Here is a 71,183-nt window from a genome sequence, read left to right on the forward strand (position 1 = left end):
ATACAATTTAATATTAATCGTGTCGTGTCGTGTAATCTGTACAATAAAAGAGTCGTGTTCGTGTTTAAATTTTGGACACGATTTGTTAATTGTGTCGTGTTCGTGTTGACCTTAATCGTATTCGTGTTGACATGACACAAACACGACCCATCAACTCAAATTGCTACCCCTATATATATATAAAGCAGAGTGGTATTCCCCTGGTGCTGCTACATAGGATTCTAAAATGATTATATTTATGTCTTGTAGTAGCAATATTTAAAGCAATCAAGTTTTCTTATGTGTTGCCACATAGGATTCTAACATTATTACATTTATGCCAAGTGGCAACATTAAATTGAATTTATTAAATTGATATTTATTAAATTTCATATAGTATTTATAGAAAATTAATTTTTCATAATTTTAATCTTTAATTTTAATTTAATATCCTATATAATTATAATATATAATTGCTATTTAATTATTAAGTTATAATCCAAATTTAACTTTTTACTATATCTATATTATATATATAAATTAGACAGGTTTTTCTCTGGTGCTGTCATGTAGGATTCTAAAATAATTATATTTATGTCACGTGACACTATTTAAAATAATCAAATTTTCTTCTGTACTAAGTGACTATTAAATTGAATTTATTGCAAGCAATATTTTCTCCTTCCCACATATGTCAATTATATTAAATTGAATTTATTGTTAGCAATTTTTTTCTTTACTTCATTTGTCAATTTTATTGATAGCAATTTTTTTTTCTTATTTAATTTTTAAGTTATAATCCAAATTTAACTTTTTACTGCCTAAATACACATAAAAATGATTTTCAATATATTTAAATACACATATTTTTTTTTATCAATATCAAAGTTTAATTTCTTGAGTATAATAAATTAAGAGAATAATATTATATTTTCTGTGATCCAAATTCTATCATTTGTGAATTGTAATGATTCTTCAAACTTGAAGTAAAGTAAAGAAGTCACTACAAGTCATGTGTCTTCATTTGGAGGTTGTACAATAAACATATCATTAGATCAGCACTATAACCTCAAATTTACAAATCAAACACTATGAAGATCCATCATAAGATTAACCTCAACAAATAAAACATGCTTCCCATACTATTAAAAGAAAAAACAAATAAATAAATAAAGGCAGTCTTTATTTAACTGGTATTAGAATAGAATAATCTTGCTCTTGCAAAAGAACAAGCCCAAAAAAACAATATTCTTAGTAAGAAAGGCTTTCTGTATTCTTTAAAAATAAAGTTGAAATATTTTTCTTTTTAGAGAAATTAAGTGGAAAATCAATAATCCCAACAAGAAATGGAGCACAGAACCAAGTGTAACCAAGTCAAATGAAAAAAATCATAGCAAAATTACCATAAAGAGTAGTAGAAGAAGTAAGAATCCATAAAGAATCGTAAGGAGAATTATCATTTTAAAGCAAAATATTAATAAAATGAAGGAGAAAAAAAAAATAATGGTAACTATAAAAAAGACTATGCTTTGAATATCTAATATTTTCAGTATTTTTCTAAAGAGTTGAAATATATAATTATTATACAACTTTTAAATTTAAATATTTTTATTTTTTTTAAATGAAAGTCAACATTAAATTTTATTTATATTTCCTAGATAATTTTAATTAAATTTAATTTTCTTTAAAATATCTGTTCTAAATTATAATTAATAATTAAATTTTTTTTAAAAAAATGTCTAATTATTAAAGGTTATTTAAGAAAAAGATCAAAATTAAATTTTATCTATATTTCCTAAATAGTTGTAATATATAATTATTATATAATTTAATTTTCTAAATATAATTCTTAATTAATATGATATTGTAAATTTAAATAATAAAAAATTATTAATTACTATAATTAAGTTTAATTTCCTTTAAAATATCTGTTTAAAATTAGAACAAATAATCAGGAAATATTTAATTTTTTTTAGAAATTAATAATAAAAATTTTCATTAAGTTTAATTTTCTTTAAAATATATGCTTTAAGTTAAAATAAAGAATTATGGGATATTTGAATTTTTATGAGAAATTAAAGATTGAAATTTTAAAGGTGATTAATCTTTAATTTAAAAAAAATGAAAGGTCAACATTAAATTTTATTTATATTTTTTAAATAGTTTTAATTAAATTTAATTTTCTTTAAAATATCTACTCTAAATTATGATCAAAATTCTTGCTGATTAAGATATATATATATATATATATAATGAATTATTGAAAAAATGAAATGAAATAAAAATTTATTTTCATTGTGATGGCAAATAGAAAATTTATATCAATATTCAATTTTCAATTTTTTTTATATTTTTTTATAATATATTAATAAATATTAATATTATTACTTTAGTTAATATTAATTAAGTTATATTGTTTTATTATTATTTAGAAAAATTAATTAATAATATTATTTTTTTAAATTATGATTAAGTTATTAATTTTCTAATTATGCGTATATAAGTTAAAAACTATTTACTTAGTTATTACTTTAATATTGTAATAAATGGTTATTATTATTATTATTATTATTATTATTACAAATATGTAGAAACCTCAAATTAATTAGATATAGGAAAAATTATTTATTTTATATATAAATAGTGAGGTTATATTTAATAATTATATTAAATAATATAATTAATTATTACTATTACTATTACTATTAATTATTTTTTACTATTACCATTATTATCATAATTTTTATGATTAACTAATTAAAAATATTAGACATATTTTAATAATTTTATAAATTTCTCATTTAATGACTCTTAAATTTTTAATTATTTTATTTAATTATAAAAATTTAAGAATTATATATGTCTTAAAATTAATAAAATAATTTAAAATTATACTATGAAAGTAGTCACATAAAGTTAAATACTTTGTTTTCTTTCTCTCTCCCTTTTATATATTTAATAATTTTTAATTTACTTTAATTTAATTTATCTTATTTTAGTATTCATTTAATAAAAACATATTTTTAATTACATATTGAATGCTATATACAATGAATTGTGGAAAAATAAAATGAAATAAAATTTATTTTCATAGTTTTGCTAAACAATAAATTTATTTTAATATTCATTTTTCATTATTTTTTGATATTTTTGATAGTATACTAATAAATAATTAATATTATTAATTTAGTTAATATTAATCATATTATGTTATATTATTTTATTATTATTTAGAAAATTTAATTAATTATACAAATTCTATAAATTATGATTAAATTAATTTCCTAATCATGTATATGTAAGTTACAAATTATATAATTATTACATTTTTAATATTATAATAATTAGCTATTATTAATATTGTTATTATTATTATTATTATTACAAATATCTAGAAAAGCTTAATTTAATTAGAAATAGGAAAAATTATGAGTTAATTATATTAATTTATTAATTATAATAAATAAACATACATATGCTAATTTATGTATATTTCATATTCACTTTCTCATGAACAGAATGTTTAGATTTTATAAAATAAATTCAAGAAGATATAGAATTTTAAATTTGTCACATTCATAGCAAGTAGTAATTTTTAATTAAATTCATTAATAATAATTTTTTTATATTTCCTAATCAGTTGTAATATATAATTATTATATAATTTTATTTTTAAATACGATTCTTAATTATTTTGATATTTCAAATTTAAATAATAAAAAAAATATTGATTACTAAATATAATTATCATTTATTACAAATTTTATACTTTTTCATTTAAAAAGTTAATGACAATTACTTTAAAGGAAAGTGAAATATTTTTGAATACATTTACTGTAGTATTTAATTACTAATAATTTGACAATTCAAGACATTTAATTTTAAAATTTAACTAATATTATAATGATTATCTAATTATTATAAAACTAAAAGTTTAATTTCTTTTAAAATATATGCTCCAAATTACAATAAAGTATATTTGAATTTTTATGAAAAATTAATAATTAATTTCTTTTAAATATGTCGAATTATTAAAGGTAATATCTATCCGCTAATTTTTAATTTTTTAAAAGAGAAAAATCAATTTAAGTATTTTCTATATTTTTTAAACAGATGTAATATAATTACTAAATATAATTATCACACGTTAATATATTCATAATTTTTAATTTAAAAAGTCAATTGCAGTAAAATCAAGACTTATATTTACTTTGAACAAAAATTAATATTTAAAAGTTTTTTTATTCCTTTTATGCATTTAATAAATTTTAATTTACTTTAATTATTATTATTATTATTATTATTATTATTATTATTATATATGAAAAATAATTTATGGCTATTAAAAAAAGAACTTATGACTATTAAATTCATTGATTTGAGAGTAATTGTTAACTTATTTATCTAATATTTATTACTAATATTTTAGTAAATTGTAATATTAAAATCCTTTCAATTGAAAAATAATATATATATATATATATTATAATTATTATAATTATTTTTAAATATATAATTATTATATAACTTCTAAATTTAAATATTTTTATTTTTTTTAAATGAAAGGTTAACATTAAATCTTATTTATATTTCCTAAATAGTTTTAACTAAATTTAATTTTCTTTAAAATATCTGTTCTAAATTAGAATCAAGAATCAATAATATTTGAATATTTGTGAGAAATTAATAATTAAATTTTCTAAAAAATATATAATTATTAAAGGTTATTTAAAAAAAATCAAAATTAAATTTTATCTATATTTCCTAAATAGTTCTAATATATAATTATTATATAATCTAATTTTCTAAATATAATTCTTAATTAATATAATATTACAAATTTAAATAATAAAAAATTATTAATTACTATAATTAAGTTTAATTTTCTTTAAAATATCTGTTTAAAATTAGAACTAAGAATAAGGAGATATTTAAATTTTTTGTAGAAATTAATGACAAAAATTTTAATTAAGTTTAATTTCTTTTAAAATATATACTTTAAATTAAAATAGGAATTATGGGATATTTGAATTATTGTGAGAAATTAATGATTGAAATTTTAAAGTAATTAATATTTAATTTAAAAAAATGAAAGGCCAACATTAAATTTTATTTATATTTTCTAAATAGTTTTAATTAAATTTAATTTTCTTTAAAATATATACTCTAAATTAGGACAAGATTCTTAGTGATTAAGATATATATATATAGTTATGAAAAAATGAAATGAAATAAAAATTTAATTTCATTGTTTTGGTAAATAGGAAATTTATATCAATATTTAATTTATATTTTTTTATATTTTTTATTGTATATTAATAAATAATTAATATTATTACTTTGGTTAGTATTAGTTATGTTATATTGTTTTATTATTATTTAGAAAAATTAATTAATGATATAATTTTTTAAAATTATGATTAAGTTATTAATTCCCTAATTATACATATATAAATTACAAACTATTTACTTAGTTATTACTTTAATATTGTAATAAGTAGCTATTATTATTATTATTATTATTACAAACATGTAGAAACTACTCTTTATTTTATATATATATATATATATATAATTAATTGTTACTATTACTGTTATCATTAATTATTTTTACTATTACCATTATTATCACAATTTTTATGGTTAATTAATTAAAAATATTAGACATATTTTAATAATTTTATAAATTTTTTATTTAATAATTCTTAAATTTTTAATTATTTCATTTGGTTATAAAAATTTAAGAATTATATATATTTTAATATTAATAAAATAATTTAAAATTATCATATGAAAGTAGTCACATGGAGTTAAATACTTTACTTTCTTTCTCTTTCTCTTTTATATATTTAATAATTTTTTATTTACTTTTATTTTATTTTATTTTATTTTTATTTATCTTATTTTAGTATTTATTTAATAAAGATATATTTTTAATTGTATATTGAATGCTATATAAAATAAATTGTGAAAAAATAAAATGAAATAAAAATTTACTTTTATAGTTATAATAAATTTATATTAATATTCAATTTTCATTATTTTTTGATGTTTTTTATAGTATTTTAATAAACAATTAATATTATTAATTTAGTTAATATTAATCGTGTTATGTTATATTATTTTATTATTATTTAAAAAAATTAATTAATGATACAAATTCTATAAATTATGATTAAATTATTAATTCTCTAATAATGTATATATAAGTTACAAATTATATAATTATTAAATTTTAATATTATAATAAATGGCTATTATTATTATTATTATTATTATTATTATTATTATTATTATTATTATTATCTAGAAAAGCTTAATTTAATTAGAAATAATGCCATTTAATTGTTTATAAAATAAACTCAAGAAGATATATGATTTTAAGTAGTAATTTTTAATTAAATTCATTGATAATAATTTGTCTATATTTATTAAACAGTTGTAATATATAATTATTATACAATCGAAATTTAAATAATAGAAAAAGTATTGATTACTAAATATAATTGTCATTCATTATAAATTTTCTACTCTTTAATTTAAAAAATTACTGACAATTACTTTAAAGGAAAGTGAAATATTTTTGAACATATTTACTGTAATTAAATTTAGTATTTAATTGCTAATAATTTGACAATTTAAGACATTTAATTTTAAAATTTAACTAATATTATAATGATTATCCAATTATTACTACAACTAAAAATTTAATTTTCTTTAAAATATATGCTCTAAATTATAATCAAACATATTTGAATTTTTGTGATAAATTAATGATTAATTTTTTTTAAACATGTCGAATTATTAAAGGTAGTATCTATTTATTAATTTTTAATTTTTTAAAAGAGAAAAGTCAATTTAAATATTTTTTATATTTTTTAAACAGATGTAATATAATTATTAAATATAATTATCACATATTATTATATTCCTATTTTTTAATTTAAAATTGCAGTAAAATCAAGACTCATATTTATTTTGAATAAAAATTAATATTTAAAAGTTTTTATTTTCCTTTTATGTATTTAATAAATTATAATTTACTTTAGTTTTATTTTATTTTTATTATTTTAAAATGATTTTATTATTGATATTATTATTATTATGAAGAATAATTTATGACTATTAAATTCATTGATTTGAGAGTAATTGTTAAGTTATTTAATTAAAATTTATTGTTAATATTTTAAAATTTTAATATTTTAAATAGTAATATTAAAATCCTTTTAATTGAAAAATAATATATATATATTACCATGCATAACACAGTTATTCTGCTAGTTTTTCTCAATACAACGTATAAATATAGTGTTTTTTTTAAGAATAAATATGGCATTAATAAATAAAAACATAAAGTATTGAACTTTTTTTTTTTAAATGTTGTAAGAAAATGGATTTTTAGCGTGGCCAAGATGAGATTATGACTTAATGAGATCACAAACATTAAAAAAAAGGCAGTGGGAATTGTTTGTCTTAACTTATAAAATAGTTAAATTGGCTTATAAGTATTAAATACAGATTAATTTATTTATTTATAATAATTTTTGAGTTTATAAATTAAATTTATAAGTTAAAATAATAAGTTAAATAACTTAACTTTTTATTTCGATACTTATAAGTTAATTTATCAAGTATTTTATTATATTATTTTTATTTATTTTTTAAAATTTTATTTATATTATTTTTAATTATTTTAATAATAAATATATTTATAAATTATTTTACTAAATACATTAATCATTTGTAAGTACTTTAATTAAATATTTAACTATTTAAAATTTTAAATACTAATAAATTTAAATTAACTTATAAACAGTAAGTATTTATAAATTAATTTTTATGAATTAAGCTAAATACTTCCTAAGACTTTGTTTGAAATTAAGATTAAATATTTTTTTAAAAAATATATTTTAATTTAGTTATTTTAAAAATTTTACAATTAAAATATATTAAATTTAATTTTAAACTAATTTTTAATATTTTTTAATTAATATATGAAGTCTCAATTTAATTATTTTTTTCCTTGATATTATAAATCTTCTTGATTTAATTATTTTTTTAATTAAAATTGTTAAATACGTTCTCTATTTCTTAGTGAGTAAGATGTTCTATCTCTCCTTATGAAAACAAAGAGGGAAAATAATCACGCAGTTGCAATTGACACATGAAAAAATTCCGTCAGGTAATTAAATAATAAAAATATTATTTTATTCTGACAAGAATCTAAAAATAAAAATAAAATAATGGGAAAAATAAATATGGAGTGTTTGGGTCCCAATCCAAAGCTAAACCGAAAGAGTCAAAGACTACTCTTCACCGAGTCAGAATTCAGAATCATTGGATCGTTTTTCCCTGGGTTTCACCGCCTTCTAACGTCGCCAAAATTTTGGCTTGTCTCTCTATCGCTCCTCACTTCAATCCCTTTCTTTTCTCAATCCAAGTATTCGGATACCTTTTCTTCTTCGGAGCTCAGAAAGAGGAAGACAGATAGGTCCAATCATGGCTGACCACCACGACGATTTAGACGAACTCCTTGACAGTAAGCCTAACTCTCTCTAAAACCATTTTCTTCATTTTCTCTTTACAATTCTGCTGAATTTTTTTACCTTTCAATATTTCCAGGTGCTCTTGATGATTTCCAGGATCTTAACCTAGCTCCTTCTTCTCAAAGGTCTCTCTTTTTCTTGGATTTTTCTACTTTTTAGAATCTTTTTCTGCTTTTGTTTTGTGATTAGATTGGATTGTCTGCGTTTGCGAATTAGAAAAGGTTGGGAGGAAGGGAGACAACATATTGCCATCAGTCTCTCTTCAAACGCTCGCATGTATAAGCTCTAGTTTTCTCTGCATTTTTAAAAATTGCAGCCGAAATATCTCCTTTTCTTGTTTGCGATGTATTAGTGTTAATTTTAGCTGTTTCTTGATTGTAGGAGTGGAGAAGGGGGTGGTAATAAGGAGAGCAAGAGACAAGAATCATTTCCTTCACTTCCAACGGGGGTTCAAGGGTTGGGTATGGGATTACCTGACTTGAAAAGCAAGAAAAAGGGAAAGCAAAAGGTTACAAAGGAGTCCCATGTTGCAGAGGCGCTTGATCAGCTTAGGGAGCAGACTAGGGAGGCTGTTAAGGGATTGGAGTCCGTCACTGGTCCGAAACCAGAAGATTTTAGTAAGGATGCAATGATGGAAGATTGGGTTAAGCAATTTGAGGAGCTTGCTGGCTCTCAGGTAAATTTGTTGTTTCTCTACCCTCTCCTTTTTCGGTTGAGTTGAATGGGTTTGGATTATTTGAATTGGGTTTCTAGTTGTAGTCACATCTAGGATTGGGATATGGTTGTTCTTGGTTTGTGGTGTATTGTTTGTAAATTTAGGGCATCAAATTTAAAATTGAGGCAGGCTTTTTGATTATCTCAATTTCCTCTTTATTTCTGGTTTCGAATTTTCTATTGTAGTTGGGATATCTTAATGCTTAATTTTGGCATATTGTGCTGCAGATTTTGTTTCATTAGATTTAGATTCAGAGTGGGTATTTGATGATTTCCATATCACCTACTCATCCACTGTAAAGCATTTCCAGGCAATCTGGATGTCCTCTTATTTGAAGAAATAGAGTTTAAGAGGCTGTTTGGTTCAACTGATAGTTGCAGCTGATAGCTGATAGACACTTAAATAGGTGGAATTAGAGTGTTAAGTTTAAAAAAATAAAGATGGGTATGGTATCCATCAGTGTTGCAGTTGCAGTTGAATCGGCTCTATTCTTAGAGCTAACTGATAGCTGATTTGATTTGATTTGATTTTTTATTTTGATTATATTATCATTTTTTATTTAACTAAAAAATTAATATTATTAATACTTTTATATTTTTCATTTATAATTTGAACATTTTAATTAACATATTTCAATTTAGTTAAAATATTTTTTATTAATAACATAAAATATAAAATATTTATTTATATATAAAAACTTAAAATTAATTATAAGTTTTTTCTTTATCAACAATAATAATTATTTTATTATTTTATCTATATTTTTAAAATTATTTAATTATTTTTTTTAAAAATTTAATTATTTTCTTATTTCAATAATAAAATAAATAGTATAATATAATAGATTAATAATTATATATTTATTTTAATAATATAATAAGTGATATAATATATTAATTTAATAATTGTATATTTAATTTAATAATAAAATAAATAATAAAATATAATAAATTTATAATTTTATATTTATTTCAATAATAAAATAAATTATATAATATATAGACTTATTAGTCATTTCACATATCAATAGTAACAGCTAAATATAGTTTTGCCAAACACTTAACAAAATTAACTATCATCAGCTACCAGCTAACAGTAACAGCTATAAGCTATATTCAACAGTTAAACCAAACAGGCCCTAAGTATATTGCTTTTGTCATTGAATTTGGCAATTGCTTTTCTTATTTCTTCTTTCCTTCCTTCCTCATTTCAAAGTAATTTCTTTTATTGGGCTTTTATCATTTAAAGTAGAAGACAGCAATCAATTGTCACTGACAATTGGTTTGCTTGATTGTGCTGCAATTTTTTTTCTGAGGTCTCTACTGAAGTATATGTTTTTGTCAGAAGCCTATAGTAAATTACTTTTTTCGAGTTGGTTGTGGAAATACTTAGTCGCTGCATGTTTTGGTGTTTATTGACCATATGGAAAAGGATATACATTGTAGAAGCATAAACTTTGTAGAACTGAAGTCTCTCAGAGAACCCTAGGGATTCAAGTGATATAAAATGATGTTGACTGGCATCATTATCTTTATGAGCCTTATTCCTTTATTGCATTTTCAATGAAAATATCTTAGTGTCCTTTGATGAAACTTGCTCAACATTTAATTCTTAAATATCTTGATCTCGCCGTTATAAACTCCTTAATTCATCAAAGAAATGCATGTACAACTCAATTTGAAATATGCAGTCCTTGATTTTCAAGGGGCTGTTGCTGGGTGCAATAGTAAGAGTTTGGGGCTTGCAATCACAAGAGTGTATGTTTGAGTATTAAAATAGCCACTTACTGCAAAGATGTTGAAGTGTAGGGTTGTCTCTGAAACCTCACTCCTAGGATCCTGCTGTTGTGGGACTGTAACTAGTTAATAGCATTACTTTTTGATGCTATGTAGTATGTCCTTGCGACTGTTATCAGCACAAAATCCTTTTATTTGCTTTATTTATATTAAAAATGTGGAAATTATCAACATAAACTTTTGGAGAAAATCGTCATGTAGCTTTGGAATTTACTTTTGGTCTAAACCAACCATCCAAACCAAAGTTAAATGATTTTTGTTGAGTAATTTTTAGCCTTATTTGGCTTGTTTTATTTAAATTGACTTGATTGGTTTCAATGATGGAGCCTAGATTGTTTTTCGAGGGGGACATACAGTAGACGGGTGCGAGTATGCACATGTACATATCTATGTGTGTACTCATTTTTATATATTTAAATACATGTATAAAGTATTTAAATATAACATTAACGATATATTGATGTTCCTTCATCGCTGATCGGTTTGGTAACTTTCATTATAAACATGAGCTTCCTCATGTTTTTATTCATAATATTAGGTTTCATAGCTCTTATACTTTTTCATTTGTTAATTTTTGCATTCATTTGTTCATTATCAGAATTGAAATATCTTAAATGTCTTATGTTCCTTTTTAATAGGACATGGAATCTATTGTAGAGACCATGATGCAACAACTTTTGTCTAAGGAGATTCTTCATGAACCCATGAAGGAAATTGGAGAAAGATATCCAAAATGGCTAGAAGAACACAAAGCCAGTTTGACCACAGAAGATTATGAGCGATACTCTCATCAATATGAACTCATCACCCACCTTAATCAAGTTTATGAGAATGAACCTAATAACTTTACCAAGATTGTTGACCTCATGCAGAGAATGCAAGAATGTGGCCAACCACCAAATGATATTGTGCAAGAGCTTGCTCCCGATATTGATTTCGCTAATCTTGGCCAAATGTGAGTGCTTCACTTTATGCAGCTTTGGGCATCTATATTTGCACATATATATACATCAGTATTTTTTGTCCTATCTTATGGTAATTTTATCGAGGCAAGCTGTCATGATGAGGTTACAATCCGAAAGCAGTAGTTTTAGCATTTGTTGTATGTTATTAAGGTTCAGAAGTCCATTGTTTGTTTCTAGTACACCACTTGAAACTTGCAGTGGATGATGTGCAAGATTGTAAGTTGTTATGCGACTTAGTTTGGTGCAAGGTTCAGTTTTAACCATCCTTGGGCCTTGTCTTGAGTGCCAAAGGAATGGGTTCTGTTTTCTGTTCTTGTCTTCAAGGGAGCGTGTCAGATGCAAGTTTTAAGGTGTATTTTCGCTAAGATAGTCTGTCTCTTCGATGCTAGACATGGGCTTAGCATCTAAGATTACAATGTTGTAGGAAAATTGTTAGATTGATAATTATGTACAATTAGTGTGATAATGTCAAGAATATTGTGTCTGCAACTGATCGATATGTTTCTGTTGCAGATCTCCAGAGATGCTCGAGTCCCAGTCAAATTGTTGCATAATGTGAGGCTATTCCTCCCTCTCATTTTCTGTACTCGTTTCAGGTGTCCCATTGTCCCATAGGTATTTTTCTTCCTTCTGAAATGTATTGTGAAAGATAAAGTAGCGCACTTAAATTATGGTTATTTTTATTTTTCTCATTCCCTGACAGTAGAAGGAAATGCTCAATTTAAGGGCGTTGGTTCATGTTGAACTTGTATATGATTTGAGTGTCTCTCTGAACTAAAATTTGTGAGAGGGGCTCATGATTCATTAAGGCGAAGTTCATAATTCAAATGGAACAGCCTCCTCTAACCAACAGCTTACACTGTATAAAAAAAATAAAAAATTAAAAAAAAAACTAATGTTTAGATTCCTTGTAATTAAAGAAAACCTTATTCCAAAATATGTGTGTTTCTTTCGCAAGAAAAGAAAAAGGAGCAGGTATGCTGGTATGATATCAAACAACAGTGAGTAATTTATACAAGTATCCAAACAAATGACTGAAACAACAAGCTTTATTGCAATTGAATCAACGAATGAATTTTTCAAGAGGATCTGTCCGGCTAAGCGTCAGATGGTGCAATCCAGTGTCTCCCATTGACAAAACTCTTTGCTAGGAATTTATGTGCCGTTTCATAGTCCAGCTCCCTTGCCCATGATACACCCCTAACTTTTGCAGCCCCAGGCCCCCAGCATTTGTACACCCCAAAGAACACGGTCCTGAAGTTTTCAAACAAGAATATCAAAGATGAAAATGGATCCATCTTTTGATGCTTATTATCAAGGAGAAATAATACTATCGAGCAATCTATTGTACTGAAGTGGAGCTAAGCACCTTATTGGAAAACAATTATTAAAAGAGTTTAGTGTAGAGTAAAAGTCGTAGGTTTTTACTTGTTTTTGTTGCTGACGTGGTCCCAATCATCCCAGCCACCGTGTGCAACCAAGTCACTAAAGTAAGTATAGGAGTAGACTATCCTCGAGTACTGGCCCATAGCCCGGCCCACATATAATGGGCCAGTGCCAGTTACCCTACAGCGAATAAAAGCAAAGCCTGTTTTCTCATCTGGTGACTTTCTATCTTGGGCCGCAATGGATCCAAATCTGGTAGCTATCGAGTGCAGCTCGCAGTCCTGTACAAATCAACCAACAATCAACTACTTTGAACACTTTGACTGTTTGACTAATGGGAGATTCCAATGGATAATTAGTTTTTCACAAAGCAAATATTAGTATATTATAATTCTTATCTTCAAAAACTAGCAAAGAGAGAAACACCAACAGATAAGGCATTTATAAAGGAAGAAGATGTCATTGCGGTAATTTTTGAATAATCGAGTATATGTTTTATAATTAAAAAAATTATACTCCTTTTTAACATTTTATAATAATTTTTAAAAAAAAAAAGTTGAGGGTGATTTTCTTTTCTTTTAATTATTGAATTTTAAAGTCAACTTAAGGAGCAATGCAATTTTCAAATCTCTACTATTTTGGAGATGAAAAGTAGGTCTATGTTGGAGGATAATTATTCTCCCTCTCTGTACTCTAAAGTTGAATAAAACCTACTAATGATTCTTTTGAGAAAATAATCTGTTTTCTAATATATTTATAAAAAAAAAAACTTTAGAGAAGAAAAAGAAAAGTTATACATGAATTTCAAAATGGAGGAGGCAAACTTTCTAAAGTTTGACCCAACCTACCACTTTATTAATGCAATAAATCACACTTTATAGAAAACATAATCATGCATGAAGAAATTAAGCAATATTTAAACTATAACCTCTTGAGTTCTGAGTTAAAATAGAAATTAAATTAAAAAAATTAATAATTTTCATAAAAAAAATTCATAAAAAGAAAATTATATAATGAATTGATATATATATAATGATGTTATTATAATTATTTATTATTGTGATTTTATGCAAATCTCATCATAATTAACTGCTATAATAAAATAATTATATTTACATTGATTTCACTAAATAAAAATTCCTTTTGATAAAATTTCTCAAACCAGTTGTTTAATTCACCCACATGCATGCAGATGCATGTGCATTTGACTGCTTGTTACATATTAAGCTGATATTGATCGTGAATTAAGCGTTAATCATACACGAAATAATGCATGGTTAAAAACCGTGGGACATCTAGCTACCGATGGCTTTTTATAATTATAAATTATCATGCATTCGCATGCTTTATCTAATAGGTGCATTTTCTAATTTAAACAAATAAGATATTCGAATTCCATTTTCTCCTTTTAAGCAAAGCAAGTTGCCAGCCACTGACACCGAAAAATTGGTGCGTAAGAAAAAGTTTACTTGCTTGCAATTTTAACTATGCAGAGTCACAGAACCAATACAGCACAAAAATGAAAGATCCTTTTCTTTTATTAAATGATAATATATGTTGTCCTCATGCCCATTTCAAGATGCATCACGAGCACTAGTAGTCTTTATTATATCATGTATGCATGTGGCTGTTGTGTAATATTTCTTGAAATTGAAAACTAGGTAGGGGATAAGTGAGAGAGGACCTAGCTGCTTACTTTGTACATGGAGCGGCCATTTCCAAAAATGAAGTCTATAGAGCCCTCAATATAACATTCCTTGAAGTAATGCCTCCCTGCATCATCGCATAGAGTGTCTTGTGCACCGTAGAATCCACACCCTGAAAAGTATGCCTTGTCCCCTGATATGCGAAATGCCGCCGCTTGCCACCCTTGCATTCCTGGCATTGGTGCTGGTGCTGTGTTCTACGCGAAATTAACTATCAAATTAATCTGCTACGTTAAAATTAATGTACTTTTCAATTTGCGCTTAGCTTCACTTTTCCATCTTGGGTTTTGAAGAATCTTACACTTTTTTACGTACCTTAAAGCTGATATTTCTAGCAGAGAAATAACTGGCAAAAACAGTGACAGAAGCAGTTCTGTAAGTACGCAGCTGCTGGCCGTTGGGACCACGATCCCTTGCCCTATCATGCCATTCGATGAACGTCACGTCTCTCCCCGCACCTTGAAATGTTATGTATGGTTTCGTCACTGGCACCACCACCTTCTCTCTGCACCCACCACCACCAAGATAACCTCAGCAAACCATTCAAAGTAGTTGTTAATTTATTTCTTGGCTTGGCTTCCTTGCGTCCCAAAGGAATAGACAAAAAAAATATAATAACTAAATACTGTTGTTCCGTGACACTAAGCCCACAGTTTTCATTACTTTGGAAATTTCTGGGTCTACAAATTGACCCACCAGTTAGGAAAACTATGTAGATTAGAGAAAATTATTACATGTAATATCCAGCGCTAATTTTAATCAGCACATTTTCTGTATTGTTCTCCTTGACAGAATCCACAGCAGCTTGTACAGACCGGAACTCGCCAGACCCATTAACGTCAACAGTGATCACACGCTGGCCGACGGGTCCTACCCATTTGCGGTGGTGCTGGGTGGAGTTGTTAGAGACTGTAGCGTTGACCGAGTTGAGCCTGTACCTGTAAATAGAGCTTGTAACTAAGAATGGTTGATGCGATAAAAACAAAGTCAATACAAAGTAGAAATTGAAGAACTTGAAAAAATTGAAAGATGCCATTAAATTGTAATGAATAGTCAGAGAATGGAATGGTATAGAGAAAGCAGAATGTCTTGGGGATTTTCTTGAAGAGCTTCAAAGGAATGTAAAATTATAGAGAAACGCAGGTCAAGTACAGGAAAAAAAATGAGAAAGTGGGATGCATTTATAACCTCAATCTCTATAATATATATTATTGTTTTGATTGTAGAGGTTCTTCTTCCAACGGTCATTTTATTTTTCTCCTTCGCTTTTAGGGGACATGTAGCTTATTACGGCTCTAGGCTTTATGGTATAGTTTTGGCTGGATTATACACACAGTCTCTCCATGTGGGGGCAGTAGCTCTTTGGCTTTGCATTACTTTTATGAGATACCCTCCTGGGTATGAGTAATATCTCTCTTAAATCTAACTCTATTCTTTGTCATTTTGGATAGTTTCTACTTCCATAGTTTATAGACGTATTCTACTAAGTGAGATACCCTCCAATGTGCCAAATATCTGTGATATTTGATTTCTGTTGCTGAAAGCCTGTAATAATTTAGCAATGGAAAAAAAAATACACCAACTATTTAAAGTTCGAGTCAAGGTGTCATGTTCTCTGATACCATCTACTAAAACTTGGATGATGAATACTATAAGATCATCATGCAATTATTTAAAGACGAATTCTTTTAAAATGTTTTATTTTTTAATATAGTGCTATCATTCATGAGCTTGATAGAAATCCACATTTATAACAGTTTTTGCCAAACCCTGGTCAGCTTCTATAAGCATTAAGCATGTGAAGAGCCGGAGGAATATTGTGTTGTTGCCCTCAATAATGAAGTTTGGGATTAACAGCTGCAAAACGTACAGTATTAATAAACGTTATTCTAACATGAGGGCACCCACTTCTTTATCGGTTTATCCATTCCTTCTAATCTGTAAAACCTGTAAAACGGTCACCTATTGGCTCTGGCCAAGATGTGGCGGTGGTTTCCCGGTGGATGGTGGAGGGAGGCGTGCTAGACCAACATTATGGCCCGGGCATGGTTAAAAGGTATTTTGTATTGTGCTCTACAGCTATCTATAGCCGGCTCGTGATCTATCTGACTCTCTCTCTCTCTCTCTCTCTCTCTCTCTCGGTCCTAATTAAATGGGTCCCAATTGTTTTGAAAACCAATTTTTGAACGTTAGGACTACACACTTTTTTTATTTTATTTTTTTCCGAATCAGGGCTTGGGACAAAATTTACACAAACTCTTACATAGATCGCCTTTTTTGACAAAAATGCCCCTGAACAACAAGAAAGTCAGTCATGATAAATCATTGATAATTGGATTAATTATAGGTTAATTTGGACCCACCAAAGACCAAAAGGACCTTTTCCTTCAATTTTTTTATATGCTTTTTTAGGTGAGGTAAAATTTTAGGACAGAATCTCAGAATGGGACCTTTACTCCTTAGTTGCAGAGTGGATGTGACAGCCTTGGGTTCCTCTCATAAATCATTGCGATGATGGGCAATACCGCATGGGTATGTACCCAAACTTCATACAAACTCATTCTATAACATTTTTGATAAATTCTAATAAAAAAGTACTAAATCATAACATGCAAATATATATTTTCAAATTATTAATTAATTTTAAACTTTACATCTGTAAATAATATATTAATTTCAATTTTTACGATTTTGTAATATTTAATATTAATTTTTTTTATAATTTAATAAATTTATTTGATTCTAATATTATTATTTTAATAAATTATTTTAAAATTTTAGAAAATATATATATATATCTACTCATTTTTTTAGTGAAGCTAAAATCCCTGTTAAGCAATAAGGAGGATTTGTCATCTTTTATCCAATTCAATCCTTGCAACCAAAGGCAATCTAATGCGCTATTTGCAATGTGAGAAAAACGGAGAAAAGAAAGAAGAATGATATTGATGTGTATACTGCGAAGCATCTGCAAAATTACAAAAGATCACTTCTCACATTCTCCTCAATCAGATCCAATGGTAACATAAATAATCCCAGCTAATTAAGAAGCAAGCAACGTTCTAGGAATATAGATTCCTTTGACTACGCTATAAATTCAATGAAATAATGGTATGCCCAATACACAGGCATTCTTTTCTGAAGTAGCTGCTAAACCCCTGGCCTCTTTTGCCTAGATGTTGAATTCGAAACTATGCACAACCCAAGGAAGCTTTATGTAAAATCAAACTTCCCTATATTCGTGATTGTTCGCCTTTAAAATCTGCAAAAGAATCATCAAGAAGATGCCCTGAATTCAATTTATAATATATTTATCCCTTAATACAATTTGTTGAATCCAGAAGGCGGCGAAGATTCACCCAATATTGGGAAGAAAACCTCCCTTTCAAGTGTCATGACCTTGACTAATGATGCCCAGACAAAAGGTGCACAGCAGAAAGCGTAGCCGAAGACTGCTAAAGCTCTTATAACCCCATCAGGGTACCAAGGACATGCCATGACCAGAAGTGCTCCAAACATCCCTAACCATGGAGTCAAGACATGCAACAATGGCAGCGTAAACGTGTTGATCGCTACAGAGCAAAGCGCGAATGAGCCAAGCAAGTATACTGCCCAACCTACAACTGGGTGAATTGTACAAGGAATAATAAAGAAGGGGAGTACATAGGCTACTAGGATTGACCATATCGCTAGCAATTTCAAACCAGCATGTACCAAGGAGATGTTCTTGTCTGTTCGCCGGTAGCAAAGCTTGGAGAGATTTGGTCGAGCTAGGCGAGTCACGGCAATTATTCCTAGGTATAATAGAGTCTGAATAAATACCATGGGTATCTCTGCTCCGTATCTGCAGAAGAAATTTGTGTTACCAATGTTTTTGCAACCTTTCAGTTCTTGTACAATTTTTTATTATAGCTGAGGCAATACTTGAAGAAAGAGCTTTAGGTTACCCGAGATTTTGACGGCGTTGTTCATGCCATTGAAGGCCTAGTGGCAGAACAGGCCATGACCACCAGTACCATGGTTTCAACCATGGTGCACCTGGGAAAGTAATCACGCTATTAGGCCCGCAGGGTACATTCCACCGGAGTCTGAGATCTGGAGCAAGCAAAAATGTAACATAATTTAGATCAAATATAGCCATTGATTTAAATGTGCAGCAACATAATTTAATGATGAATTCACAAGAATTATTGAGAGTCACATATAAGAGTAATTCAATCCCATAAAATTTGCAGAGACATCCTTGGTTTACTCACAATAATAAGTGGCATCCATTTGGTAGCCTAGAGGAAGTCTGTAAGATCCTTCAAGTTTAGTGCCATTAGGAGGAGGATAGAACATCGGCTTGTCAAGCAGGTCCGGAAAGTAGCCACCAATAAAACCCTGGTCTGCACCATCAGGGTTATCTTGTCCGACATCCAACTGATGAAGCATGTCCTTAAACACCACCGTTGATGGCTGCAACAAAAGCAATCTCCTAATGTTACAAGTTTTCTAGAGAAACCTCTTATCTGTTATGTAAAAATGGAAGATATAACCACTATGAATCAGAGATTGGAATTACCTGTAACACGAAGAGCCCAGTATGGAAAATGCAGGGGTTGATGAAGACTGCACAGAATTGTCCACATTGGAACAACTCGTCAGTGTTTTGGAGGAAGAGGTTATCGGCATCAAGCATAACCACTCTGTCATAGTCCACCAGACTCCACGCATAGAGTTTATTCAGCGTTAACTTAAATCTTCTGTCAAAATTGTCTTGGTTCTTGTACGGATTATTCACATTTTCAACTCGTATCACCTTCGCTCCGTCTTCCTGTTCCCTAGATCACGAAAGCAGAATTTGTTAGTTATCAGTTATCGCTATTCCAAGGGAAAAAAAAATCCCATAATCTAATTTTACCATGGAAATGGAATTCACGAGTTAAAAATTTAGACCTTTTTCTTTAGGAAAGAAAATATATATTTAATCTCGATCGAGATCTTTCAATCCTTTATGAGTCTGCCAATGGCCTAGAATATCATTAATTAACATTCAATTTTTTTTTTTGGATTTATTAACAGTATTGCTTACTGAAAAGATTTATACTTCTGCTCACTACTTTAGATACTCTGTCTCCTGGGATTGGCACGTGGAAGATTTGACACTTACAATAAGATAGAGAATTGACATTTGCTTAACAGGGAGGTAGGTACTGGAAAGTGGTAGTCGATCATATGGTCTCTCTCAACGATTAGTCAACTACTCAAATAGCTTCTTGATTTTGACCCTTAGTTGCCCTGGATAGTCACCACTAATCTATTAATCCACTATCTGGCTACTGGCTGTTAGGTTTGCTTAGGAGTGGCCATCATAATTTTACCTTCTTTCCCTGTGTGCAAGAAAAATTTTCATTGATAACTTTTATTTTCGTACGTATACCCTTTTAACCTTCAAGCTATATTTGTCGCTTTCTCTGTTTTTGCAATGCATTTATGGTTTTGGAAAAATGCATTTCTAGAAAATAGAAAAACCTTTTCTCTCTTCTAGCCAGGAAATATTATCTCTTTTTCACATGTATGGGTTATAAATTTTTTTCCCCTTAAAATAACTACAATTTGCTTCACTTTACTTGGAGGATATATAACTAGAGCCGAGTTGGGTTGCACTTCCGCCTGGGAAAATGCCATTTTCAAAAATTCACCAAATCAAGATTAAAGAACCCACTAAAGACTAATGCATTCCACAAAAATAAAGTTCATTGCCTAAATTTCCCAACACTAAAAAGGACTCACCAATCGAAAAGCCCCTCATCTAACAATGAACGCCATATGAATGGAAAATATGCTAAATTCGAGTACGCATAATGGCTCTCTTTTAAGAATCATCTCCGCAAATAAGCAAACGATGTCAACTAATAAGAACACTATTAGACCTAACTAAAACCAAATAAGACTTCCTTTTTCCTCCCAATGAATGGGGATTATTTTAGTGATTCAACTCGATAAGACTCTTATTTCTTATTATTATGAGATTTTTGAGATATCTAAGTTTAAAAATGTTCATAAATAAGGAAAACCCATTTTAAAATTTTTATTAGCAGGAAATAATATAATGGATAGCCCTACAAATTTTAATTTTTTAATTGCCATTCATGTAGTGTTTTGAGTTGGCATAAGCTACTTATCGTTTTCACTCTGGAAGCACGATAAGAACCTAGACAAGTCTCTGTCCGCCAATCAAGGCTTGGCTTGGCTTGACCTCGGACAAAACTGGGCGGTGCATTATATGCCGATTTATCTTTTATATTTAATGCTGTCGACGGTACCTGATTCTAGCCCTATCAACGCCAGGCGCAAAACCCGAGCATCACTATACTACGCCGGTCCATGGGCGCACATTAGCAAACAACCAACCAAAAAAAGGGATGGAGAGAGAGAGACTTACAGGGCATGAACCCAACGGAGGGGGACGTCGACGGCGGCAATGACGACGAGATCAGCGTCCACGTGGAGTCTAGCAAGGGATCTGATCATGACACGTATAGCTACGTAGAACTCGTAGTCCCTTGGAGTCCCCATGTACATCATCGTTGCATAGGCGTTTCTGTGACGCTGTCGCTGGTCCTGCTGTTGTTCTTGCTGCTGGTGCTGCGTTCTGATCTCTCCATACGCCGTCGTTTTATAAACAGCCAAAATGAATAGTAGCAGAAGCCTCAACAACCAAGGGTTTATCTTCCTATCTCTGAAACTCCAAGCCATTGGTTTTCCTTTGTGGGTTTCAAACATAAAAAAACAAGTAATGGACACTTAAAGGCAATATCTTCGTCTTTAATGAGATAAGTATTGAATATAAATATCTACGTAATCTCTCTCTGGGTTGGTCTTAGCTTTTTGCTTTTAAGGCAATGGGTATTGGAAAATCCATTCATATATATAATGGAAGAAGGAGAGAGAGAAGGGTGAGCTTGGAAAATGGAAAGCAAACGGAAGCACAGGAGGAAAGCACTTGTAAAGAAGAGGTTATGTAGCATAAGAGACAATTCGTTGGCTTCTTTAATCGCCTCCACGAAGATGAGGACTTTAACAAAGGGCTGTAGCTATGGAGATTAATATTTGGATATCCCATTATTAAAATAAAAATAAAAGAAATAAAGCCAGCAATATAAATCAAATATCCCACTTTCTTCATATGATCAACCATCAAAATATAAATTTCAATTTCAATTCAATTATTAAAATATGCGAAAATATAATTCTTTTTAAAACGCTTATATGTGTGGGCCAGTGGTCGTGGTAGTGGGTGGTCAACTCTCAGCTGACAATCAAAAACACACTGGAAAGTGGAAATGTTCCACTCGGTTTGGCAGTGGAAACTTGAATTGACCGAGTTTCTTTTTTCCGTTTGATTGGTTGGTTTATGCCTTAATGGCAAATCTACAACCTCCACTCGACAATTTTGATGTTTGTTATCATATTATGCAATATATTTTATTCCATTTTAAATCGCCCTTCGTACTTTTAGTACTCCAATTTTTTTTTTTTTTAGTCCCACGCTCGCTTCAATATGGCATTAATTAAATAATTTAATAGTAAAATGATAGCATTATTAATAGATTTCAAGTTTCATTTTCATCAATATTAAATTATTAATCAGTTATTGAACCAAATTAAAAAAACACAAGTAATTCTCCTCAACCATAAAAATATTCCTTTCCTTCTTTTTATTTTTCTTTCTTTGTAAATGTTGTTTTTTCTACGCAATTTGGTGTTAAAAAACCAACCGTCCAAGGCATCTCTTTCGATGCCAAAGTTAATTAAAAAAAAAAAAGGAAAATATTTATATTCGTCTATATGTGCCCAGAACTTATCAACCCAAAAATTATTAGTAGAATAGTGGTTTTCAACTGTGGTCATAAACCAATGAGGGAATGCCAACTCTTCCCTTTATTATCATTCTTCTAAATATAAGATTTTATCCATTAATTAATATTACATATGAATCAAAATTAATTTTTTTAATGTGGCTCAATATTAATTAATATTTATTTTAATTAATACAAATCCTAATTGTACAAGGATTACTCTAATTAAAGTAAATCATAATTCTAATTGTATAAGGATACTTGATGGACGTATTAGATTAAGTCTTGGATATGTATATATGAGCTGGTCCTCTCTCTACCCATAAGGTCACGCACATTCTTTTTCATAAAGTCAGAGATAATAGGCTTATCTCAAAAAAGTCTTCAATCGCTAATTTCTTATGTGTGAATCAATAAAGATCAAAAGAGAGAAATCAGTTTGTTGAATCAAAGGGTCTTTCTCAATTACTGTCATGACTCAAGTAAAACTATGCATTATATACGCTTTCTAGATCTGTGAGAATTTATAAGTTTAAGATCTATTATTAGGGTGATAGTTGAATTTTGCGTTTATGATTCATATTATGTTTATGATTGTTATGATCTATTACGATTTATTTTACATGTGGTATCAGAGCCTTAGGTTTTGAACAATTAAATTTCTCCATCAAATTTATGATGATGAACATAATATTAAAGTTCATACTTGTTATTAGATATGGGTAGAATTAAAGTGTAGATCGTGAAAGTTTTATGATTAATGTTAATGATTAAAATAATTATAATAATAATATTATTAAAATTTGACCCAATTAAGTTTTGGGCATGAGGATTATTGACACGATGACAAATCGTGTTATAAATATATTTAAGTTTGAGATCATATTTTCTCAAAAAAAAGAAATTAAAAGAAAAAAATATATATTTTCTACCAAATCTAATTAAGATTTGTAATTAAACCTAATAAATGAATAAATATTAGGTTTATTAAGATACATAATTTATATGCATGCCTTATGATATTTGTTTTAATTTGCTAGTCACCAAAGTAGTCAAATTAAAATAAAATAAAAATAATAGTTTGTTAGTCACCAAAGTGGCCGAACTATGAATAATGTTTACATGCATATAAAAATTATCAATTATCCATACTAATAGATGCCTATGATGAAAAATGGATTAATTGATACCCATTAGTCATAAGAACTTAAGGATTTTACCCAAATATAAATCAATTATTCTATGGTAGTGAAAATTATGATGACAATAATATTTTATCAAATATATATTAGATGTCCAAAGACAACATGTATATTTGATGTAAGTTAATTATTGTCCAATCAAGTTTAAAGGCATTTAATTTAGGATAGTATATTATAGTATCTATCCAAAGGAGAACTATAATATACTCTAATTATTAAAGTTATTTGAATCTATTTTGAGCATATAAATATAATATTGCAGCTTTTCTATTCATTCGCAAGCTTAATATGTTATTGTTTTAATGGGTTGAACTTCTTTGAATAGTGTGAGCAAGTCAAGTTCCATTTAGGTGTCATGGACCTTGACTTCGCATTATTGGAAAGTTAACTCGCTACAATTATGGATACAAGTAGTGAAGAAGAGAAGTTATATCATAAGCAATAGAAATTGGTAAACAAATTGAGCCTTATGTTTTTGCGAATGACTATTGTCAATGACATTAAGACTACAATTTCACAAACTGAAAATGCAAAAGAATACCTTAAACTTATGAAAGACATGTTCTATTCTGAAGCTAAATCACTCACTGGTACTCTAATGGCATAACTTATGACCATAAAGTATGATAGATCAAAGAGTATGCAAAAGCACATTATTGAAATGAGTGATATTGCAGCAAGGCTAAAGACTTTAAGGATGACGGTTGATGATTCCCTCTTGGTGTAGTTCATTATGAATTCATTACCTCTTGAATATGGGCCATTTCAAATTAACTATAACACTATTGAGGATAAGTAGAATGGTAATGAATTGGCCAATAAACTAGTTTAGGAGGAAATAAGGTTGAAAAATCAAGGGACTCATTCTGTCAACATTGTGGGTCAAGAAGCTAATAAGGGACTTAAGTTAAAGCTTACAAGTCTAAAAATAAAAAGAAAGGATCTTCAAATGTTACTTAAGCTAAGGAAATGAATAAATGGTAGTATGACACTATCAAAAAGATTGCCTAAAAAATAAAGTTAGATTTGAAAAGAAAGGTAATCTTTATACTTATGTATGTTTCAAATCAAACTTATTTGAAGTTCATAATAATACTTGGTCGCTTGATTTTGATGCTACTATTTATGTCTCCAATGTGATGAAAGAATTCTTTATGGTCCAAACCGAAAACCCAACTAAGACTTCCTATTTATGGGGAACCATATGAAGGCTCCAATTAAAGGCATAGAGACTTATCGTTTGGTCTAAGACAATGGCTATCAACTAGACTTATTAAAAACCTTCTATATGCTTTCAATTTCTAGGAATGTCAATTTTGTTTCAAAACTTAATAAATTTGGGTTCAATGTTAAGTTTGGGCATGGATGTTTCAGTTTATTTAATAATAATGATAATTCCATTATTGTTTTTGGAATTCTTACTGATGATCTATATATACTGAAACTTGGTGATAATTTTGCTGAATCATTGCTTATCACTTTTAGCAATATTGGAATTAAGCCTAGTAGACTGAATGAGAATTCTGTTTCTTGTGGTATAAGCGTTTGGGTCACATATCCAAAGAAAGATTAGAAAGGTCAATAAAGAATGGGATTCTACCGAGTTTAGATATTATTGATCTTGATGTGTGTGGATTGCATTAAGAGAAAGCAAATCAAACACAATAAGAAAGAAGCCACAAGAAGCAGGAAGCTTCTTGAAATTATATTCACTGATATATGTAGGCCTTTTGATGCTCCATCTTTTGGTGGAGAAAAATATTTTATTACCTTTATTGATAATTTTTTATGTTATGAACATATTTATTTGCTTAATGAAAAATCTCAATCAATAAATGCACTTAAAGTATACATAAATGAGGTTGAGAGGCAATTAGATAGAAAAGTAAAAATAGTAAGGTTAGATAGAGGTAGTGAATACTATGGAAAACACACTGAAATTGGACAATGTCATGGTCTATTTGTAAAGTTCTTAGAAAGTTATGACATATGTGCACAATATACTATGCTAAGTACTCCTTAATAAAATGAGGTGGCGGAAAGTTAAAATCAGACTTTAATGAATATGGTTAGGAGTTTGATGAGTAAATCTTCTTTACCTATATCTTTGTGGATATATACACTTAAAACTGCTATATACTTGTTAAATAGGATTCCTAGTAAAGTAGTCTCAAAAACACCTTATGAATTATAGACTGAAAGGAAACCTAGTTTAAGGCACCTGCATGTTTGGGGTTGTTGAGCGAAAGCAAGAATTTATAATCCACATAAAAAGAAATTAGATTCTCGAACGATAAGTGGATACTTTATTAGTTATCCAGATAAATCTAAAGGATATAGGTTTTATGTTCCAAATCATAGTCCAAGAATTGCAGAAATTGGTAATGCAAGATTCCTTGCGAATGGTGAATTTAGTGGGAGTATTGAGAGACAGGATCTGGATATACAAGAAAATAAAGTTGATTTTCATGTGTCTATTAAAGTTCTAATATCCACTCCTGCACCACATGTTGTTCCAGCAGTTGTTGAAGGACCTAACAATGCTACACAACATAATGATGAAACACATCCTGAATAAGCTAACCCACAAAGAGCTAATGAAGGTAAACCACAATAAATGCCATTAAGAATATCTCAAAGAGAAAGGAGATTGGCATTTGCTAATGATTACGTGGTTTACTTGCAAAAGTTAGATTTTGACATAGGAATTAATAAAGATCCAGTTTTCTTTTCACAAGCTATAAAAAGTAATGAGTCTGATAAGTGGTTAGATGCCATGAAAGATGAGTTAAAATCTATGGAACAAAACAAAGTATGAGATCTTGTCGAATTGCCGAAAGGATCTAAACGAGTTGGGTGTAAATGGGTCTTTAAGACCAATCGCGACTCGAATGGCAAAATCAAATAATATAAAGCAAGACTTGTTGCCAAGGGTTATACTCAAAAGGATGGTATTGACTATAAAGAAACATTTTCACCAGTCTCAAAGAAAGACTCATTAAGAATTATTATGGCATTGGTGGCTCATTATGACTTAGTATTGCACCAAATATATGTGAAAATTGCACCAAATATATGTGAAAATAGTCTTTCTAAATGAAGAACTTGAAAAGGAAGTTTATATGGACCAACCTAAAGGTTTCTCAGTTGAAGGAAAATGCCATGTGTTGTGTAAACTTAAGAAACCAATATACATACTTAAGTAAGCTTTCCACCAGTGGTATATTAAGTTCAATGATACCATAAAGTCTTTTGATTTAAAGAAAAAGTCATTAATCGATATATATATATATCTTAAAATCAGTAGGAGTATGTTTATTTTTTTAATTTTGTATGTTGATGATATTTTGTTTGCTGCAAATGATTTGGACATATTACGTGAGACTAAAGATTTTCCCTTAATGAATTTTAAAATGAAAAATATGGGAGAGGCATCATTTGTGTTTAGAATAGAAATATTCTGTAATAGATCATAAAGACTGTTGGGATTGTCTCATAAATCCTATATTGATAGAATTTTAGATAGATTTAATATGCATAAATGTTTAGCAGGAATTGTTCCCATACAAAAAGAGGACAAATTCAATCTCAATCAATGTCCAAAGAATGATGTGGAACATAAAGAAATGGAATTAATTCCTTATGCTTTAATTGTGGACATTTTGATGTATGCTTAAACCTGTACAATTCTTTATCCTGGAATTGATAATTAGAAAGCTGCAAAGAAAGTTTTATGGTACCTGCAATTAATTAAAGATTTCATGCTCATTTACAGGACATCTAATCATTTAGAAATAATTGGATATTCAGATTTAGATTTAGCTGGATGTGTTGACAATAAAAGTTTATTTCGGCTACTTGTTCTTATTAGCTGAAAGAACAGTATTATAGAAAAATACCGAAAAATAGTCTATCATTATTTCATCCATTATGAAAGCAAAATTTATGGCATGTTTTTAAGTTATAATTCATGCATATAAAGGCGCAATTTATCTCAGGACTTGAGGTAGTCGACACCATTAGCAAGCCGCTGAGAATTCATTCTGATAATTCCCTAATAGTATTTTCTCCATAAACGACAACTTTGCCAAATGTACCAAGCATATGGAATTAAAGTATTTTATTGATAAGAAGAAAGTTCAGAAATAAAGAGTGTCTATTGAGCATAATAGTATTAATCTCATGATAGCAGATCTGTTAATTAAGGGCTCACAACCTAAGACATTTAAAGAATATTTTCTTATAATGGGTATTGATTGTATTAATGTATAATGTATTGGTTTTGACACTCTGAGCTCATAGATGTGTTTCTGATATACATTAAAGTATTTTCTATTTCTCATTATTGTGTACACATAATATTTTGAGTGAATAATAATAAGAAAAGTCTTTTGAGACATTATTGTGGACCATGATGTGATAAACATATATCCATTATGTACCTACTATTGTAAGTTGTTGGTATTGTGGTATATGGAAGGAAGTATGTGATTAAATAATATACAACCGTCATAAACCATACTTAGTAATTTGTTATAGGAAGGTAATTATGAAGTACATTATGAAAAGGATTTGTTTATTTTATGCGCGCCTAATGTTTATGTTATTAAAGTTTATATCACTTAATTATTGTGCCAAGTGGGAGAATGTAAGATTTTGTCCAGTATTTAATATTACATATGGACCAAAATCAATTCCTTTAATGTGGCCCAATATTAATTGATATTTATTTTAATTAATACAAATCCTAATTGTACAAGGATTACTCTAATTAAAGTAAATCATAATTCTAATTGTATAAGGATACTTGATGGACGGATCAGATTAAGTCTTGGATATACATATATGAGCTGGTCCTCTCTTTACCCATAAGGTCACGCACATTCTCTTTCATAAAGTCAGAGATAATAGGGTCATCTTCAGAGATAATAGGGTCATCTCAAGAAGTCTTTTATCTTTAAATTTTTGCGTGTGAATCAAGAAGGGTCAAGAGGGAGAAATCAGTTTGTTGAATCAAAGGGTCTCTCTCAATTACTACCATGACTCAAGTAAAACTCCGCATCAGGTACGCTTTATAGATCTGTGAGAATTTATAAGTTCAAGATCCATTATTAGGATGATAGTTGAATCTTACGTTTATGATTCACATTATGTTTATGATTTTTATGATCTATTACGATTTATTTTACACTAAGTAGTAAAGGTATGATGCCATACACTTTTAAGGATATAGTTTGTATGCACTTAATTAAACTCTTAATTAAGTACACTTTAATTTATTATAACCAGCCCATATTAGTTCTGTATTAAAATAACAAGGACAAGATTATCTCTTTTGTTGGCATAGTGAAGGTCAAGTTTATGATATTCTGCTAATATTGAGCAAAAGTGACAAATGATTATGCGAGGTTGAGAATGAGCTTGTCCAGGAAACGGCCAGGGTTCGGCTAGAGTCATGTGTAATAAATGAATAAAGAAATGCAAGAGGTGGAATCGGCCCCCGAATAGAGCATTGCATATTATTCAATATTCCACCGGTTGATCACGATCAATTAAGAATAATATAAGTGGAGGATTTCTTTAATTTTGGCCTTCGTCAGTTGATGAGAATTAAATATGGTTTTTGTGAGGGAAGGGTGGTGCCTGATTAATATTAAAGAATGAAGAACATGATCGTTACAATTAAGTAAACAAGAATTTTAAATGCTACTCAACTGGGCAGAAACCATATGTCCAATTCCAAACAATTAGACAGTTTTGTTTTATTTTTGACGTCTGGAAAACTTGCAGGCTAGCTGATAAGTTGTGTATGCAATAACCTATAGATTAATGGTGTTACTTGGGGACAAATAGAACCATATATTATTGCCACTATTTATATATTAACAGTTTAATTTTATTAAATTATTACCTATCTTGCATCAGCAGCATTTATTAAGTCAATCAATTTATGAACACGTAAAGGTGAGATATTTATGTAAAATATATAGTTAAATAGCATTATAAGAATTTTTTTTTATATTGCATTAAGGTGGTTTCTTAAATTAATATTCGTGCACCATATATAAATTTATTAATACTAAGTAATAAAAAACTGTATTTAACAAAGCTAGCTAAAAGGTATGCAACTTTAATAACTTTAGGCAACACCTCTAAATTAGTTGTACGTACAAAAACTATAAGGGAAGCTTCCTTCAAATACTACGCGCGGCAGGGAAACCTTCACTAGTTGCTTCAAATTCATAAGAACTTGGCCTTAAGACATTTTAATTGACTATTCTTTTAGTGCCTCTTCTTCTCTTTGTCAAGATATAAGCGTGTATCTTCCTTCTTTTATTAATCAGAGAAGAATGCTTCTCACGTTAACCCCTACTTTTTATTAGATAATATATATATCGTATCCAAAATTATAGTGGATTATACATATTTCTTATCTTATAATGATTTGTATTAGATAGGCATATGAAATCGCCATGCAAACACTTAATTTAAATAAAATTTTTTTAAAGAGACTGTAATTGAAAGGAAATTATTACTTAAATTTAGTTAATTTATAATATATCATATTTATACAAGTTTTTCTTGTATTTAAATTTCGTGTTAAAAGAAAATTAATATAAGAGAGAGAGAGAGAGGGAGATAAATTGGCCATACAGCTAATTCTGAGTTGGTCGTGCCTGGTGGACCAGTTGAGAAAAATTGGAGCCACTTGCAGGCGAAATTTCTGAAATGTTCTAAGCTCCTCTGTCTATGAAGTTTTAAGAAGGTAGGTGGATGATGGATATGGGTGTGGATCCTTTAATTCAACCCACGATTTTAATCAACAACTTATTATGCTTGCCAAGTATGGTATCGGTTGAGACTGAAGAATAGGTCAAAGGGTAGGGCATTAGTGCATTACTTATTATTATTAACAAAATTTTAAAGAAAAAAAATATATACAAGGGATTAAACATGTAACATTCCCTATTTTAAGATAATCACTCAATTAATCTGCTATAGCTATCCTACTTGGACAATATCGGTGACCATAATAATTTTGCATATTAAAATTATTCAAAAAAGTTCTGCAACTTTACCTGATTTAAAAATATCTTTTCGTATTTTTTTTCTACTCGTTAGTTTTAATGTAAAAATAATGAAAATAAAACCGTGGTTGATGAACATGAAGTCTCCTTTTCATGAAGTCTCCTTTTCATGAAGTCTTCCTGCGTTGTTCCCATGAAAAATTCAACATTTTAAGTGTTCAATATTTTTCAGTTTTCTTTGTTCAAGATTTTTGTCCCATTTTCAATCTGGTCCCAATGCAAAACTGGATAAGTATGAGTAGGCCTACATTCCAGTAATTATTTAATTTTTATATTTTAAAAGATATATTATTTATTTTTTATATTTTACTTTAATTAAATTATTTAAATTTTTCAAAAATTATTATATTAATAATACTAATTAAATTATTATTTAATCTATTTATTTTAATAACACTAGTTAATTAATCTCTATATTTTAAAAAAACATATTAATTAAATTTTATAATTTTATTCTATTGATTATTTAATTATATAATTATTTTTTATACTTAAACTATCATAATTTTAACTCATTTATTTCTCTTTTATTTTCATTTATTTATCTCTTTGTATATTTTTTCTACTTTACATACACTTTTCTCCTCTTCATTATCTTTTTATTTTATCTATTGAAAAAAAAACTATAGATAAAAAACTATAGTAAAAAAGTTAATCAATTTTTTTAAATTTTTAAATATTAAAGAAAAATCATTTATTCATAGAAAAAATATAAAAATTATATCAAAGAAATTGAACATTTAAAAAAATAAATTTATATTTAATCTCTATATAGTAAAATTTATATTTTTATCAATAATATATTTTTTAAAATATATAAATTAATTAATTAATTTTAATAAAATATAAAGAATAAATAATAATAATTTTTAAAATATAAAATTAAATAATAAATTTTTTAAATAAAAAATTTAATAATAATTTAAATAACATAAATAATAAAAATTTTAACAAATAAATTAAATAATTTAATGAAAATAAGATACATATATTAAATAATAATTTTTTATAATATAAAAATTAAATAGTTAATTTTATTAAAATATAAAGGTTAAATAAAATTTTTTTAATATTATTTAAAAAATATTTTAATAATTAAAATATATTAAATTTATTTTAAATTAATATACTAAAAAAAAAACAGTAATTCGGTGAATAGTCGATTCCAATCCTTGGTATAAACTTCTGGTCTCGATGCTAATTGGGCTTCCTCTCCAATAGACCTGGGTGGGCTTTGTGGGTGGCATGATTCATAGGCTCATCCATCAAAGTCCACAAATTGATGCTCGCGGTTGCAGATCGATGTAGCCTTTTCACCCATAGCAATTGAATTTTAATTTGTCCAAGTGGAAACCCAGATTTAATTTTATTTTAACACGAGTATTACGACTATTTTTTCAATTTAATTCTATAACCTGTAAAAAGTTAATAATAGCGATTTTATGATATCAAAATCAAAATTAAGCCATTTTGTTGATATATAATTCTAACTGACAAGTTTTAATGACTAAATTGAGTAATATTTGAAACATGGCTACAATGAGAGAAATCAACAAGTGTCAGGTGTGATGATAAAGTTTACTACACTTTTAAAGGAGGACACAAGTTCGATTTTTAAAGAAAATATTATTAGAAAATGCAGTAACGAATCTTAATCTGCATGGTAGCATGAGCTCGTTCCTTTTTCACTCAACTGCTATCAAAGCATTTTCGAGCATTTCTTCATTACAAGGAAAGCTTAATAGGCACCTTTCCCACTTAGAAAATTGAAATTTTGGGAAATAAGGTCAAAAGGGTAAATGGAAATTCTCAACTACTAGAGATCCACAAGTTCGAATCCATTTTCTCTTAATCGTAAGTAAATCACTGAACAATTTCTCAAAGAGAAATAAATCAATCCAAGTAATTAAGAATATAAATTTCTCAGTCTCAGTATAAAAGTGAGAGAACATGAAGTTCTTATAAGTTCAAATATTTATTTATTCATTCCAAGCACTAATTAACAGCAAGCAAATCTGCAAGGATCGACTGGAGGTACGTCGTTCTCTATGTGTGCCATGGACCACCACGTCTATGTATTCGCAACTCACTAGAAAACAATAGAAAACGCCGGAAATTTTGTTTCAAATTTAAAAGGCTCGATGGGTTCCTAAAACTCTGAGATTTATCTATACTGAAGTTGGATTCCTAGCCTCGTATATGGAACTTATATATATCTATCTTTTATAAGAAATGGAACTTATATATATATATATGTCTCGTCCCCTGAAGAAAGTAGAACCAGGTAGAGTTTTATTTTTTTTTATTTTTTTATTTTTGGCTGTAGCCAGGTAGAGATTTGCCCGTTTCTTATAAAAGATAGATAATTTAAGTTGAAATCTAGAGATTTGTAAAGTAAAATATTTTATTAAATATTCAGTCTTGAAGTTAATTTTAACCCATCAGTCGGTAAAATGAAAAATAAAATAAATTATCAACTAAATTTAATTCTTCACATAGACAAGTTATAAATCAACAAGCTAAATAAATAAATATAAAAGCTAGTATGCGCATAATTCAATGACCATAACATCCTTATAACAATTTGAGCGTCCAGATTTAAAATCTCTATATTGTTAAAATATTATTCATCATATAAAATTTATATTATTATTTAATTTATTATAAACTCAAAACATAAATTAAATAAATGGATAGCATCTATCATATATGTTGCATATATATTCAATTAATAGCATGAACTTAACAAGCAAATCTATAATGCATCTTAAGACATTATAATTTGCGGTTGTTAGGAGCAGTAATGGTAACCAAAATGATATGCCGACGATTAATTATAGCAGTTAGTGTTTTTGAACCAGAAATTGATGCAACGTTAACACGCGAAACAGAAAATAAATGAGCATGATAGTGAAAAGGCACAGATACATATGTATGGACGACTGCATCCTTTAATTTGCGGGTGATGTCGGCTTCTTCAGTAGTGCACTAAAAAATATATACCACATATTTATATAAAATTAATTAAAAATAAAAATATGAAACTCACTGTTTAAAGTTGTACACCTAATAATTTGCCCTTTCTCATCTAAAGAAAAGAAAGAAAAGAAAAAAAAAATCACACTTCTCGCTTTTCCATGTAGAGAGACAATTTCAGAGATATACATAAAGCTTGAACAGTCACTTCTTCTGATTTTTTTTCCCAGACAGACAGAGCCATATGGACGCTTTTCTGGAAATCCAAACAACAATCATCTAAAAAACCAGGAAAATAAATAAATTAAAGGCCAAAAATTATAATAAAATAAATCTTGAGTTCGATCTTTGTGATTTGCAGTATACGTACAATTCACTTTAATGACATAAAACACGTTTGGCTTTAAAGGAAAAACATGGAGAGGGCATGGAGGCTATCTTCATCGGATTGGGTAGCTGCAGGAGACCTTCTTGACCTAGTTACCCTTTGGCAAACCAACCGCAGAGCTCTCCCCCATCTATTGCCAAGAGACTGTTCTTGGTTTCTATTGTCAAAGGTGATTCGACCCAATTGAAAGAGGAAAAGTCTGGATGCGTAGATCACATCAGAATGAGCTCGGCGAACCAGCCCGAGACTGCAGGCGAGTTTTACTACGAAAGGGCAAAGCAGGCTTGTAAGCAATGGGGAGACAACAGTGTGAGAGGATGAGAGTGATAGGAGGTGGAACTTGGCTAGTGCCGTCAAGGGTAAGCCCATGGTTACTTATAACTGACGAGAAGTAAGCTGAAAATAAGCTTCTTATGGAGTTTTTGAAGGTGAAGGAACGGACATGATAGTACTGACACGAAGTTCTCAGTTTTTCTTCATCGGTTTCTGTGAGTTACATACGAGTTCAGTTTCCACGGCTAAAATAAAATAAAATAAAGATGCTGTCATTTGGAAATTCTAGGCCGTTTTCGTTTTGCTTTTGCTTTGCTTCAACGCTTTCGACTTTCATTTTACTTTCTTATATGCATCCAATACCGGTGGGACAGATGTAATCCCGCATTTAATTGTTTGAAATATATTTATTGTCTGGACAGATTAATTTTTTTTTAAAGGATAAGTTTTGTCGGGAGAAAGTGTTATTCAGAATAAATTGAATAAATTAAATTAAATTATTTTAATTTTATAATTTAATTTATTTTTTAAAATAATTTTATTTAATTTTATATTATAAAAATTTTAATTAATTTAATTTAATTTAAAAAAATTAATTAAATCAAATTAAATTAATTAATTTTATTAATTTTTAAATTAATTTATTTTTATAATAAATTTATGAATTATATATAATTATATATATATTATTTATTTTTATTGATTAATAGCTATTAAATTTAATTTAAGATTAAAATTAAATTAAATAATTTAAAAATTAAATTTAAATTAAAAAATTAATAAAATAAAATTAATCTGTTTGAGTTGAATCGAATTAAAATATAATTTTTTGTTTTGATTTTATTTTTTATTTATTTTAATTTAATTTAATTTTTAAAATATATAATTTATTTTTCGTAATTTGATTTGATTTGGTTCGATTTGAATCGAATACTCAATCTTAAATTTCGTATTTAATAATAAATAATTAAAAATAAAAATTAATAATATATATAATTAAAAAGATAAAAACTTAATAAAAAAAATTCGAAAGCTTAAGTTGGTGGGTCGAACATGATTTTTTTTTTTCTATTTTTTGAAAGGACAAAAAATAGAATAAAGTAAACAATTTGAATTGCTAAATAATAAATATAATTTATGTAAAAAGGGTATATTAGTAATCTCACAGGATGAATAGGGGCAAAGTTTTAGTCAAGTAAAAAATCTAAACCAATTGGCAGGTGATAAAGTGGAAAACCTTTGAAATGAGAAGCACAACCTAGAGAGGATGATATGATGGGCATACTGCGAAGTTTCAAAGAAATTTCGACTCTCAGGATATTTATCTGAGGTTTTGGCCACGCGTAGGATACCGTACACGCTACACTGCGTACAGTCCCCCTCAGCCACACCATCCGCTTTATTGCAACAAATCAGTTTATTACATTATTCGTTAAATTAATTAAATTATTTCATAATTATATACTTATTTTTTTATATAATTATGATTAAATATGATTTTTTAATTTTAAATCTATTGTGGATATAATATATGTAGAATATAATATTTACGCTATATTTAATAGAATGTAATTGAAGTTGTAATATAATTATAATTATATTATATATTTAATTACGTTATTTAATAAAATAAAATATTTAATGTAATAGAATATAATTATATACTACTACCACTACCACAACACCGCTACTTTATCTTGAGACCATCACCGCCATTTAACCATCGCTTTCATCGCCACCACCGTTTAACCATATATCCACCACTGCATTGAATTTGAACGATGAAAGTGTCTGGAATATAAAAATTGAATTTATTTTAAAAATTAGTTTTTTTAGATAGTAATTACTTATTTATAATTAATATTCAATAACATATGAAATTTTTTTAATGCATAGTGGATTCTTAATAGATTAAAAGATCACAACATATATCTTAGTCTATCCATTTTTCTAAGAAGGTAGTAGTATTTTTTAATACATAGACATGATAATAAAGGAGCCAAAGACATTGACACTTGGTTGTGCATCTTTATTATTGACTAATTGATATGAGAGGAAGTGGGGATTAAAGAATGAAGGTCCTATTCTCACCATTCATTCAAGCTCAATGGGTTAACAAATATTTGTTATTTTTTAATTGAAAATAAACAAATATTTATTCTATAATACACAATTAAACACTTCTGCCTTTATTTATAGCACAATTAGAAACAATTTTATAATTTTTATTTATTAATATTCAATTTTGAAATTTATAAATATATTTTTTAAAACAAGGCTTGCTGGAAAATGATCTTCATTCTGGGTTGGGGCCCAGGCCCTCTTCTTCCCAGCTTAAAATTAGGGGGAAAACAGCCCAACTTTTTTGCCTCCGGACAACAGACGGCGTGGCATTTCAGCATTGAAGAATCCAGACACCAAAACGTGATTTTAGCTTTGCCCTCATGGAACGGCGCTGGAAATCTGAAGCCCAACCAAAAACCCCTAAACCCCTTGTTTTTCACTCTCGTTTCATAGCTTGTTCTTTAGCTGCCCAATTTCAGAAAACGAACTCGGCTCACTGAATCAATAGCAGCAAAGTAGCAACCAATCTTTATTATTTAGAATTGGTCTCGAGAGATGAAGGAAGAAGAGGCAGGACCACAAAAGAGAGAGCTTTACGCGGTGCTGCAAGTGTCGCCCGAGGCCACCAATGAAGAAATCAGAAAGGCTTATCGCCATTGGGCTCAAGTCTACCACCCTGACAAATACCAAGACCTCCATGTATGCCCCTAATTTATAAACATACATGAAGTTAAGTTTGATTAATTGTAGGTTTGATTTTTATTTATTTATTTTAAAATTCAATTCATTAACTTGTGGCAGTCAAGGCATTGCAGGTTTAATTTTGGCTTAACTTGTTGAATTATATTTCTTTTGCTTTAAGCTGAGAAGAGTAATTTTGGAAACACTCATCAAAATGTTTCTCATTTCTATACTAATTGCTTTGACTAGCCCATTTGACATAAGCTTATTGATACGTCACTCAGTACTCACCTATGAATTCACATGGCGCTTGTGTGATCATAAACAATCAGGTTCATGCATTCAACATTATAATTCTGCCTTTTGATGAAGTAATTTTTGGATACATATGTTCATATTGAGATTGGTTAGGCTTAGTCCTATGTAGTCTTTAGGAGATTGCTATAAACATTTGCAATATTTCTGGTTAAATCAAGAAATGCTGTTTGTAGAAAATTGGACAATTAGTCCTATGTAGACTTTAGAAAACTGCTTTTTATTTCAATTATTTTTTTTTCCTTCACCATAAAAGGGAGTGCATATGTAACCATTATGTTTCACTAGAAATGAAATCTGTGATCTATCTCAATTCCTGCTAACATTGTACTTTTAATTGCAAATGAAATCTGCACGTTATGGTGCAATTGCTCGTGTTTCATCAAAATTTCATTAAAAAGCCATTATATGTCTGTTTAATTACTATACCAAAATATTAATATGGTTAAACCCAGCTTCAATTAATTTTCAAAATTTGAAAATAGTATATCATTTGTGCAAGAGAGATAATTGTATAACAATTACTAAAACAGCTCAGGTAGATGGGTGCAAAGAAAAACTTTTTCCGTTCCATCCCTCCATCAATCTAAGCAGTTGGGACCTTCTCATTCGTCATCTCTTCTTATGGTTTAGTAATTGTAGACATTCTTCTATACTAACATTGGAGAGACTGACTTGAACTAATTAGTTGACCAATTACAGTTATTCACATACATGTGCCATAGATGGTTTTGACTTTGTTTAAGCAGTCACATTTTTTCCCCCTGAAATTGCAACTGTAATTGGGCATTGCAATTAAGTGGTAGAATTTATGTGCCTTCCAGATCTGTCCATGTAGCTCTTTGATGTCCCATTTTGATTCCTAAAATGCATTTCTGGTTTCCTTTGATTCCTATTTATGGTCCTAAGCTTGCCTCTTTGTTTTCTTACCCCTTTTTTGAGCACTTGTATTCAGATGAAGGAAATAGCTACACATAACTTTCAAAGGATATGTGAAGCATACGAAGTATTATCAGATGAGTACAAAAGGCAAATATATGACATATATGGTATGGAAGGATTAACTTCAGGTTTGGAACTCGGTCCAAGACTTAACAAACCAGAGGAGTTGAAGGAAGAACTTGAAAAGTTACGACGGAAGAAAGAACAAGAAAAGATGGCAGCACATTTCCAACCATCTGGTACAATATTGGCCAACTTATCCTTGCCACAGTTTCTGGATGGTGATGGCATAATGAGAGGGTACTATACCTCTTACCCCTCTTTTAAGTTTAAATTTCATATGATCAGAACTTCCGGAATGGTTGATGCATTGTTGATTGATATCTCTTTGTAATTTTCCACACACTTTCAACATGTGCATAGAACTTGACCACTTCTGACTTATGAGCATGCAATATAAAAATTAAAAAAAAGGACTCTCTCTCTCCCCTCCTCCCCTTCTCTCTCAGAGTCAGACATGCTTCACACACACACACACACACACACATGCAGGTGGTGTTTTTCTTTTCATTTTATTCTGTTATCAATAAACCTATGCATATTAAGGTTAAATTGTCTATATGAGTTATCACTATGAAAAAAAGTAGATAACCTATCAATCAGCATGATTTTAGACTCTTAATATTTAATTTCCCAAAGTATTTTATTGCATGCATTTTATTCTGATTTGCACTTTTTTTTTAATGAAACTCATCCTTGTTATTTCTATTTCAGAATGGCTATGTCTAGTGAAGTTCATTCCCAATTATCAAAACGAAATACTATTGCTATTGGTGGAAATTTGGAAGTTCAAGAAAATTCTGGTGGTTCAGCTGCTAGTGCTGTGCTTAGGCATCAGCTTTCTTCAGTTTCATCCGTAGAATTTATGGCCTCAGCTGGTTTACGAGCACTCATTGGAGTACAAACTACACGGTATGACATTTGATTTCCAAAGTCTGTATTACCATGAAGCACATTCACTGTCATTTTATTAGTTTGTCCTCTGTTTTCCAGTCATTTGTCTTTACACTCAACAGCAACAATTACCATTGCAAAGTCTTTGCGAGATGGGTCAATCAATCTTTCCAATACATGGACCCGGCAACTATCTGAAACAGCAAATGGAAATGTATGCTGCTTTTTTTGTTTAAGTGGGTTCATTGTATATATTTTCCTTTTTTGGTTTCTGTTTTATAATATTAGCATGTTCATGATTCATCATTTATACTTCTGATGAGGAAAATTGGTCGCTTGATCCCAACTTTTCATGCAAGTAATTCTATTTATTGCAGAGTGGCACATTTATTGTCAAATGTAGCATTGAATGCTCTCTGGATTAAATTCTGCTAAACTCCAAGATGCCTAATAAATATTTGAGATTGTGAACATTTTTGTTTAAATTTACTTTTTTGTAACATCTAACACCCCTTCGATTGTTGTTTGTTTGTCACCTTCTTTTTACCAGATACAGCTTTTGTTAGGTCCAGAATCATCTATAGCAGTTGGATGGCAAAAGAAGGATGAAAAGATGTCTGCTGCTGGAGAGTTGAAGGTGCATCTATTTTTTCTATTTGAGCTGCAAGAAATTTAGTTCTAAGCATGCCTACTGAATCTTAGGAAGATTTTGAGGAAGGAAAAATTAGATAACATCAGGACCACTCCAAGTGGGTTTTTGCCTAGAAGTTTTGAAGTTGTATCTTGTATGCATTAACTGAGTTTTTAAGTAGGTAAATTTTGTTTGTTTGATAGACACTACCAAATCCACAAATTTTCATTTTTCTGTCTTGATTGTACCTCTGGCTGCTAGCCAAGTGAAATATGATGTTATTAGTTTTTAAGCTCCTTCCTTTCTTGCACTTGTTATTGTCAATTGATTGGCTATTCAATTTTTCTTTGGTCTTCCTTTTCGTTGTTAAATGCATATTTCCATTTATTCTCTTATTTTGCAAACTTTTAGAAGCTTTATTTGGAAGATGATTCTCTACTGTTCTCCTTATCACTTCTCTTTACATGTGTTTAATTACCGCAGATTGGTACAAGTTCTTTTGGAGCATCAGCTCATTACACTCATCGCTTTTCATCAGTGTCTCATGGTCGTATTGCAGGCAGATTTGGGAGGTATATGATAAAAATATTATATGGATAATTACTCTGTGGTTATAACTAATATTATTGGCATATTATCTTTTTTAAAATTATTAGATTGCCACATTCTCTCTCTCTCTCTCTTTTTTTTTTTGGTTCTATAAATATACTTTGTGATATATCATATCTGTCATGATGGATTATGAATTGAATATACACTTATAATGTTATAAACCATTATACATAATGTTATTGTTATTAAAAAGTTACTCTTATGCATAGCAGTAAGTTGATAAACCTAGTTGATCAATGTATTTCGATGGAATGGGAAGTCAAAAATTCCATTGTTTGTGTCATCAATCATCCAATATTAACATAAGAAACTAAGAGAATGCTTTGCTTTCAGCATTTGGCTTCAAATTGCCTTGGTGCTTTAAATGGATGGTCTTGCATACATAGTAAGTAAAAAAATGAAAAAAGGGTTCAAATGGGTTTAAACAATTGTTCACTTGGTGCTGAAACACGATATCTAGGAAGCAAATGATTATTTTTGCACCAAGAGAAGTTTCTTTGTTTATTTTTTGGGGATTGGGGCGTGGGCAACAGTGGCTAGCATTTTTCATGGAGAAAGTGCATAGGAAAATTATTGTTATCCACAATATTTTTGCTAATCAAGAATGCCAGAGTTGTCTCTTATAATTTTAGATTTTGTTGTTGCAGCACTGCTCTGGAGGTTGAACTTGGCGGTGGAAGAAAAATATCTGACTTCAGCACTGTCAGAGCACTGTATACAATTGGAATTCAGGTATCAGGAATGAAATTGCACATCATGCTTATATGCTATTTAGCTATTCTGTTTAATTTGTTAAGTGACAAGTTAGTTTTCTTGGCTTCTTTTTAAGCTTCTGCTTTTGAGGCTTTTAGAGAGGTGTCTTTAAGTACTATTTAGTTTTATAGAGGGCATTGTGTTATTAATCATATCTTCTTTTTTGTTGCTTAGTTTAGGGGATACATTATCCTTGAAGTTGTGATCTTGGTTCTTTCTTGTTAACTATTTCTTCTCTTAATAAAACAAAATAAAGCAAATGCTATTCTGGTTTAAAATTTGGGGTTTTTTGGGAAACTTGCATGAACTGTTAAAGTTGTTGTTTGAACATGTAAAATATTATCCACTCCAAGTATATGTGCCTGGTATTATGTGTTGTCGTTTCTTTATAAATGCTTTCTTCTATTTGTTAGGTAGAAACCCTAACAATATTTATTTCAGAGTTGAAATTTAAAAGAACAGAAAATTAGAAGAAAAAGAGAGAGAGAGAGAGTGTCGCGAATTGTAAGGAAGAAGATAATATTTCATTGAGAATCCGAATGAATCTTTACAATATCTCACAGCCCTATTTATTGCCACTTTCCCTCCAAAAACAACTGCCTAACCACTTGCTACAATTTCTCCAACAACCTCTAACAGAAAGCTACAACAACTTCAACTACCATCACAACTAATTAATCAATTCACTTATTCTTATACTTCCTTCTTCTGTACGTGACACTATTCTACTTAGAGAAAAAAATTAGGAATACCAGAGTGTGAATGCTAAGGAGTATTTTACAGAAATGTTTCTGAGTAAAGGCATCGAAATAGCACTGCTTTGATGAAATCATGGACGCCAAATAGGTTAGAGGCAACTTCTGGCGAAATAGCGTTAGTTTAACAGAATGTTTATTGACGAAAATCAATGCTTGAAATATATGAGGGCCCAAAATAAATCTGTAACATTGCTGGAAACTGACAACACTGATTCTAGATCAACCTTTTGCAATTATCATTCTTAAGGAATGAATAGAACGGCCCAGTTGGCCTATTGCTGAAGCTCTTACAGATAAAAAGAGGAAGAAGAAATAAAGATGTCCATAGAATCTGTGAAGTAGCTAAAGCATTCCTTGCTTTGTTCTAGCGTCCAACAAATGAACAACCAGCTTACGCATAATCCAAGAAAGTCAAGTAGTTAGATTTTTTTTTTGTTATTTGACTTCCAGGTTGTTGCTGCTTTTTCTGCATATCTGAAAATCTTACTCTTTATTTTTGTCACAGGGTATCTTTTGGAAATTTGAATTGCATCGGGGTGGGCAAAAGTTGATTATTCCTGTGAGCAAATCTTGTCCTTTCACTTGCTTCAACTTGGCATGTGATATTTTGCGCAAGATTTTTATTCATGGTGTGTACTTGGTCTGCAGTAGGAATTCTTGCTTGGTTAAACTTCTACAGCTGGAGGCTTATTTTGTTGATCAAAACAAAGAAATGCAACAGAAACTTTGAAATGGAAATGTTTAAAAGTCATCTACTTAGATATGACAAATTAAGCATGTGGGTTGCTTTAGTTAGCCAATTACTTCAATTTGATGGATGGCTTTGGTCCTTCCTGTAGTGGAAGGCTCTTAACCAGAATTTCTAAAATTTCTGTGGCCAGAAAAATAATTAGTAAATGGAAAATTGGCAATAAAATCACTGTTAAGCAATCATTGATTTTGACAGTTTTTTGATAGTCCAACATTTGAGGTAGGTCTTTGTGTTGATTGTGATAACTATTTTTTTAATGCTATGGAGATGTTTTTGAGAAAAAAAATATGAAGGTTTTCTGAATTTGGATTTGTGAACTTGCTGGAGATTTGTGTTTTAGAATTTAAGTCAAATGTTTTGATGTGGCTCATGGAGTAGACATACGTATATTATACATATGCACACTCGTTATATTCTATTCCACTTAGGCATTTGAAGTGATAAGGATTTATCAAAGTGCAAGTTTCTCTGCAATTCTTACCCTGCTGTTCTCACAATACTATAGATTTTGTATGTTTTCAAATAAAAAAAAAAAAAAAGAAATGATGTAGAAAACTTGATTCCAACAGTGGACATGGTGAAATTTGGCTTATGAATAATTTTCACTCCAATTGAATAAATTCATTTTTTCTCCTCCTTCTTCTGAAAATTTTTAACCCTGGCTATTTTTCTTTTTTGGAAGAAGATAAGATATGACTAATTCTCCTAGTATCGCTTTATTCATGCATCTATCTCCTTTGTTTATGCCTTTCCAGTTTTTTCTGTTGCTGATGAATTGTTAAGTGCAGGTATTGCTTTCCAGGCATTTGAATTTGACTTTTGCAACTGGAGCATTCCTAATTCCTACATCACTTTACTTTTTAGTCAAGGTTATTACCGATGCTGCAATTTTATTGTTCACTTGTATGCTAAACAACTTAGTTGTTCAATTGGTCTTTTAACTTCAATTCCATTTCAAAGAAGGTGGAGTTATTGGAAGGGTGTCAACTGAATTAGATATGCTCATATTTCTGTTCTCCTTGTGTAATAAAGTCTTAAAAGTTTATGTGGTTGAGCCCTGGGTTCCTCTTTTTTCTTTCGTCTTTCTTTCTTTCCCAGTTAATCAGGAGCACAGTAGGCTTTGCTTTGTGCAACATCCATATCCTGTGAACCCTTCTACCCCTCGTTCAATCTTTGCTTTAAATCTAGGATCCCTAATTCAGTATCTCAAGTTTAAACCATTGAAGTGTCCCAGTGGAGACATTATATAGCTCAAATTCATTTCTTGAATTAAAAAATCTTTTTTCTTGTCTGTTTTCCTTGGTGTTTTTGTCGTAAATTGAATTTGTACTCAAATTCTCAAATCTGCACTTGTTATAATTCATGGCATGTCACCCTATGTTGTATAATGAACCATGGCTTTTGTAGATATTAGGCACTTACTGTGATAGGAAGATGTCATTTTCAAAGTACTTGGATTGTAACTTTTCACATATTATGAAAATTTTGTACCACATGAATGAGAAGCTAGATGGACAGAATTTGTGTTCAGGTGGCTAAAGTTTTTATTTATCATGTCAAGCCATCTTTGGCATTTTAGTGTTCATCTAACACAGCTTTTCCATATTGGTGATCATTGGTTTTTATGTCTCATTATAATGGGATTCATGTTTATAAATCAATATTTTTGCTTTTGTTAATTTCTGCTGGAGGCCTTGGTTGTCATCTGACCAACAAACCCAACTTTGATTTTTGGAAATGTTTGGTGAAATAGTAGATTAGAATTTTTGTCTGCATCATTGTTAATTGTATATCCCTTTTGTATATATGCAGAAATTTGTTGTCAAACCTTATTACCTTCAAAGGGAAAAGAAGAAGGCTTTAGAGAATAAAGAAAAAACTTCAGCCCAGGTATTGATTACCCATATGCCCAAAGAAGATTTGGTTTATACTTGCTGTGTTGCAAGGCCTGATAACTCATACAATATGCGGGCACCAGCTATTTCATTGATTAGTTTAGAACGTCAAATGTAATCTTACTTTCTATAATTTGTCTTCTGCTCTCTCTCTCTCTGTGTCACACACACATTGGATTGTCTAATGTAATTTTAAAATTGGTTCTTTATTTTAATGGTGATCACGTCTTGCATGTGAGTATTATTTAATTTTGTCAGGGAAGTTCTAATCAATATGGGCAATAGCAGGGCAGGATTTCCAATCTTAACATTCATTTCAGCAAAACTGAGCATTTTAAGTTCAAATATTTTTGGCAGTGTCATGAAATTGGGGAGTTTCCTTATATAAAATATGTAGCCTTGGTCAATACTTTCAAAATGCATCTGTATCCTTGTGTAGGTTCGAGAGGCAAGGGCAGCAGCAGAAAAAGCTCAACAGTTATTACAAAATGTGGCCAACCGGAAAAGAAATAGGCAAGTAGGAACAAATGGACTGGTTATTACTAGAGCAGTGTATGGAAGTCGCAAAGCTTTGAGGAAAGGGGAAGGATTAAGTGAAGTAAATGATGAATCAGCTTCTGAAGTCATTGATGTTACAGTATCTCTAAATTTCCTTGTTAATGATTCTGGACAATTGAAGGTATGTTTCTTTCAATTCATTTCTTCTTCTTCCTGTGGCTCTCAATTATGGATTCAGTCAATTCTGATCTTGTTCAAATCAGTTATACGGATCTTTTTTCTTATTTCTACTTAGTTTAGTACTATATTTATAGAAAGGCCTAATGTTGATGGCGCCTTCTTCATGACTTCATGTCAAAGTGGCAAAATGTCTTTTTTTTGTTTGTGTGTGTGTGTACGCGCGCATATGACTTCTTTTAATTGATGTAATTGGCAATCAAATTCTATGAAAATTTAACATAGTGACCTTGATGAAATAAAATTGAAATTGAGCGATTTTATTGATACAAATTGAAGTTATCAGTCCATTGTGAAATAACTGATAAGTTCAATGAGCATAGTTGAAATTGAGTCCACATGCTACTTTGAATAATGACCTAATGAAAATATTTATTCGAGTTTTGGTTTTCAACATGTTGTTGCAGCTTCATGAGGGTGTAAAGAAGTCGGGCATTATGGGCTTCTGTGATCCATGTCCTGGAGAACCTAAGCAATTATATGTAGAGTACACTTGTGGTGGCCAAATATTCGAGGTGCTAGAACTCTCTTTTTTCTTTTCATTTATGCATATAAAGCCTTTGATTAATAGCTTTCTTCTTTAATTGGCTAATTTGAAACAGGTGACAGTGGACGATTACGCAGAGTTGTCAATACCTCAGGAATCCCATAGAGTCTGAATCTTGTCTTTAGTTCAAGACCCTGGTTACCTCTTTGCAACTTTTTGGCATGCCTCTTGAGGTAACCACTACGTAGATGACTACCTCTTCCCTTCTGAACTCATTTGTTTGGAATTACATGTCAAATAAGGGCATTAATGCGACATTATTTTTTCTGGTGTAACGATTCCTAATAAAATTTATTTTTCTTATTTTCGATTTACTGTAGCGCCAATCTCTTTTTTTCCCATGATTTTATGTTGACCCACCTGCGTTCATTTTGTTGGTAAGGGTATGGAATTTTATTTTATTTTATTTTTTAAAGATATCTATAGTATCACTATGAGCTATTTCTCGATTGTTGCCAAATTGAAAAGAGTTGCCTTTTTATTTCAAACATGGGAATTAGGTACAAGTATTTTCCAGAGCAGAGGGAGAAAAACAAACATATTAACAATCTAGTACAAATATGACGTCGTAGCCGTGAGATTCTTACGGGAATTTCTGAACTCTTTTTCGTCTTCTCCGATTATCACCCACCCTGATTTACCGGTAAGAGTTTGTTTGGTTGATTTACAAAATATAGAAATTTAATTAAATTTTATGTTTTGTATGTTTAATTTAAAAAAAAATAGAATTTAATTATAAAAATTTAATTTTAGAAATTAGTTATGTTAAAATCAAATTCTATTAAATTTAATAAAATTTGACATGAATTTTACAAAATTTATTTAACATCATTTTTTAACTAAAATATCCTTTTTAAAAAATTCTTCTCAATTAAACTCCATTGGTTAAAGAAAGAAGATGTAAACTATAAATTTAATATTTTATTTATTTATTATAATATGTTAGGATAAATATATAAGATATTTTATTTTATTTTTTATTTTTAAATGTTTAAATTTATTATGTTCTTTGTAATAATACTATTTATTTTGTTATATAAGATGTGAATTTAGTTTGTATTTATTATTATATTTTTAGTTAATTTATAATTTTATTAATTGTTATAAATTTATTGCATAAGATTTTTTTTTTGAATTTCGTAGAAACTTATAATTTTTTAATTTTTTTTCTTTAGAGTAATTTAAAAAATAAAAATAAATTAATTTTAATTTTGAAATTATATTAAATACGAATTATATGAAAGTTAATTGAATTCTAAATTTTAAGTATTAAATAATTAGAATTTATTTTAAATAAATTTTAAAATTTGTGGTAAAATTGAACTAAATATTACGTAAGGGGTTAACCTTGAGCCGGAAGACTTGCTGAGTTGACTCGGAGTTCATGGGTCGGACTGGTATAGAGCTGACGCGGGTGAATTGGGGGTGAGAAATCACTGCCGAAAGGACCTTCCAGAGTAGAGCAAGTTTATTAAGGATTTGGAGATTGAGAAGTGATTAGAGTGAGAAGTGGCTGCTAGATGGGCACGCATCCTGCAAACTGTGAGTGACGGCATATCAGATTATGTCTTTCTATAGATATATTTTTCCTTTTGATAAAGACAAAACACACACAAATTATCAATAAAAATAAATCACTACTAAAAATATGATAATTTTAACTAAATTTTATTTTGCTTAAACTTTGTTTAGTTTCTTCTTCATTATGTAATAAAAATAAAAAAATTACTTTTATTATATTATTTAATTATTTTATATTAAATAGACAAATTATAAACTTATTTTTATTATTATATTTTTTATTATGTAATTTTTATTATTTATACAGTGTTGAAAATATATTTGTAATTTTAATATTTATAATTTTTGTACTTTTTATTTTTTTTTAAATTAATAAAATTGAAAGATTTAAAGAAAAATTTAAAATTTTAATTTTTATTGTTAATGTTATTTTTAATTATTGTGTAAATAAAAAATAATATATATATATATATATTTCTTTTTTATTTACTTTTCTAAAAATAAACAAAGTGTAAATGAAAAGAAAATTTAAAATCCCTTGAGATAGCGGACGAGTCACGCAATTTTACCTGCCGTTTTTGGCACAACAAGGAACGTTTCCTTGCCGTTTTGATCAGACAGAATCTGTTTCCTATCAAGGGAATAGCTTCCTTGTGAAGCATAAACGACTAAAAACTTCTTTTCTATAATTTCCAGATAGATGGTAAATGAAAATTAATAATTATATTCAAAGAAACAATCGATTCAATAAGCCAACGAGTGATTTGGGAGCTTGATCTTTCAATTAGGGCAGATGGCCGGGGCGGTTTCATCCTGTATCTTCTGTCAGATTGTCCACAACTCCACATCCACCACTCTCCTTCACTCTGTTCGTCTCTCTCTCTCTCTCACCTCTGTTTGGTTGCTTAGAAAATTCATTGCAAAAGCTGAGTTGAGCTCAGCTGATTCGATTGTTTCCTTTCTTGTCTCAGCAACCAACGCATTACATTGGCTCCCTAACTAAATTATTTGGATCCTGCAGGATGACAAGGTTCTCGCATTTCAAGATATCAAACCTGCTGCTTTCAGGTTTGTCTAATTAGTAATTACTACGTTCTTATAATTTTTATTTAACCGTTTGTTAGATAGGATCTAGTCATGTCTAAGTTAAATCGGGATTTGATAAGCTATCGAAAGTTACTGGACTAACAATTCACAATCTAACTGAACTGAGAATCTATGCTTGAAATTTCGATAATGCATGATAAAATTAATTCAATTTTCAGATGTTTTCATAGGTAACTCATTGGTTGATATTCGTAAAAGCACTGGGATACTCTTGTGCGTAGGTGTTTGGCAGAAATGACGTTGACGATATGACAAACAGATAGTAATGCAATCTTAAATGTCACTTGTGGCCAATAGTCTGTCAAAGTTATGTCAGGGATATTCAAGAATTGTGAATAGTTATGTTGGTTCATCTCTTCACTGCAACCCCGTACACCTGTATTGCATTGGACACTCTAAAATAGAAATAGGTACTTGGATGTGATACTCCAAATGCAGGGGAAATTACAAACGAATTGAACATGCACAATTTAGACATGGATATTCATCCCACACCTATACTGAAGTCAGAGAAACATGGGTTTACGTTGCTAATTTGTCTTATCACCTATCATATTTTTTATAATTTTTAACCATTTCCTAAGACTGTAGTTTGCATTGGTCAACCATATTCTAGGCATTACTTGGTGATTCCTGTGGAGCACATTTCAACTGTCAGGAATCTCCGGAGGAGAGAAGAAGATTACACTTTGGGTAAAGAAATCTTAAACACATCATTTCATCTGTTTTGAAGTTTGAACTAGTGAGAGGATTACTCTGTTGTTTTGGCTAATGTTTCTTCCTGCTATTTTTTTCCATAGTAAACCACATGTTAAATGTGGGGCAAATGCTATTACACCGAGATGCTCCTCAATCGAAACAGTACAGGTATCTTTTCTTGTGCATAAGAGCATCTTAACAAAATTTCATATTACTTCTAATTGAGATGAGCTCTTTCTACAAGGCCATCCAAAAATTGAAGTGTATGCAACTAGGGCTGGCCAAGTTCTGGTTCAGTTTGGTTTTGATAAAATCCAAAGATTGGATTTTAAATTTTTTTTTTTCCTTTTTTTGAAACAGGAAAAATTCGGTTTTGGTCCTTAACCAGACCAGACTGGACCAGCCAGCCCAGTCCAGTTCACTTCAAGCCCTGTTTCAGTCAATTTGGGTTTTACCAACTTTGGCTCTGGGTTGTACCAGTCTGGTTCTGAACCAGCCCGTGGTGACCTCTATGTGCCACATAATTTGGAGCTGAAATAGGAAGGAAAGAACTTGCACAACCTTGAGATAGATATTTAGATTTGAGGGATCTTTTTAAAAATTCATGCAGCTCTAGGATAAATATTGTTGTTTTTTCTAATGCTTGCGTCATGAATTATTGATTTTTCCATCTCTTTAATGGTTTTTTCAACTAAGCCTATAGTTGATTGTAATCAAGCAGGAATAGTTTGAATTCAGAACTTTCTGGTGAAGCAGGTGCTTTGGACAGACATATGTTCTGTAATTTGGACTACATGTATCATTGATGGATCGAGCTCATGATTTATACATTTTCAGCAGACTTGTGTTTTTTATGACCCAATGCTATATAGAGGATTTAGATTTCCTGTTGAACCTTTTATACACATGTATGCAAGAAATAAATTGCATGAGCCTGAGTGAGTAAACTTTTTTTTTCCCCATTTTGTGGGGGCTGGGTGAGGAGGTAGAGTAAGAATCAAGAATAATATGCTGCACAATTCAGACACAAATAGACCAGTTGTGCTATGAGCTGTCTGCAACTTTTACTTGTTTCTTCAGTCCTTTTGCAAGCAAATTGTTTCTAAAAGAAAGTTTAATTGGAAAATTTCTCCTGCTCATTTGACAGATTTGGTTTTCATAGGCCTCCATTGAACAGTGTTAACCATTTGCACCTCCATTGTCTGGCATTACCCTTCAAACCCAGGTAAGAGCTATCTGGTCCTTGACAAGTATCATATACTTAAACAATTCTTTTGATTTTAATACATTAAAATTGAGAAGATTTTAATTCATAAAGAGCTTCAACAGATGGAAACGTATAAAATACCTGTCTTTAGGACCACTTGGGTTTATTGAAGCTGAGAAGTTGCTAGAGAAGATAAAGCCCACATAACCAATTACTGCTTAGGTGTGGTTCTGTCCTATTTTCTTTGCTTTATTCAATTAAATGTAATTGCGAATGTTGTTTTCATACTATTGATCGTTGTAAAGCAAAGTTAATATCTTCCCTTTCCCAGATAAATTTCAAAAATTCTTTAATAAGCACATTTTTATCTGATTCTGTCTTTTTGTCCCTGCTGGTGCATGATTACTTTCTGTTGCATGTGAATCACATATGTAGGATGTGGATCCAATACTATTGTAATCTACAATCTTCGTTGTTACTCCTGCTTCAGGTAATATTACTTATGGTCCACATATTATTAGGTACATATTAATAATATGGCTACTCCTGCTTCAGGTAATAGTACTTGATGCAACTAAATCTTGCTTATGGTCCGCATGATGAATGCTAAAAACCATTGCTAAGAAAGTCTCAAACAGTCTTTTAATAGTTAAACCGTTGATACTCCACTAAGCTTTTTGAATAACTGAATTTTCTTCCTTTTGGGTTGGTCGAATCACAGTTATAGCATAATCAAGGGCCCTTGCAAATTCCCAGTGCATGCCTCATTGTTCATGATTGGTGGGCTCTCCTTGTGTCCTAGCATTATATAGCCCCCCATTGGTGCTCTATGATTTTTGGAAAAAAGAGTTATTTACTTGTTCCTTTCTGACTTGAATTTCTGGTTTTCCTGATGGCTTCATTACTTGCATGTGGTTTTGGAAAGATTCTAATTTTCCAACCATAACAATATAAAGAAAAGACTTAAATCTGGTTTCTACTCGGACCAAAAATGACCTTCCGATTGCTGTAAATGATGAAACTAGTCTGCGCAGAGAATCAATAAAAATAGCAGCTGTTCAAAACCAAAAGTAGTAGAACCAGAGCTCCAAACAAGATCTTTACCGTTTACAATGAGGAACCAGACGTGAAGATGCTACAGACGAAATTTAAGCTTGATCCAACGGTAAACAAGCTCAGAAATCTCAGAAATATGAGCTGTCCACCATGAAAAATTCTGCAGAATACTTCTGTATTTCTTTCCACCTTTCTAATGTCTTTCGACAATCAAAACTGAGAATAGGGCTGCTGTAAATGTGTAACAGAAAGCAAACGCAGGCGCACACACACACACATGCATATATGTGTGTGTGTAGCCCTACTGGACCAAAATGACTGTAGACTTCAACAAATTTCTTATTTTATGCACGTTGTTAATATTTAAATTTATATTTTTAACATCTCCCATAAATTTAAATATTTTTTCGTATTACTAGTGATGATTGCTTGAATCACATTCTAGGAGAAAATCTGATCGTTGAATCACAAATAACTACTCTTCAGCTTCTTGATCCTCCAATTTCCTCTTCAATTCATCACACTCCATTCTCAATTTTTCTATGGTAACATTTAAATCATTAATAAAATTATTTAATTTATGTAGTTCTTGCTTATTCACATCTTTGATAATGATATGATTAAACCATTTTGAAATGCCTTATCACGCGCAGAGTAGTATCATTCTCAGCATTCTTTTTGTGTACACCTTGTACCCATATTGCATATGCCTTCCAAATTTGTCTTCAAAATAAATTCTTGCCAGAAAACTAGGTTGATGATTTGGACTACTTTTTTCACATGAATAAATTACAAGTGGCATTCCTAACTTTTCAAGTAATTACTTGAGTATCATTTTGAATGAAATGGTCACAACAACTAGCACTTCAATCCCCATTATTTATTTAGTTGTTGTTTGATACTTTGATGTCTTTCACTTTAGGGGTTTTCTTCACACTCTTACTGATTCTTGGAAGACTTTCCCAATTTCTCCTCTTGGAAGACTTTTTGCGCCTTCTTGTCTTTCTCGACGAGTGATCCTCTTGATTTGAATCCGAAGATTTCAAATGTAAACAACCCTCTCAACAAGTCTCTTCTCCCAACCTAGAGAAACACTTTCGATGGAGATATTCTCTTCGACAGTGCCTCATGCCTAGCCTTCTACCAAGCTCTCTCATACAACCATTTTCACCTTGCGTCGATAACACTTTGTGGTAATCAATTCAAAAAGTGAAATGAAATAAAATCGTCAATGGCAGATAACAAAACAAAGAATTATAAAAAAAAAAAAAAAAAATTAGGGGAGATGCCAAGACGAAGGCTGGTAAATTACCCCAGATTGCAATGGGTAACAAGTGTTGTGGAATTATTCACACATATACACACACAAGAATAATAGAAAAGAGACGATCAAGAAGAAACGCAAAGATTTTACGTGGTTTGGCAATTTGCCTATATTAATGAAGCCATCTGCTTTATTATTATTATTATTATTATTATTATTAGTATGAGAAAATCTGTCACAAGTCTACAAGTTTATTCTCATAATTATACTAGGGATACTCATACTCGTTTATATAACTAGGGTTTCAAGAGTCTGAAAATATAATATGCCCATTTTCTCTCAGCATGATATAACCCTGACCAATTACAATTAGGATTCCTTGTCTAAATAGGATTAAAACAGTCATTAGAAAAAATAAAGTCTCGAGGATACAGTTATGGTAAGTTATCTCTCATTTTAGTATAATAAATTACTTTTTTTATGATTTTTTTTTCCAAATTAAGGTGAAAGATATAATCCGGATTATATTGAATTTGTCATTAATTTGATATAATTTCTGATTTTGGTTTTCATCTTGATCATTCACAGGATTTGAGTTGCCAATAGTGGCTTGCTGTGGGTATGAAGGCAAATACAATTATCAACAATAGTGTTTTTTTTTTAGGCAATAAAAAGGTTTTCATGGAGACAAAATACAAATTTGAAATATCTATTATAATTTTGCATAAGAAAATTTAATATGAATCATTATTGAGTTGATAGAGCATTTGTGTTGGTCATACGGTGAGAGGCATGCTTCACTTGATAGTAATTTACACTATTCAACTCTAAGATCTTTCTGAGTCTGATTTAGAAATCATTAAACTTTTATCTCCTCTTAGAAAGAAAATTTGTATCTCCTATCATTACACTCCTACCAATAGGCCTAACAACTCTATGATATTGAATGAAAAAATAAATCGCCGTGAGGGAGGAAATAATAAATCCTCATAATGGAAGAAATATTAAATTCTCATAAAGGAAAGACAATAAATTCTCATAAAAGAAGAGATAAAAACTCAAAATCCATCAACAACAATGGATCTGAGAATAAATATGAATTTATTTCAAAAGAAAATAGATTTAGAGATTATTGGAAAATTTTTCAAAAAAAAAAAACAAATAGATATATATATAAAAAAAAAAAGAAAAAACACAATAAAAAAAAAAAGAAAGGGTAACCACCGGTGGCGAACCCCAAAGAACTCACAAGAAGAAAAATGAGGGGGAGAGAAGAGAGAGGCAACATCCAAAATATATAGCAATAATATTAATTGTGATGGAGTATATAGTTGTTAAGGGAAGCCAACACCGAGTAGGCTCTTGGGAAATCCCCTAAGTTCGAGTAAATTGGGTTGGGATTTACTACCCTGCTTGGAATTCAAAATTTTACAAAAATTTAATTTAATTAATTTTTTATTAATTTTTACATTTAAAATAAATAAATAAAATTTTTGTAAATTAAAAAAAAATATTTTCAAAAAAATATAAATTAAATATGATTATATGAGAATTTAATTAAAATTTTTTAATAAATAATTTATTCCAAACGAAATCTTATTAAATATAGATTTTGCAATATAAGAAATCAAAATTCAATCAATTATTTTTTTAAAGTTTTTTTAATCATAATGAAATTTCATTTATTTAGAAATGAAGTACAAGGGCCTTAAAAAAAAGTCAATTGCATGGATAAAAACAAGGCATAAATATAAAATCATACTATTATGAAAAATCACACCTATATAAAATAAAAAATATAAAATTTAACATTATTCGACGTAAGCCTATTCCATCAATAAATTCACTATCAAAGGAAAAATAATTACATATACTAATTATTTTTTTTACCCTCAAAATCACTAATTATTTACACAATAATTATTTTTTTACATAATAATTATTTTTCTTACACAATAATTTTTTTTCTTATCCTCAATAAGTGTTGTTTGAGTGATTTTAAATGTGAGAAAAATAATTAGTGTGTGTAATTATTATTCCTTTAATAGTGAATTTATATTCTTTATTTTTGTGTGGGTATGATTTTTCACAACAATTAGTATCAAAGCATAGAGATGATCTTGGTGACTTTGGTTGGTGAGTTTGGTTGAAGGTGAAACTGCTGTGACGTTCAAAAGTCGCATATTACAACATGAAAGATGCAAGCTCAAGGTAGTGGAAAGTTGAAATTGTGGTGGAGCTCTTAATACAAAATCAAGAAAGTTAATGACACGAAGATTTTTTAAAGAAAAAAATATGTTACACCCAAGATGAAAATTGAAGAATGGAGATGAAAATTATTGACACCCAAGAATTTGAGATGTATAATAGTTGATGGATTTAGTGTCAATGTGGATATTATTAGATTTATGACCCAAAATCCTAGTTTATTTGGAAAATCCTTTCCTAATTTGGATGAGAGAAATATTACTCAATAAGATGGAAGAATATTTCATATATAGAGTAGAACTCTGTTACTCATAAATTGAGTGGTACTCCTAATCAAATTATGATTGACGGAATTAACACTATAAATAGGAGAATGGTGTAAAAGTTATTTGGCTTCACTCATAGGAAGTGACTTTATCCATAGAGAGTAGCTTTGCCCATAAAGAGCGATTGTTGCCCATTGTAAAGAGGAGATTTGCTAATTGCTAAGGATTTGACTATGCATATTGATGAGAGGCTCTTGCCCATTGCAGCTTTATGGAGGGAAAAGAGGCTTTTACCAAAGATGGAGAAAAAACATAAAATTCAAGAGGAAGGAATTCTTGTTCATTGATGAGAGGACTTTTGCTCATGTAGTTAAAGACACCATTTGTGGTGTAGCAATTACAGTAGTAAATATATTGAGTTATATTTAGAGAAGACTGAAATGACTAATTAATGTATTTATTATAAGTAATTTAATATAAGGGTTCACTTAAGTGTAATTGAGTTGATGGGTAAATGGTTTCAAGCTTGTAATTTATGATTTATTATTATTGATAGTGAAAGATGACATATACTCATAGATATAGCCCTATGTTAAGAGGGTGAATCACGTAAATATTATTATTTTGTGTGTTTACTTTATTTTTATTTTTATTTTTATATTTTATACGCTTTCAAACGCCACTTCCAATATATATATATATATATATATATATATATAATGGGTTGAATACACATAGTACGCATGAGAAGGCAAACAGTAAAGAAAAATGAGTTATCGGACCAATGGACCCTTCATTAGGCAAATCGCTCAACATCAAGGCATGGGCGGACCCAACCTTGTGGTGAGCGGCCCTCCCCCCATCAATATATGTCATTTTAAAGATATATATGTATAACATAAATAATTATGATTTATTATTTTAATGAATTAAAATCTATTTAATTAAGAGTTTAAGTCATAAACTAGAACATGTTAAAATTATGACAATCATTAAATTTAAATATTAAAAACGAAAAAATCTGATTGAACCAAGTGTGCAGCATTGGCCTTATTGGGAGAGCAACATGAATCTACACTAATAAACTCTATAATTTTTTGTTGATTAGAGGGCAACGGTCACTGCTAGAGCCCTCATTTTCATTTTTGTTACTATAAAATTCTTAGTTTAAAAAAAAATTATATAAAAATTTCTTAATTTAAAAGTTTCTTATATCAGAGTCTCATTATATTTTCAACCAATTTAATACATGATAGTGCAAGGTATAAAATGAAGTGGAAGATTTTTTATTATGAAACAAAAAACATAAGTATGTTATATTGATTTTCTGATTTTAAAATTAAATTTGTTTAGGTGGAATGATTTATTATACTAAATATAACTCATTTATGTGTTTGAGTATGGAATTACAGAATTTCAATTATTATGGGTATTTGGAGTGGATTGATGACCTGATCTCTAATAGAATAAAAAATATAATTTCTCTATTTTTGCAAGGGATTTATAGACATAAGATAGAGGTTGCAGGAGAGAGACTAATATTAATTTATTTTACACTAATTTTTTTAATTTCTTTTTATTTTATGCCATAACATTGTCACGTATTAAATTAATCGAAGATATGATAAGATTTTGAAACGAGGGACTTTCATGTGATCGTATATGCACATGCACACATATGCACTCTGTGCTCCAGGCTTACTCTGTGTTTATGCTTTTAAAAGCAAAACTCTAAAATAGTGTTGAATCCTTTTTTTTTTTGCGGTATACTCTCGAAGCACATAAAAATAGTGTTATCATTTTACCGAAGCACATGATAGTTGAATTTATGATCCATGTTGATGATAATATTCGGTGGAATAGAGCGGCTTAAAATTTGAAATTTTTAGATAAATAGTCGCAATTGCGAGTTTGGATGATATTATCCGGAATGCTACGTCTACGTGCGTGTAGCTAATTAAAAGATCAGCCTTTCACTATTATATATAATACAAAAAAAACTTTCCACTAGAGTTGCGTTATTAACACTTGGTTTTTGCTTCCACTTCATGGAGTTCGCTGAAACCAATAACAACCCTATCATCGCTTTCTCTTTCTTATTATGCATGCTTGCCCAAGCTTATGCTTCCGAAACATGTGATTTCCAGCAATCTTTAACTTTCGGCGACTCCAATTCCGATACCGGTGGCAAGGCAGCTGCCTTTTATCCTCTTAACCCTCCTTATGGAGAGACTTTCTTTCACAGGTCGACAGGAAGGTACTCTGATGGAAGGCTCATAATAGATTTTATAGGTCAGTAGTTTTAATTGCTTAATTTGGTTAATGATTTTAGTGTTTGCACTCTCCATTTATTGACAATCTTATTGGCAGCCGAGAGTTTCAATCTCCCATATCTGAGTCCATATCTTAGTTCCCTGGGAAGCAACTTCAAACATGGTGCAGATTTTGCCACAGCATCATCCACCATTAAACTACCAACTACTATTATACCTGCTCATGGTGGATTTAGTCCATTCTACCTTGATGTGCAATATTCGCAATTCCGGCAATTCATACCCAGATCACAGTTTATCAGGGAAACTGGTAACATTAATTATAATTCCTCCATTTGAATATTGTGTTCGATCGAGAAATACATGCATTTCTAAGTGAGCTAAAGCTTCATACATTTGCATATGTAGGAGGCATATTTGCTGAATTGGTGCCCGAGGAATATTATTTTGAGAAGGCTTTATACACATTCGATATTGGTCAAAATGATCTTACAGAAGGATTCTTGAACTTGACTGTGGAAGAAGTGAATGCAACTGTCCCTGATCTTGTGAATAGCTTCTCAGCAAACGTTAAGGTTGAATTTGGTTCTTAAAGATTGATTATTCGACAATATCGCGCCTACATTAATTAATTCCACTCTCTTAATTACATTTACATTATTCTTAGAGCTAAACTAATGGAGGGTTAGTGTTGATGATGCAGAAAATATACGATTTGGGAGCTAGAACATTTTGGATTCACAACACAGGACCAATTGGTTGTCTTTCATTCATTTTAACGTTTTTTCCCTAGGCAGAAAAGGATAGTGCAGGCTGTGCAAAAGCTTACAATGAAGTTGCTCAGCATTTTAATCACAAGTTGAAGGAGATCGTTGCTCAACTCAGGAAGGATTTGCCTTTAGCTACATTCGTCCACGTTGACATCTATTCTGTCAAGTATTCTTTATTCAGTGAACCAGAAAAACACGGTAATTAATTAAACCATATCAATATTTGTCAAAATAATAATTATATATTTTCCTCAATTAATATTTCTAACAATTCACTCAACCATGAATTATTTATAGGTTTCGAGTTTCCACTTATAACATGTTGTGGCTACGGAGGAAAGTACAATTTCAGTGTTGCTGCTCCATGTGGAGATACAGTTACAGCAGACGACGGTACCAAAATAGTTGTGGGTTCATGCGCTTGCCCTTCAGTTCGCGTAAACTGGGATGGAGTTCACTACACTGAAGCTGCCAATGAATATTTTTTCGACCAGATTTCTACAGGAGCCTTCTCTGATCCCCCTGTTCCATTGAATATGGCATGTCATAAAACTGAATCATTGAGGACATTAGCCTCTATATAGGTTATATTAAAGTGCTTTGCTGAAAGCCTGCTAATAAAATGAGGAATAATAATAAATGAGAAACCATTGATTATGTTCGGATTCACTTGATTTCTATCATAATTAACTGTTAAAATCTATCTGTTGTATATACAACAGTTGTATGAAATAGTTTCTTGTAATGAAGACTTGTCTTTTTCCGTTTCCCCTTTTCTATGTAGAACTAAATGAATAATCCATAAAATGCAGTAAGATTATTTTTCTAGTTAAATTAAAATAGGTTATTTTAATTTTTTTTAATGAAATAATGTATTTTCTCTAATTAATTAGATTATAGTTAACATGTAGAATAACTTAAATAATTAAGTATAGATATCATATTAATAAAATTTACAATCATTTAACTAATTACTTTTAATAATTTTATGCTATAGTTATTAAACTATATAAATAATTAAAATAAATTGATTATTATAAAGCAAATATTTCTAAAGTTAAAAAAAAAATGAAGACAAGTAAAATAAAGGTAAAGCATTTTAAACTAAATAAATTAAAACAATGTAATATTGATAGCAATGAAATTTGTCTCACTCTCTTTATCTGTCTTAAAATTTTTCAAACTTTAATTTAGTTAATATTAAAAATCATTCACACTTGCTATTATCGATTTATATATTAAAATATTGAACTAAAATTTATTAATTATAAAAATTTTAATATTAGTATAAATAATTTACATTTAATTAAGCTAAAATTATAAATTTATGATTATCATATGATAATATCAACTACAATATTAAAAAACAAAATAGAAATCGTGTTTGAAAGGCTGGTGAGAGGGCATAAATCAACAAATAAAAAAAAATGTGAAAGATAGGAAGAAACATGTCACGACATAGTTGGTAAGAAAATTATAAATAAAAATATTAGTATGAATCATCAAAAAAGCAGCAAACTATCTTCCTTGTTCAACCAAAAAAAAAAAAAAGCAGCAAACTAACACGTGCAATTGAAAGCTACTGCATATATATATTTAGATTTTAGAGCAAAGTCCCCACACTATATAACCAATGGTGCTGTTGGTGATAAAAAATATTATATAAAAGTCCCCACACTAAGTATTTCATTGTATTTTTATCGATTTGATATATATGATAGTGTCATGCTATAAAATAAAAAGAAAAATCTTTTTTTTTTGAAAAAATAAGAGTAAATATATTAGATTGATTTTCTGATTTTAAAATTAGACTTTTTTAGATATAATAATTTATTATATTAAATGTATCCATTTATGTGTTTGTGTATAAAATTACAGAGTTTCAATTGTTATGGATGTTTTGAGTGGTATGATGACCCAATACCTAATTAAGTAAGAAATATAATTTCTCGATTTTTGTAGAGAATTAATAGACATGATATAGAGGTTGTAGGAGAGAGACTAATGTGAATTTGTTTCATTTGCGCTACTTTAGTTTCTTTAATTTCTTTTTATTTTATAGTATGGCACTACCATATATTAAATTAATTGAAAATATGATGATATTCTAACACAAGGGACTTTTATGTAATTTTCATTTAAGTTAAAGAACTTTATGGTAACAAAATGAAAAGGAATGAAAGTGTAACAAACTTCAAAATTAAAGGATAACTAGTAAATATTAACCTCTTTCTTATTTCATTTTAAAGTAAAGGACGTTATTGCCTATTAATTTTAAAGCAAAGGACGTTATTGCCTATGTTATAATACGAATTTTCAGTTATTAATAAGCATTTTTCTTTGTAGTCTAGCAATTTCATTCTCTCCAGAGTTTCTAGAGAGAGAAATTTATTTAAGTTTCTTCTAGCCTTCAACTCTCTCATATACAGCCAAACGTTTTTTTTTTTTTTTTTTCCAGTTTGCTTACCCTACCTTTGGATAGGGGAAGGCCTCTCTGTCATAACTCGATTTCACGAGCTGGACCAACACTAGGACCTGGGTCAGCCTACAGTTCCTAAGACCAGTAATAAGCCTCACTATTTTCAAACCCATAATCAGGATCAAAATCAATGCCCAACATATAAAAAAAATAAAATAAAATATTATAAATTTATTTGAGCCAACCCAACCCGATAGTTATCAGAAATCCACTATTAGAGGAGTCTAGCTTAATCCTGAAACACAGCATGTACAAACCATCTAATATTATTAATTTTTCATTAATTAATACAATATATTCATAAACTAATGTCACAGCGGAATTCTAGTAATTAGACAAATGGATAAATAAATAAATAAATAAATAGGCACAATAAAAACTATTAAACTAAGAAGCACTACAACCTGTAGAGGAAAATGCAGGTTAAACTCGAAAATAAACTCGCTCCTTCTGCAACCTGGGAAAAATATTTAAACAGGAAATGAGCTTTCGATTCAGAGAGTTTAGATAATGATTATAGATGCAATTTCTATAACCATCTAAAACTAGTGTAATCCTACCATGAAATACACATCCATCACATATAACAAATAATTCATTCAATATTCGCACGAGAAAATAATTTGGAGCTACTCACGCACCTAGTGTGTTATATCAATACATAAATATGGGAGCTAATTCCCCTATACAGCTGTCTCAATCTAAATCCTGTCAGCGAGCTCAACTCAAATCGAATTTTCGCTTAAATCCAAATGCGAGGGCCAATGATATCAACTCAACGACTACCCATTTAATCCATATCCATATATACCATATATAAATAACACACCCAATTTCAAATTATCCTCAGGTTGGTAATCACAAACAAATAATAATAATTAAATATGCAGCAATCAAAATACTCATAATAAATTAACTATTTATGTGTATAATTAAATATTTATAATGTATGAGCATGCCATATATATAATTAATATTAAAATTATAAAAATAATCAATATCTGGCTCACAGACTGGTCGACCCGATTGTAGCTAATCCGATTGTAGAGAAGAAAGGTTATCTGGCACTGATCGCCTATACAGACACAGTGACTTTTATCAATTTACTGACAAAATTAATCAATTAATTTAATTAAAAAAGCAAAAATAATTCTTAAGGTCTTACTGAAATTTTGACAGAATGACCTAACTCCTTAAAAGAAAATGCAACAATAATAACACACAAAGTCTCAGGCCCACAACAATAATTGTAATGCCCATCTGGAGCCTATAAGAAACTTACATATTGAAGGTATCTGTTCTCACTTGATGAAAAGTAAATTGGTATGGTCTGTGTCCTTATAATGCAGCAGATGATGTTGCTTGCTGTTGGAGTTATGTAATGGTGTTTTGTCTATATAAACAAAATAAAAATCATTTATATGGATCTTAGGGTGGACTTCACTAATTTTGGCAATCCTAGTTTTGTGTTTAGATATTTTCATTTGACCTGTCATCTAAAGGCGGCATTTGTTGATTGGATCTATCACAGGATTCTTTCATCTTATACTAGAATTTTCTGACATTGTCTTATGGAATTTAGTAAATGGCATTGTCTGCTATAAAAGTTGAAGTCATGGTGTTTATTAGTATTTGTATATAAATCTTATTTAGAGGACTATTTGCGTCCTTCTAATGGTCAGAATTTAGACAAGTACTTTGCGGCTAATACAAAGGTCCAAGTCCTGCCCCCAGCCACTCTTCTCCCATTTTTATTTGGTGCTCACCAACATTTGGACTTAGGAGCTATGGCCTATATTGCAATCCACCATGCTATGTACCAATTATCAATGAGCCAAATGCTTTAGGAATTAATCATTTGATGGATTTCTATGTCTGAATTCTGATATCTTTATTCAACACTGCATTTTGGTCTTTTGTACCTGTTTGATGTTTGAATGTTTTCCTGCTTTAGGTATTTAGACTGACGTACATACCTGAAGTTTAATTCCAAAATATTTGGAAACAAACTCATTCAGCTGAAGTTAAATACGATATTTGGTCATGAATAGTGAAATATGTATGCGTGATGGTAGCATATGTGTGGTTCAGCGGCAGCTAATTTAGGAAAGGGGGAGAGAGCCTAAAAATGCCATCAGCTTAACTTTCTTCATTGGAGCTATTTGCAGAATTGGATGAATCTTTAGAAATAGTTACCTTCCAAAATAAGTTTTTGCATTGGATGGAGACAGTATTAGGCGTGGTCATTTTGAGATCAATATCCTGATGACTACTGATCTTTAGTCTTAAAATTCCTCCCATTCTATTGTGATTATACTGACAGATATTTATGTCATTGGGCTTATTTGAGTATGGAGGGGATGATAATGATGTGAATAGCTTGCATCATCTCTATGAAATAGTTATAAGTGCCAGTATGGTGAGTCTTCAGAACCAACATAATACAACCTGCTCGTATGTATCATGTGCATTGAGATTGAAGACAGCTTGCGAATCCTTTAGGTATTACTGTTCATAGCTTGATATTGTTATACCATCATCTCTTAGTATTGTAACTTTCTGAGTTAGTACTCATAAGGGCAAAGTGGTCCACTGTTGGGTTGTGCAATGCTGTACATAGAGCAGGGGTAGCCAACTAAAGAAGAGTAAATAAGAGAAGACTTGAATGCTCACACGTGCATGCATATATTGATGACTTATTAATTGTAGTTTCTGGGCGCTTTCTTTGTTTCTTTGATCTACTTCAGGACTTTTCATAAGATATATTCTGAGTTGTCTTCTATGCCCAATCATGTTTCCATCTTAACATGGAAGCATAGATCATTTGAGAGAAGTGATCTGGTGACCCTTGATTTAATTATAAATTCCTCTGAAACTGAGTTTTTCTACCCTGCCAGAATTCAAAAGTTAGAGAACTGTAAACCATAGTTTTAGATTTTAGAATTGAGATGGGAAAAGAGCATTGAGCGTGGGGTGATTCAGATTTGTGGAAATATACAAATGAGTAGAGAAATACAAAACGTTTTGTGGAAGAAATGCTTTCAGTGAAGCATAATGACGGACAGTTTCAAAGTATTTAATAGATTTGACTTGAGAAACTTGGGCCACATAATTATTGGTCGGTATTGAATTTTCAACCAATATCCCTGGTTTTAAATCCTTGAATTATGGCCATGGAGTCTAGTATAGTCTACCAGGCAGAATGTGACAAAATCTGGTAGTTGAAGATAGGTTTACCATTGTATTAGGTAAAACACTTTTTGGAGAGAAACATTCACGACAAATCCCCAATAATTATGCTAAAGAAATGGTTATTGTTCTGTTGGGCAACCAGAAAAGCATTTGGGCAGATGAGTGTTAGCAATTGTACGCAAAAAAGATGAGCATAAACATCATTAACTTAAACTAATGGGGAAGAGGGACAATTATTTATGAAGGAAAAAACATTATCATATGGCATATGTTATTGTTTGGTAACTTTGTGTAGCTGGCTCTTAATGGGCATATCTTTTCTTCCTTAAAGTATGGCAGCCATGAATTGCATAAAATTCTGAAGCATGGTTGATGTGTAAGACGTCGTATTCAAGTGTGGTTTATATATGGTTGTGGGTTCACGAGCACAGCTGTATAGTATGTATTTTAAGGAATTATAATGACTGCTCTTGTGGAAGAACAACCAGTAAGTGTTTGTTTGGTTGAATATCTATGCTTCTTGACGCCCTGCCCGTGATGTTTGCTCCCAACTTTTTAAAATTTTGTTTCATAAACAAATTGAATAGGAAAAATAATAATGATAGGTTCATTAATTAAATGTGAGGAGATTATTCAGCTTTTTTTAGAATATATATTTCGTTTATTATATATATACGTGAGAATTATTCTCTTTATTTAAAAAAAAAAATTAAAAATTTGTGAATTTGATTTGAACTATTCTTATGTTATAATTTCTCTTAATCCAGCGGGAATCTCCGCGTTTCCTTTCCTTCTTTGAGCATTCGAAATTCGATTGAGGGTAAAAATTTAATATTTTTATGGCGCAATTGCGCGGCAGTCTGACATGGTGAGGATATTTTGTATTTCACCAGTTGAAGAATAAATTGGATTCCTGGTCGGAAGTTATGGGCCCTATGTTCATCGGTGGTGACTGTGGGCTCACGACTGGTCACGAGAATCTAACCCGAATCAAAAATTATAGTGATGGAAAAAAGGAACAGACCTAATGGTGATGCTTGGGTCCACAGAGAACTGCCACTTCGGCATGACGTACAGGTTTTTGTCAGATCAACCTTTGACGTTTCACTGCATTTTTTAATATAGAATTCAAATTTCACATCTTCTTTGCTATTTAACTTTTAAAATAAGGTGATAATCAATTAGACTATTGCTGGTTACTTGTCACCCCGTTAATATCCCTTATTTTACATGCATAGGCTAAGTTTAACACATGCAAAAATTCATAATAACTATGGTTTTTTGTCCATCTAAAAATTTTCTAACAAATGGCTAATGAGACTCGATAAGCTACTTTTATTAAAGCCTATTTTCAATGGGCTATGAAACATTGTAAATCCTTTCTCTTTATAAACAAAAGAAGTGGCAACTTACTGAAAATGTTGCTCGAAGAGCAACTTGATAATAATTTATGTTATAGACATTCAAAAATTGTGTGGCCAACCACAATTTCTTAGATAAAAAAAAATTTATAAATAACAATTCTTATATTTATTCGAATTAAATCTTATTATAAATAATTCAATTGAAATTAACTTAGATTAATTATAGACAAAAATGTAGATACATCTTTTTATCTATAAGCGTTACATGATCCATGTATTGTGGGAAGTATGTTATCCAATTGGGTTAGGGACTCAACTCTGTCATTTGACTTAAGCTTTAGATATGAAACATCAAGATATAGATATTAGTTTTGTTGGATTCCTCTCTCATTAATCTTATCCAATTGGGTCCCTAAGTATATGGGGCGTAAACCTATTGAAATATGTTAAGATTTGCCCAAAATTTCAACTACATGTGCGTGGAAATATTCAAGGAGATTCAATCAAGGGCATGTATAAAATCAATGGGACAATATTAGGTGGGTGGATTCAATGGACCAATCAGTTTATACACGAACCATTGTTGCGTAGGCCTTGGAACAAATAATTCAGGCGATTTATCTCAAGGGACCCATTTTTAATCTTGAAGAGGTTCAAACAAAAATTCCTCGCTCTTTCCTGTCCTTTTGGTACCAAACCCTCCGTAGAATTACAGTTTCGAGCCCATTCAATTCTTCTGCAATGAATTCCATATCATGATAATACCCATTTAATATCTTCTTTATCTTTAAACAGTAGATGAAATTAAGCTTAAAAAAAAAAGTTTTGAGTGCAGTGACAAGGGGAGTTGTGGATTGTTTAACCTCAACATGATAATACTTTTTATCTGAGTTGACAGTGTTTAATCCTTTTGCATTAGAATACTATTAGCATTGGTTAGTTATCATCAATAACCGATATTTATTTAGTGTTCATAGCTTTTTTTTTTCTTTTCTTTTTTTTTAAATGTAAAATTAGACAAAATTTTAATTTAATTGATTTTTTTGTTAATTTTTATTTTTGGAATGAAAGAATTCAATTTTTGTTAATTTAAAAAAATTATTGAAAAAAAATAAATTTATACATAATTATGTGAGAATTTTTTTAAATTTTTTTCTTATAAATAATTTATTCTAAATAAACCTTTAAATTTGAGGGGTTTGAATTCTATTTATAATATTTTCTATTAACTTAATTACCCCCTAAGTTTCTTATACCTCACATATATCTTTACAACTAATATATTTTATACAAGAACCATTAGCATTCAATATTTAGTTAAAACACACAATTAAAATGGAAAATTTCAGTGACAGTATTCATATTTAGTAATGGAGTTTTAGTATCTTGGAGAAAGTATTATTAGGAGCAGCTACAAATTTTAAAAGAAATAGTCTTTTATATGTCATAAAATGAATATAAAAAGATATATACTATTGTATATATATATATATATATATATATATATAAGAAAATTTCAGCAACTATATGGAAATTTGAAAAGGCTGACTTGGCTATTGGCCTAATTAGCTAATTAGTTAATGAGTTATGTTCAGAAAATCATAAGAAAATATTATTCGTGAATATGATAATTCTAGCGTGAATTACATTTTTTTAATTAGACTATGGTATAAATTTATTTTAATGTGCAAAGAACTTGCTTGTCCAACACCTAATTGGCGCTAAAAAAATTTAAAAAATAAAAAACCCCATCTGATAGGACAGTTACCATGAAGTGGTTGAGGATAATGAGATTTATTTCCATTAAGTTCCTGTCACTTAAAATGATACTGTACTATCAACCAGTTTCAACTTAGAAGCCAACCAAATTAAAAAACTTGAGCACCAAAAGGGAAAGCATTATTAGTCTACTTAGTACAAGACTTTTCAATGTTGTTCCAATTTTGACTCCCAGGAGCCAGCTTTGAGTTTCAGATTGACCCCCACTTTAATAATCCATGGCCCATGGGTTGTTTCTTTACATATTTCTCTCACGCACCAGCCCCTTCTATAATGGATATTATAGAATAATATTCGTGAATCACTATAGATTACTTATAAATGTAATAAGAGAATTTACCACTAAACTCCGACCTGCCACGGTAGCTCCATCCTGCCACGGTAGCTCCATCCTGCCACCCTTCTATACAACTTAAAAATTAATCCAAAGTATTATTATAATTATATTATTTTTAGTCTCATCCTAATTATGAGGAAATGTGAAAGTGATTGTTAACTTGGACAAGGGGGTATAAGGTCCTTTGCTTGAAGTGGAAGAAGTCACTGCAACGCCAGAAATTAGCAGGCAGCCACCTTCACAGATATCTCCATAATTGCATTGCTTTTATCTCCAATGATTATTGCTTCCTCACATAAGCCTCCTCCCCTACCACCAACCTAATCTATTCTCCCAATTCACCAGAAATTTCCTCCCAAACTCCCCCCTTTCCCCCCCTTATAACACTCTACTCTTTTGCCTACAACCAACCTCAAACGTACTCCATGGCCACTTCTTGTCCTTTCTTGCTCTGTTTTTTGCTCTGTTTTCTGCATCTCTCTCTTTCAATCTCTGAGATTTTTTTTCTCCCTCTTACTCATTCCCTCTCCAATAACCATTTCACCTCCACCCACCACCTCCTCAAATCCACCTCCACCCGCTCCGCTGCCCGCTTCAAAAACCACCACCGTCGCCTCCAAAAACACCACCATCTCCAAGTCTCTCTTCCTCTCTCTCCAGGTAGTGATTACACCCTCTCCTTCACTCTTAGCTCCCACCCTCCTCAACGTGTCTCCCTTTATCTCGATACCGGCAGCGACCTTGTCTGGTTCCCTTGCCAGCCCTTCGAATGCATTCTATGCGAAGGCAAAGCAGAAAACACCACCACTTCAGCTCTGCCTCCTAAACTTTCCTCCACAGCCAGAACAGTCCCCTGTAAATCATCTGCATGTTCTTCTGCCCACTCCAACCTTCCCACTTCTAATCTCTGCGCTATTGCTAACTGTCCTTTGGAGTCCATTGAAACTTCCGATTGCCGATCATTTTCTTGCCCTCCATTCTATTATGCATACGGCGATGGCAGTCTTATTGCACGGCTTTACCGTGACTCTGTAACACTTCCATTGGCAACTCCATCTTTAGTACTCCATAATTTCACCTTCGGCTGCGCCCACACTGCTCTCGCTGAGCCAGTTGGGGTTGCTGGGTTCGGCCGCGGCGTACTTTCCTTGCCCGCTCAGGTCGCTTCCTTGTCTCCTCAACTTGGGAATCAGTTCTCATACTGTCTGGTGTCTCACTCGTTCGATTCGGACCGAGTCCGCCTCCCGAGTCCACTCATTCTTGGCCGTTCAGACGAAAAGGAGAAACGGGTAAATAACAACGATCAACCTCAATTTGTTTACACTTCTATGCTCGATAACCCAAAACACCCTTATTTTTACTGTGTTGGGCTCGATGGAATTTCTATTGGCAAAAAGAAAATTCCGGCACCGGCATTTTTGAAAACTGTCAATAGAGAGGGAAGCGGTGGGTTGGTAGTGGATTCGGGAACCACTTTTACTATGTTGCCGGCGAGTTTGTATAACTCGGTAGTGACGGAGTTTGACAGCCGAGTTGGGAGAGTCTATGAGCGAGCCAGAGAAATTGAGGACACGACCGGGCTCGGCCCGTGTTACTATTATGACAGTGTAGTGAATGTCCCGAGTTTGGTCTTACATTTTGTTGGGAATGAATCGAGTATAGTGCTGCCTAGGAAGAACTATTTTTATGAATTTGTGGACGGTGGAGATGGCGTGAGGAGGAAGAGGAAGGTTGGGTGTATGATGTTGATGAACGGCGGAGATGATGCGGAGCTGAGCGGTGGGCCCGGCGCAACCCTGGGGAACTACCAGCAGCAGGGGTTTGAGGTGGTTTATGATTTGGAGAAGGGAAGGGTTGGCTTTGCAAGAAGGAAATGCGCATCTTTGTGGGAAAGCTTAAACCAGGGCTAACGTGCGCTGGCGTTGACTGCCGGTTTGAAAGTTGAAATCTATGGGGTTTGACCGCACGTGAGGCCTATGTAAGTAAACTAGGTTTGATGGTAATAAGGTGGGTTTGGGGTAATATTGTCTTGTGGATAAGGGCTATAATGTTACTTTGCACTTTTTTTTTTTTTTTTTTTTTTTACCTTGTGACATTTTTCACAAATAATGTATATGGAAAACTTTATACCACAAGGTGTTTGTGAAGGCAAAATGTGAAGTGCTATTAAAAAACATTTGTAAATTTTAAAAAATTTTAATGTAAATGGAATTTATTTCCTTTTTTTCTGAAGTGTCTCTCCTTTTTATAGTGTTAAGTACATAAATAGCTCAAATTTTTTTTTTTTAATTTTCTATACCAATTAGGTCTGGTTACTGAAATTTCTCAGTCATGTAAAAGCCTTTTTCTTCTTCTTCTTCTTATTATTATTATTGGGTTTGAGATTTTACAATTCATGGATAGATGTGAATGGTATTATTATTATTTAAGAATAATTTGATAAAGAATAATTTTTATTTAATTCGTCATTAAATAGTTGGAAATGTGGAGAAAACATGCTACGGTACGATACAATTTTATAATTTTTGATGCTTTTATTAGTGAAGTGATTACATAAATCCTATCTGCATTATAAATTTTAAATATATAAAAGACTATTATTATAAATAAGATTATTATATCTTTCACTTAATAATAAAAATAAATAGTTTTTCGTAAGCATAAATTTATGAGATAATGGTTTTAAAAAATCTTTAATTTTACTTATTTTTATAGTTTTATTCTGAATTTTTTTTTAATAATTGTACACTTTAGTTATAATTCAATGGTATTATTTTAGTGTCGAAAAAAAAAATTTAGTATATTTATTAAATTGCATACAATTTTTTTTATTTAAGATAAATTTAAATAATTATTTTAAATTTATATAGTTATAATTTTATAATTTTTCATCTTAAAAATATAATATAAAATTTTTCTTAATTTTTAAATTTTACATAATAAAATTTTTTTAATTTTTAATAATTAATTTTTTAATTTAACATTGATTTGAATATTTTTAATATGGTGTTTAGTCTATATTTTTATTTTCTCTTTTAAATTATATTTAATAATTTTATATTTTACATATGAAAAAAAAAGATAATAATTAAATTAAATATCATGTTAAAATTATTTACATTAATTTTTAATTAAAAAATTAATAATTAAAAATTTTAC

General features: G+C 30.0%; 6 protein-coding genes, 1 long non-coding RNA gene and 1 pseudogene across 9 annotated transcripts; 5 read left to right on the forward strand and 3 right to left on the reverse strand.

Annotated features, from left to right (window-relative positions):
• Positions 1-8,302: 8,302 nt before the first annotated feature.
• LOC110668751 (peroxisome biogenesis protein 19-2) lies at positions 8,303-12,829 on the forward strand. Of its 2 annotated transcripts, XM_021830120.2 has the most exons (5): positions 8,303-8,518; positions 8,602-8,650; positions 8,907-9,201; positions 11,675-11,991; positions 12,515-12,829. In XM_021830120.2, the coding sequence occupies exons 1-5, from the start codon at positions 8,479-8,481 to the stop codon at positions 12,558-12,560; spliced, it is 747 nt and encodes a 248-aa protein (XP_021685812.2). In that variant the 5' UTR covers positions 8,303-8,478; the 3' UTR covers positions 12,561-12,829. The 2 variants fall into 2 exon arrangements, with proteins under 2 accessions (XP_021685812.2, XP_057993577.1); XM_058137594.1 differs by lacking the exons at positions 8,303-8,518; positions 8,602-8,650 and adding an exon at positions 8,783-8,801.
• Positions 12,830-12,883: 54 nt separating this feature from the next.
• On the reverse strand, positions 12,884-16,269 carry LOC110668750 (probable pectinesterase 68). The gene is made up of 5 exons (XM_021830119.2): positions 15,828-16,269; positions 15,409-15,598; positions 15,084-15,290; positions 13,430-13,668; positions 12,884-13,255 (listed from the first exon to the last, which is right to left on the reverse strand). Exons 1-5 carry the CDS (start codon positions 16,127-16,129, stop codon positions 13,099-13,101), a joined length of 1,095 nt encoding a protein of 364 aa, XP_021685811.2. The 5' UTR covers positions 16,130-16,269; the 3' UTR covers positions 12,884-13,098.
• Positions 16,270-18,015: 1,746 nt separating this feature from the next.
• Positions 18,016-22,152, reverse strand: LOC110668675 (putative glucuronosyltransferase PGSIP8). The gene is made up of 5 exons (XM_021829995.2): positions 21,521-22,152; positions 19,658-19,916; positions 19,350-19,551; positions 19,041-19,188; positions 18,016-18,937 (listed from the first exon to the last, which is right to left on the reverse strand). The coding sequence occupies exons 1-5, from the start codon at positions 21,859-21,861 to the stop codon at positions 18,412-18,414; spliced, it is 1,476 nt and encodes a 491-aa protein (XP_021685687.2). The 5' UTR covers positions 21,862-22,152; the 3' UTR covers positions 18,016-18,411.
• Positions 22,153-34,034: 11,882 nt separating this feature from the next.
• Positions 34,035-35,226, reverse strand: LOC110668686 (uncharacterized). The gene is made up of 2 exons (XR_002497572.2): positions 34,574-35,226; positions 34,035-34,482 (listed from the first exon to the last, which is right to left on the reverse strand). It is a non-coding gene; the product is annotated as an uncharacterized LOC110668686 (long non-coding RNA).
• A 2,002-nt stretch (positions 35,227-37,228) lies between these two features.
• On the forward strand, positions 37,229-46,816 carry LOC110668760 (chaperone protein dnaJ 13). Its single transcript, XM_021830128.2, has 13 exons — positions 37,229-37,627; positions 38,880-39,166; positions 39,641-39,838; positions 39,920-40,034; positions 40,371-40,457; positions 40,935-41,023; positions 41,711-41,795; positions 43,080-43,133; positions 44,114-44,194; positions 45,138-45,215; positions 45,660-45,899; positions 46,363-46,470; positions 46,558-46,816. Exons 1-13 carry the CDS (start codon positions 37,484-37,486, stop codon positions 46,612-46,614), a joined length of 1,623 nt encoding a protein of 540 aa, XP_021685820.2. The 5' UTR covers positions 37,229-37,483; the 3' UTR covers positions 46,615-46,816.
• A 1,824-nt stretch (positions 46,817-48,640) lies between these two features.
• Positions 48,641-51,411, forward strand: LOC110668771 (bifunctional adenosine 5'-phosphosulfate phosphorylase/adenylylsulfatase HINT4). 2 transcript variants are annotated; one of them, XM_021830146.2, is made up of 6 exons: positions 48,641-48,891; positions 49,045-49,091; positions 49,747-49,823; positions 49,931-49,997; positions 50,992-51,054; positions 51,159-51,411. In XM_021830146.2, exons 1-6 carry the CDS (start codon positions 48,817-48,819, stop codon positions 51,241-51,243), a joined length of 414 nt encoding a protein of 137 aa, XP_021685838.2. In that variant the 5' UTR covers positions 48,641-48,816; the 3' UTR covers positions 51,244-51,411. The 2 variants fall into 2 exon arrangements, with proteins under 2 accessions (XP_021685838.2, XP_021685837.2); XM_021830145.2 differs by having other exon boundaries at positions 48,642-48,891; positions 50,977-51,054.
• A 6,467-nt stretch (positions 51,412-57,878) lies between these two features.
• Positions 57,879-59,642, forward strand: LOC110668759 (esterase-like; annotated as a pseudogene).
• Positions 59,643-68,159: 8,517 nt separating this feature from the next.
• LOC110668763 (probable aspartyl protease At4g16563) lies at positions 68,160-70,256 on the forward strand. Its single transcript, XM_021830134.2, has one exon. The coding sequence runs from the start codon at positions 68,450-68,452 to the stop codon at positions 69,932-69,934; it is 1,485 nt and encodes a 494-aa protein (XP_021685826.2). The 5' UTR covers positions 68,160-68,449; the 3' UTR covers positions 69,935-70,256.
• Positions 70,257-71,183: the final 927 nt, after the last annotated feature.

This window comes from Hevea brasiliensis, chromosome 16 (genome assembly GCF_030052815.1).
Source record: "Hevea brasiliensis isolate MT/VB/25A 57/8 chromosome 16, ASM3005281v1, whole genome shotgun sequence".
Lineage (NCBI taxonomy): Eukaryota > Viridiplantae > Streptophyta > Magnoliopsida > Malpighiales > Euphorbiaceae > Hevea > Hevea brasiliensis.

Bases quoted from the DNA above. Each gene is read 5' to 3' on its own strand.
- LOC110668751 (XM_021830120.2), top strand. From the start codon at position 8,479: ATGGCTGACCACCACGACGATTTAGACGAACTCCTTGACA. The intron at 8,651-8,906 runs GTCTCTCTTTTT...TCTTGATTGTAG, and splicing joins CTAGCTCCTTCTTCTCAAAG to GAGTGGAGAAGGGGGTGGTA. The intron at 11,992-12,514 runs GTGAGTGCTTCA...TTTCTGTTGCAG, and splicing joins TTCGCTAATCTTGGCCAAAT to ATCTCCAGAGATGCTCGAGT.
- LOC110668750 (XM_021830119.2), bottom strand. From the start codon at position 16,129: ATGGCATCTTTCAATTTTTTCAAGTTCTTCAATTTCTACTTTGTATTG. The intron at 15,291-15,408 runs GTACGTAAAAAA...AATTTCGCGTAG, and splicing joins CTAGAAATATCAGCTTTAAG to AACACAGCACCAGCACCAAT. The intron at 13,669-15,083 runs GTAAGCAGCTAG...TGATTTGTACAG, and splicing joins ATGGCCGCTCCATGTACAAA to GACTGCGAGCTGCACTCGAT.
- LOC110668675 (XM_021829995.2), bottom strand. From the start codon at position 21,861: ATGTTTGAAACCCACAAAGGAAAACCAATGGCTTGGAGTTTCAGAGAT. The intron at 19,552-19,657 runs GTAATTCCAATC...CTTTTGTTGCAG, and splicing joins CTGGGCTCTTCGTGTTACAG to CCATCAACGGTGGTGTTTAA. The intron at 19,189-19,349 runs GTGAGTAAACCA...TGCTTGCTCCAG, and splicing joins AATGGATGCCACTTATTATT to ATCTCAGACTCCGGTGGAAT.
- LOC110668760 (XM_021830128.2), top strand. From the start codon at position 37,484: ATGAAGGAAGAAGAGGCAGGACCACAAAAGAGAGAGCTTTACGCGGTG. The intron at 40,458-40,934 runs GTGCATCTATTT...TAATTACCGCAG, and splicing joins CTGCTGCTGGAGAGTTGAAG to ATTGGTACAAGTTCTTTTGG. The intron at 46,471-46,557 runs GTGCTAGAACTC...AATTTGAAACAG, and splicing joins GTGGTGGCCAAATATTCGAG to GTGACAGTGGACGATTACGC.
- LOC110668771 (XM_021830145.2), top strand. From the start codon at position 48,817: ATGGCCGGGGCGGTTTCATCCTGTATCTTCTGTCAGATTGTCCACAAC. The intron at 49,092-49,746 runs GTTTGTCTAATT...ACCATATTCTAG, and splicing joins ATCAAACCTGCTGCTTTCAG to GCATTACTTGGTGATTCCTG. The intron at 49,824-49,930 runs GTAAAGAAATCT...TTTTTTCCATAG, and splicing joins AGAAGAAGATTACACTTTGG to TAAACCACATGTTAAATGTG.
- LOC110668763 (XM_021830134.2), top strand. From the start codon at position 68,450: ATGGCCACTTCTTGTCCTTTCTTGCTCTGTTTTTTGCTCTGTTTTCTG.